This window comes from Lithobates pipiens, unplaced genomic scaffold, assembly GCF_037356315.1.
Source record: "Lithobates pipiens isolate NorthernLeopardFrog02 unplaced genomic scaffold, aLitPip1_a1.2 Scaffold_10, whole genome shotgun sequence".
Classification (NCBI taxonomy): domain Eukaryota; kingdom Metazoa; phylum Chordata; class Amphibia; order Anura; family Ranidae; genus Lithobates; species Lithobates pipiens.
Window position 1 is genome coordinate 209,092,083 of NW_027507686.1, and position 72,089 is coordinate 209,164,171.

At 43.0% G+C, this 72,089-nt stretch overlaps 1 protein-coding gene across 1 annotated transcript; it reads left to right on the forward strand.

Moving 5' to 3' along the window:
- Positions 1–14,696: 14,696 nt before the first annotated feature.
- On the forward strand, positions 14,697–50,495 carry EIF3M (eukaryotic translation initiation factor 3 subunit M). Its single transcript, XM_077460897.1, has 11 exons — positions 14,697–14,843; positions 18,664–18,796; positions 20,455–20,593; positions 23,820–23,943; positions 24,037–24,131; positions 26,769–26,852; positions 31,092–31,191; positions 33,719–33,800; positions 47,190–47,333; positions 49,209–49,269; positions 49,656–50,495. Exons 1-11 carry the CDS (start codon positions 14,802–14,804, stop codon positions 49,774–49,776), a joined length of 1,125 nt encoding a protein of 374 aa, XP_077317023.1. The 5' UTR covers positions 14,697–14,801; the 3' UTR covers positions 49,777–50,495.
- Positions 50,496–72,089: the final 21,594 nt, after the last annotated feature.

Consider the following 72,089-nt stretch of genomic DNA (forward strand, 5'->3'; position numbering starts at 1 on the left):
TAATTAACTGAGTCGAACATCAGGTAACATTTTGTGGTGTCTTTTCCATTAATGGAAGCCAATGCTATGTTGTTCCAGTCCAGGCCAACAGAGCCATCTTGTTTCTGTGAACTGCATGGTGACACCATGATGATACCTTTTTAGGGATAAAGTACCCTACAAGGACCCTTCAAGAACGCTGTGTTGGGCACCTTAATATAACCAATGGCAAGCATCCACTCAATTCAGGTAATGACCCCTTTAAGACCCCTGTGTTGAGTAACTTCATTTAGCCAATGGAAAGCATCCGCTTAATTCAGGTAATTACCTCTTTAAGACCCAAAGACATGCTGGTAGGTTAATTGGATCCTGTCTAAATTGTCCCTAGTATGTATGAATGTGAGTTAGGGACCTTAGATTGTAAGCTCCTTGAGGGTAGGGACTGATGTGAATGTACAATGTATATGTAAAGCTCTCCGTAAATTGACGGCGCTATATAAGTACCTGAAATAAATAAATAAATAAGACCCCTGTGTTGACTACCATCATTTAGCCAATGGAAAGCATTCACTTAATTCAGGTAATGACCCTTTAGAACTCCTGTGTTGAGCACTTTAATTTAGCCAATGGAAAGCATCCACCTTATTCAGGTAATGATGCCTTCAAGAGGAAGTAAACTCTCCTACTCTGATGCTTCTTTTCATTTAGTCATCATCAAATCATCAAACTATAGCCACTGTAATCCAGCCCAAATCGCATATTACTTACTGTTTAAAGAAACTTTAAAAAACTTGTTTCCAGGGGTTAGGCAGCACCATCTTTATTGTTTTTAAGTCCACAGTGGAGTGTATTTCTGTCTTACATTGAGCAATTCCTGTACTGTAATTCAACGATTCTGTGGCAACCCTGCTTCCCTGTTCATAGCTGACTTGTGTTATTTCATAGTATTTACTTGTGCTGATTATCTAGTGTTTGCCTTTGATAAGACTGATAAGACTGCAGTAATGCTTTCCGATGCCCTGGTTTACACTGCATGTGATGTGACATGGTCACATGGGGTATAAGAGGAAGCTCTGAGTGATTCTGCAGTCTCCTGGGATATCAGTGTTGTATGCGTAGGAAGTCCTGATAATAGATAGACAAGTACACAGAGTGTGCCGTAAATCAAGGGAGATCTGGGCACACTCAGTGACGTCATTCTAAAGAACAAAAAGGATTACAACAATACTAAGCAAGTAAGGAGATATCTACAAGCAGTGTTCATTAGGGTTTTTTTATGCTGATTTACATGGGACAAAGTTGTGAGGGAGAGATTACAACCACTTTCAGGACCCCTGTCTTGAAAACCTTCATTTAGCCAATGGAAAGTGTCCACTTAATGTAGGTAATGACCCTTTCAGGACCCTTGTGTTGAGCACCTTCATTTAGTCAATGGAAATTGTCTACTTAATTCAGGTAATGACGTAGGTAATGTAAGAAGGACCCTACCACTCTACAAAACAGAAGAAAGAAGATCTAAGATCTAGCCTAACCAGAATTTCAATTGAGACAATAGGGCTTTTTTTTTCAGAAAAATTCTAGATTAGATAGTGGAAGTGTAAAAGGGAAGGCTTTTTTTCAGAGGACTCAAAAATCAACGTTAAAGAATTTTGGATGTCCAAAATGAGAGATCTCTGCAGTAGGTGTTGCAACCAATCATGCAACCAATCAGCTTTACCGTTTCGTCACGCTCAAGTTAGAAAAGATTAGATAGAAAGAATCTGATGAGTTGTTTACAGACACATTAATAAATGAAGCTCAATGTGACTGATGGTTAAGGGTTATTTGCGGTTTCAAGCTCTACGATCATAAAAATAGCTGTAAAAATACAAGGACAATAAAAAAAATCGACTTACATCACATGTACAAAATGTATGGGGAAACCTGCCAAATTCCAACACATTACAGATTTTTCTTTTCAGTTTTATATATCCTCTGTTTTCATCAAGGCTAAAACTAATTTTTAAACCGGTATTCATAGATATCAGGAACCACAGGGGCTCTTTGAAGAGACAGACTAAGTGTATCCCGTAAGTTATAGCAAGAGGGAAGTTTATTATGATCAAATGGTATTTTTAATGGGAATTGATAGAATCTCTCATGAAAGGGCCTTTCCATGAAACCAGCACACATCCGGTTCCATTTAACTGTAATAACCTTCCTGTGGCCCTCATTACAGAGCTTCATGTATACGGCTCATATAAATAACCCGGCCTCCTGTTTTAGATGTTACAGTTTTATAAGTGGTCATACATTCGTCTCCCTCAGCTAAATTGGACAGCTCCACTTTGCAGAGGCAGAACTGTTTGTCTATATGCTGGGAATCTGCTGACTTACAGGAATCAGAAATAGCTGAAACAAAAATCAAAACTTGTTATATGCCGTACACAACTCAAAGGGGTCAATCCTAGAAAATTATTTGGAAAAGGTAAACAGAATTTTATGAATAACAGAGCTGATGGATGCAAGGCTCATGCTGGATGGGATAGTGGAATCAGGTGCTTTGGAACACTCTTTGTAACTTTTTTAGACCTCTGGGTGGGAAAACGTTTTTTGAAGAGTCCAGGGTAACTCCCAGCCAGGCTTGCCTAATATACTCCCAGTCTCTGAAGCAGATCACTACCATGCCAACTGTCACCAGCACTGCACTCAAACTTGCCCCAGAGAAGATCAATGGAAGCCCCTGGTGTTGTGTTGGCATATTCACTCTAGACCAATATTTCTCAACTAGGGTTCCATGCAGTGGCATCGCTAGGGGGTGGCTTCTGGGGCTATAGCCCCGAATCTGGGCCCCATACCCCCGAGTCTCTAGGGTGATCAGGGTGGGTGCTGAGGCTGAGGGGGGCAGAACACATCTCCTGCTGTGTCAGCTTTAATTTGACTTGCCAGGCACCCGCCGTCACAAAGTCCTGCCTCCTGGTATGGCGCCTTTGACAGATAGCACACTTGTCCAATGAATGTGTGCTGCCTATCATAGGTGGGAGCCGATCCAGGAGGCGGAACCTATATTACAGCAGCACCCAGTGATTCAAATTAAAGCTTACACAGCAGGAGACACCACCCTGTGTGATGATACAACTGGCTATCCTCCTTCTCTCCTCTCTGAGCCCCAACACAGGTGAGGATGATGTGGGCACAGGTGAGGCTGCATCCCTGGGAACAGGTGGGGCCGCACTGCTGGGCACTGGCGAGGCTGCATTGCTGGCCATTGGTGAGGCTGCATTCCAGAGCACAGGTGAGACTGAGATGTGGGCACAGGTGAGGCTGCATTCCTGGGCACAGGTGAGGCTGCATTCATGGGCACTGAGGAGGCTGCAGTCATGGCCACAGATGAGGCTGTATTCATGGCCACAGGTGAGGCTGCACTGCTGGGCACTGGTGAGGCTGCATTGCTGGGCATTGGCGAGGCTGCATTTTGGAGTACAGGTGAGGCTAAGATGTGGGTACAGGTGAGGCTGCATGCCTGGGCATAGGTGAGGCTGCATTTCTGGGCACAGGTGAGGCTGCATTCCTGGGCACAGGTGAGGTTGCATCCCTGGGCACAGGTGAGGCTGCATTCCTGGGAACATGCGACGCTGCATTGCTGGGCACTGGTGAGGCTGAGATGTGGGCACAGGTCAGGCTGCATTCCTGGGCTCAGGTGCTGGGCACTGGTAAGGGTGAGATGTGGGCACAGGTGAGGCTGCATTCCTGGGCACTGATGAAGCAGCTTTGCTGGGCACTGGTGAGGTTGCATAGATGCTGAGCCCAGGGGCTCTCTGGGGACCCTGATGTAAAGGGGAGGATCTCAGGGGACCCTGATGTAATGGGGAGGGTTTGGGGAGATACAGTAATTATTAACAGGGGTTTCCTGAGACTGGAAAGATATTTCAGGGGGTTCCTCCATGTTAAAGTCTGTCACTTTAAAATAGTTCATTTGGACCAAGCTAGTCCAAAAGAACTATTACCTTTACTATCAGATGTGCGATGTGCGTGCTAGGAGCACTGTATAACATAAGCATCAGCTATATACAGTATACAGGAAGGGGGTGGTCATTCTGAATCCTGGAGGCAATAACCGAGAACAAAGCAATTCATGTGGATCGTTCAGCAAATTTACGAGTCTGACACAGATTGGCATGAGTGCCGTATGTCGCAGGCTGCGCTGCATCCATACAGAAGCCAGATAAATAGAGCTAGACATGATAGAACTCTGAGAGATCACTGGAACCCAAAAATGACTTGACTTGACACCAGGAAAGGAGACAAAAGCAGAGTCCAAGAAACAAGCCAGGTTTCAGATAGGAATGAACTATCAGGTTTCAGGGTCTCAGGAACAAGCTGAAGACCAGACAGTAACGTCTCTATGGTTTCTATCTGCCACTGAGCACCAAACCCCAGTGCCAAGCGTGCACACTCATTTCTGTGAGCATACATGGTCATAGCTCCCAACTGTCCCTGATTTTAAGGGACTGTTCCTGATTTTGAACAATGTCCTTTTGTCTCTCGTTCCTCCTCATTTGTCCCTCATTTTGGTCTGATCTATATAGCTGTATATAAAATGCCCTTTTTATCGATCAAAAAGTGTTTTCCAGCGCTAAACCTTTCATCTGATTTCTAAATAGCTGCATTTGTAAATTCCAAAAGCCAATATAAAGGAATAGTAGTGGTAAAAAAAGCACTTGTTGGTTCAACCAATCTTGTTTTTTTTGTACAATTCTCCTTTAAGAGGGCGTGTCAATGTTGTGGGTCCTATGCCTGCATACTTTTGCTGATAGGAGTCCCTCATTCCCATCTCAAAAAGTTGGGAGGCATGTACATGGTAAATGCTGGTACGTCCAGCGTATCCCTTGAGCTTGGAAGTATGGGCAGTATAGTATGCATGCGCATAGGTTTGTAACACATACAGAGAAGCTGCAGCAGGGATCTGTGTTAGGCCTCATACACTTGGGTATCTGGGCCTGTAGAATGTACAGCCACAAGGGCTACATACAGTCACCCACAGATATGAATGACTTTATGGAGCTGTATGCAGGTATATGTTCAGGGCCGGTGCTACCACTAGGAGGATTAGGCAGCCGCCTAGGGTGCACTGCCACCTAGGGCGCAACTACGGCTGCTGTGTACACAACTCTGTGGTGAGGAGATGACACAGCCTTGTGTGTAGAGCCGGGTGTCAGTCTGAGAGGACTGACAAACACAAAGGGGGGGGGGGGTGCGGAGACAGTGTGGCTCACTCACTGTGGAAAGGAGAAGATTTTTGATAGAGCCGCTCCGCACTGTATGAAAGAGATTTGCACTCCCCTCCTACCAACAATACAATGCTGAGTTCCCGGGTCTGTACCCCTGCTGTACCCATTATGAGGGGTTTCCCACTGATGGTTATTGATGAGGCTGTACTGATGGGCACTGATAGGATGCAGTAATAAGTGGCACTGACGGAGACTTATAGGTGGCACTCAGTGCCCATGGGCACTGATGGCCAGCACTTATAGACAGCTCTAATGGGCACTGATAGGTGGCACTGATGGGCAGCACTGATAGACAGCACTAATGGGCCCACAGTGATCATCAGTGCCTTGATTATCTGTGTACATTTTCCCTGTACACCACCAAAATGTTAGAAGTCTATATAAAGGTGAGGTATACATGGGCAGGGCAAAGGGGGTTGGGCAAAGGGGGTTGGGCAAAGGGGGACGGCAAAATGGGATTTCGCCTAGGGTGTCGAAAATCCTTGCACCAACCCTGTATATGTTGGTACTTGCTCAGACACGTGTGTGTGTGTTTGTGTGCGTGTGTGTGTGTGTGTATGCATATAAAGCATATTTCCCTGAACACGAAAGTGGTGCTTTTGGAGAAATACACTGTATACACATGCATGGGTAAATGCCAATAGAGAAGCCATTTACTTGTATGGGTGCTGTACACGGCACTGCAGCTCTAAAGGTGCAGGAAAGCATTGGAAGTTTTATATTACAAAACTCAAGAACATTTAGGTGTCCAATTCTGTCTTGGTATCAGGCTCTTGCAGTCCCTCTACGGCTACGCAGTGACAGGTGTAGTCATCAAAGGGCCCCTGTGTAATAAGAATTTTTGGGGGCCACCATTTAACTACTGCTCAGGTGCAAACACTTATTGAAGTTGGGTTCACACTGGTGCAATTTAAGCCCATTAATTTGGCATGGCTTCAATCGTACTACATCTGCACAAAAAAGAAAGGTGCAGGGGGTGCTCGTGGGCAGCGAATGGAGATGGCTGCCTGCTAACCTCACTCCTCCACTGCTGGGCACATCGTCATTAATCACAGCCATCTGGTGAGCTTTATCCCCCCCCCCCCCCTCTGGCCCATCTGCCTTCCGAACACCCGGTGACTGCACTTGGGGCGGCGGACTGCCGCCACCCACACCTCCAGCACCCAATCAGCGGACGTGCCTGGAACCGCGCAAATCCAATTGAACACTTGGAATTCGATCGCAAACACAGGGCCCTGGGGCCAAAGAACCCGGAAGCCCCCCCCCCCCCCTTCTGCGGGCGGTCTGGAACAAACGTGATCTCCCCCCCTTTCCCTCCCCCTATTTTTCCTCAGTTATCTACACAACTGCTAATTTTTACTTTGGATGCCTTATTGTGTTCTATAGCGCAGCCATTTGCCCAGTGGTTGAGCTACACCCGGTGTGTGTCCTAACCATTAGGATGCGTATTTCACATTTTGTGTTACTGTTGTACTACACGCTCGTGCACTGGTTTTCTTTTCATTCTCTGTTCTCTCTTTCCTTCTGCTCTTTCTCCTTGCTTTCCTCTTTCCACTGACTCAGGATATACTGTACATCCATGTTTTATGATGTCTGGGCCTCTGCTAATTGTCCATTGTTGCGGTTCACATTCCTATGTTCGATATGGCTCTGAGACCCTTGAAGATACATTCCCAAATATTCATGGCTTTAGCTCCCCAGTTAAATGATCCAAAGTGTTTCATCATCTTAAATCCCAAGCCATGGATGTAGTCTACCTGCAGGAGACAAGGTTCTCACAGTCCACCACCCCGCCCAATACCTCTCCTCTCATTACCCAACCTTTTTCGCCGCTTCCGCTTCTGGGAAACATAGGGGAGTGTTGATTGTGTTTAGCCGTAACCTACTCTTCACTTGCTCCCATGAAATTGCCGATCCTACGGGTAGATACCTGCTCTTTCATATTCGTATTATGCTCTGAATAGGTTTCTATTTATAGGCTATTTCCCGGTTCGTAGCTACACCGATCGGGAAATGTCTCACTGCCAGTGATTAGCGCTGTGCGGTGTTGGCTTCCTGACGGTACCGAGCCCCTCACTACTTTCGACCTTCCTGGGTCACATTGGAAGAAGAGTAATTGTTTTGGGCCACACATAAAATACACTAACAAGAAGGAGAGCTGATAAGCAGAAAAGTTGAACAGATCACAAGTTAACGATCACTGATATAGATAATCCAGGCACACGCTCTTTGGACAAAAATCAGACGTTCAGTTGGCCAACAATCAGATCGAGTGTACCAGGTTTTAAATTTTCAATTTGTAGGCAATCAGGCAGGCCCTTGTACTACATGTTTTGGTAAATCTGATGACAAAAATCTAAAGCCTGATACACACGATCAGATTGTTGGCCAACCGAGCATCTGATTTTTGTCAAAAGGGCGTGTGCCTGGATCTTGTCTTGTATACTAAGGGTACACAATTGTCGGCTAACAAACACAAACGTAGTGATGTACTATGAGGAGGTTCAACTATTGGGCCCCTTCTGCTAATTTCATGCTTGGTAAGCATTGAAACCGAGCATGCGTGTTTGTACTTTCAACTTTCGTGTGATGGACTTGTGTACTGACCTTCAGAATATCTGACAACCGACCGTTGTCTGCCAAAAATTTACTAGCATGTCATCCAACATTTGTTGGCAGAAAGTTGGACAACAATTGTCAAAAGGAGCATACGAATGGTCAGAATTTAGGACAACAGTCTGTCAACAGACATTCCCCTGCCAACAATCTGATTGTATGTACAAGCCTTTAATAGTGTGTATGGGGCTTTAGTCATTGCAGATCATTGCATTTTGATCTTTGCTAACGTATGTCTCGCAAAGAAAAAAAAAAAACGTTTTTTGTTCCATTGAAAATCCCCACTTTTTCCACATCAGGCAAAAATGTTTCCAGCATTTTTTTTTTTTTTTTTTGCACACGCACATATGATTCATGGCTTGTGTAAACATATCTCTAGCAGGGTAGCAGTACCAGCCTCAGGATGCCTCGTTTAATAAGTAATCATCCAGCTGCTGCATTACTGGCCAAGAGCTCACTGACATTCCAAGGGGAGAACTCAGGATTCACTTACTTCATATGAGGAGGGACAAGCTGTGCTGCTTTCTCTCCTATACAACTTCAGCGGAGTGCTAACAATCATTGCTTTGGAAACAAGATGTCATTTCATGTAGACAAAAGCCCCATACACACGATCGGATTTTCCGGCGGGAAATGTGTGATGACAGGCTGTTGGTGGAAAATCTGACCATGTGTACGCTCCATCGGACAATTGTTGTCGACTTTTCCACAGACAAATGTTGGATTGCAGGTTTTTAAATTTTCCGCGGAGAAATGTGTGTTGTCGGATTTTACGAGTCCGTCGGACAAAAGTCCAAATCTCAAACACGCATGCTCGGCAGCAAGGACGAGCCAGAAGTGGTCGGTCTTGTAAACTAGCGCTCGTAATGGAGAACTAACATTCGTGACGTGGCAAATTATGAAATCTAGAAATGCAGCGCACATTCTCTTCTTTTTTAATGGGATAATAATGAAGCTGCTTTGCTGGTAATATTGATGGAGTTATTGCAAACGAATTTTCAAAGTTTTTTTTTTCCTAGTGATATCAACAATAATATTATTATGCTTTTTTTTAAATTGCATTTATTTATTTTTTAGGGCAAGTTACCACAACACCATTATCCCGTAGTTTTTAAGAACAAAGATACAACTATGTTGGTGTCCTTTGTTAATTTTACATTGTATTTTTTTTAAATGTAACTGCCTACTCCCAAACTGTCATTTGAATAAAACACATAGGCCAAGTATTATTCTTTTTTTTTTTTTTTTAAGTTATCTTTATTGACATTTCAAGATGTGAACAAAACACTACAGAGCCTATTGGGCATGCCCAGGCTCGATCACTACAACTTACCAACTAAGAGAGAAACAAAAACAAAAAACAACAAAAAACAAAACCAAACAAAAGGGTAAGGCATTACATAAAAACATGCATACCTACCCAAACCACTGTATGCTCAACCACCTGTGTAGAATATTCATATCAACCTGCCGATTCTACATATCCCCTACAAGGCTTACCGTACTCAAAATACTTAGGAGATAAAGTGTACATTATAATTACATCGTTGCATGCACGCTCCCCCCCTCCCCCCTAACTATTGGTTGAGCAACCCAGAGGGTTTATGAGGCCATAGATGCCACTTGGACAATTGGGGTACTTAGTGGAACGATACTAATCGTCCATCGAGTCAGCATTAGTGGACAGTGAGTCCGTCCAGATATCCCATACTTTGTAGAATTTTTTGGCACAACCGCGGGACAGGTAGGTAGCCTTGTATAGTGGTAGAGCCGCATTCACTAACCTCTTCCAAAAATTTAAGGAGGGCGCAGATGATGCCTTCCATCTGAGTACTATCGACTTGCGGGCATAGTAAAGTAATAATCCTAGCAGGGTTCTGATTGCCCGGCCTGGGGCCAATGGTTCCACAAGTCCCAGCAGGCATACCTCTACAGACAGTGGTACTGGTACCGTGGTTATGGTCGTAATAGAGTTGGTCACCGCAGACCAAAAAATTGCGATCTGAGGACAGCTCCAAAATATGTGAATAAAATCTGCTGGGGACGAGTTGCATCTCCAGCAGGAGGCGGGAATAGATGGATAAATTTTGTGCAGACGTGCGGGCGTGTAATAAACCCTATGTACTATTTTAAATTGCACTAATTTATCTCTAGCTGATACTAGCTGTGAAAAAGGACATTCCCAGATTTCCTCCCAATCCTCAACGTCTAGTGAGGGGAAGTCGACCACCCACTTTGCCTGGAGGTTTTCTAGTCCCGTGTGTATGTTAGGAAGTATCGCTTTATATATGGTGGATAAGGGCTTTGGTAGAGCTTCGTCCCTGAGTAGAGTCTCCAGGGTTGATGTATAAAAAGCATCCTGAGCATTATCAAACTGGGTGTTAAATGCATGCCTAAGCTGCAGGAATCTAAAGAAGTGTGAGTTGGGTAAATCATATTGTTGTTTCAACCGGTCAAATGACAGCAGTCGGCCTTCCAAACAGAGTTGATTTATATATTTAATGCCCTTGCATGCCCAAACACTAGGGTCAGGAATGGACCCAAATTCCGGCAATTGTGGGTTAAACCAGAGAGGGCTGTGTGGCGATATATGTCCAGCGGGCATGGGTCGCATTGATTTTGCCACCAACCACGCCCGTATGACCGCTCTCATTGACGTTGTAAGAGGGAGAGGAGCCCTGGTACCCCGGTAAAGTAGATTCCTTAGCGCCTCATATGATCCCAGATGTGCTGCTTCCAGAGCCACCGCTGCATTGGACTCATCAGAGACCAGCCAGTTGTGGGCGTGGGATAACAGAGCCGCCAAAAAATAGGAGTGGAGATCGGGACAAGCCAGGCCTCCCTCCCCCCAAGGTCTCTGCAGCACCGTCAGTCTGAACCTCGGCTGACCGGTTCCCCAGAGGAAAGATAATAAAATAGAGTTAATCAGGCAAAATACTTTTTTGGGGATCCAGACAGGGGCATGTCTGAGGACATAAAGAAAGGTAGGTAGGAGCTTCATCTTAAATAAATTAATCCTGCCGATTAGAGAGAGGGGCAAATTCGCCCACGCCTTTAATCTACTCCTCATCAACTGTATCAATGGCTCCATGTTAAGGGTATAATAGTCAGAGGTAGATGTGGAGATGTGAATGCCTAGATATTTAATTTTGTCTGCCCATATTAAGGGGAGGTTGGGGTCTGCTACGTCCTTTGCAGCCTTATCAATGGGTAAAATTTGGGATTTATCCCAGTTTACCTTGAGACCCGAGCAACCACTGAAGTTTGAAAGAATGGTCAGCGTCTCTTGAAGCGACTGGGCAGGGTCATTCAAGAAAAGGATGAGATCATCTGCATATAAAGCTACTTTTTCATGTATGGCTCCCACCCGTATGCCCCTAACCCCATCAGCCTGCCTAAGGGCTGAGGCAAGGGGTTCCCCAAGTATTATTCTACACAATTTTTTTTTATTGTGCACTAAAAAAAGAAAACAAAATTAGACATTCGATCAGCCAGTAGAACTTAACCAAAAAGTACATTCTATGCATTCAAAAAATGTAGAAAATATAACAAATCAAATCATTATTATTCAATCAAAAAATAAAATAAAAGCCTCCTGCATGTGTCCTTCTTCTTAATATAGGGGGTTAACAATACCAAGAGTATGTGAAAGCAGGGGTCCGTTATCCGGAGATAATTCTGAAAATCATTTGGATTATTCTCCTGGAGCTTCCGCAGCAAAGGCATATCACATAATTGGTCACGATTAATAAAGAAACCAATTTTTGGTCCAAGAAATCCTCCTCCTCCTGTCCCTGGACTGGACTTGGGTCAAAACAATAACTCCAAGGCCAATAATAAATAACACGTTATCTCCTCCGATTCCGCAACATGTCTGGTTGACGAACGGGGCGTTCAGAAACGAACTGAAAAGTGCAAAATGAAAAGCGTGAATCAACACTCACCATACTTCTACTAACATGAAATTAACAGAAGGAGCCCAAAGGGTGGCGCTAAAGAACTGAAAAAACACGTAGTACGGCACTACGTTCGTGATCGTTGGCCAACAATTCCTTGCCGTTTGTATGCAAGACAAAATCCAGGCACACGCCTTCGGACAAAAGTCTGAGGTTTTGTCTACGGAAAATCAAATCGTGTTTACGAGCCTTAGGCTGGATTCACACCTATGCTTTTTTGGTGTTTTTTGCATTTTGCAGATTTGCACTACAGAACGTGTACCATAGGAAACCATGTTAAATGGACTGCAGTGCAAATCTGCAAAATGCAAAAAGCACTAAAAATGCATAAGTGTGAACCCAGCGTTAAGGCCCCATGAACACGGGCAATAGCAGAGATGCTTGAATTGTGTTCTTAAAGCTAAACTCCAGGGAAAGGTATAAACTACCTCTGCAGTGGGGCTCCCCTGCACTGCAAGGGTTAAAGGGTAACTCCATTTTCGTGGGAAGAGAAATTAGCAACTAAAAAGAAATAATATAGCATATACAATTGCAACACAAGTCACGTTGTCATTGAATGTTATTAAAAATTACTTTTCCTTTTCAATCTCCTTTCACACTTGTACGAAATGAAAGTCGCATGACTTTGACGCGACTTGAAGCAATGCCTGTGGAATCTTGAGGTCTATGGACCTCAATTCATCAAAGTCGGACCAAAGTAGTGCAGGGACTACTCAGACGTCGCTCAGATATGAACGGTACTCATTGGAAATCATTAAGTATGACTTGTCATGCGACTTTGCAGTCCAAAGTTGCAGGACAAGTCACACAAGTGTGAAAGGAGCCTAAAATGCAATGCAATATGGTAACCTGATCACATGGTTAACACAGATGGTGTACAGAACCCCCCCCCCCCCCCCCCCCGATATGTTATTTCCTGCTTGTGTGATTGGCTTACTGATTTTCCCAGAAGTCTGCACTAAGATACAAGTCAGATTTTGTGCATTCCCCTGCAACAAAAATATAATTTTTGGTTAGATACTCCCAAAGTGAAATCACGTCTAAAGGGTTGCAGACCCTGCCACCTTCCTTATTAGAGCCATTCAGGTGCAGCAGCTGACTAATAGTTATAAAACCACTCCCATACAGATTCACTTTACACATGGACACAGACAAACAAACAGCTCTTTCTTCAGAATAACAAAAGGTAGGAATGTTTTTTTTTTTTCAACAAAAGTGTAGTTACTCTTTAAATACTCAACTTGGCACAGGGTACCATTTAAAGCAGTTTTGCTCACCTTAATCCTCGCTCCTGCAGGCTCCTCTTGATCAGTCACCCGCCCGCTGTAGACACTCTGATCATTGGTTGCACTCTGACATCATGGCGTAAAAAACAGGACCAGCAGTCCTGCGTTGTAAGTGAGGATTCTGAATTCACAACCTGGAGCATCAGAGTAAGGCTGGATTCACACCTATGCTGTTTTAGTGCTTTATCCATTTTGCAGATTTGAACTACAGAACATGTTCCATAGGAAACCATGTTAAACAGACTGTAGTGCAAATCTGCAAAATGCAAAAAGCACAAAAACTGCATAGGTGTGAATCCAGCCTAAGAGAAGAGCACTGGCTACCGGGGGTGTGAGGAATAAAGTAAAAGTGCTGTTTAGGGCTCTTTTACACTGGCAGCTGGGGGCGTGGGGAGGTTGGCCGTAAAGACAGAAGACTGTTCGTGGTTTTACCTGCTACCCACCGGAATTCTAACATCATAGCCTGACAGGACTATACATATGTTGATGCTTTGATTTGTGGCAGAGGCAATTTTACTCAGAGCTGCAGAGTTTGACAGGCGGTACTGCCAATGAGATCTATGGGGCTGCACCGCCTTTGTGGTGCAGTCCCACAATGTGAAATAGCCATTTGGTAGGGATGAGCTCCAGCGTGTTCACATGCTGCACGGGCAGAGCCTGCCAGGAAGTCGGCGCAGCGCTGTGCTAATCACAGGCAGTGAGACATTGCCCGATCTCTGCAGCTGCACATCAGGCAATGTCTCACTGCCTGTGATTAGCGCAGCCCTGCGCCGAATTTCTGGTGGGCTCTGCCCGTGCAGCATGTGAACACGCCTGCTGCTGACTTTTAATAAACACACTTATCTGTCCCAGGGTCCAGTGATGTCAGCTGCCCGAGGCCGACCATCCCTCAGCTCTCGGGTCCCCGGCGACCCCAATCCAACTAAGGGAAACAGGCAGTGGAGCATTGTGGCTTCACTGCCCATTTCCTACTGCACATCTGCGAGTCGCGCAGCGCTTTGTGAATGGGGTACGCTGTGTTCTGGGACACACACAGTTCCCAGAACACACCACACCCCATTCACTAGAAGATGATGTGAGGAGGAGAAGACCGAAGATTAACGCGGAATAGGAAGAGGCAGATTAGGACGATCTGCCTAGCAACAGGCATTTCTGGTAAATTAAAAAAAAAAAAATTTCCTCCAATTTTTTTAGGATTATTTTCATTTTTTTTTTTTTTTTTTTTTTGAGTGGCCCTCCATTTTAATGTCTTGTTTAAAAAAAATGCACCTGCTTTGCAGCACACTGTGAAGCATGGTAATGTACAGTACTGATTATTACAACACATGTTAACATACAAAATAACACATAATAACTTGTATGCATTAATGCATTAATGCATTGCAAGAACTTGAATCCAAAATTGATATTTTATTACTTATAACAGATTGAAATTGGTGCGTCCTACTTCTATTTTTATGCCACATGAATCATAGACGTTATGGCTCAGATCGAATTCTAACCAGCAAAATGGCGCTCAACTACAGTACACCAGAGACAATTTAGCGTAGCGAATTGCGCATGCTCAATCTATATCAGCGCGCCGCGTCTTTAGACGACGTCCTCACGCCGCGCTCTGATCCGGAAGTGTTCGCCGGTTCCTTTCTCCTTTTCCGGAGCGGCGGTGGCGGCGTGCTGTACAGGGCTTTGCAGCCATGAGTGTCCCGGCTTTTATTGATGTGACCGAGGAGGATCAGGTGAGGCGCTCCGGACACCCTTATGGCCGCGCTGATTAGATACAGGGAGTCGGGCTGCAGAGGAGCTGGAAGTCATGTGGGGGTCCTGCTGAGACTTGTAGTTCCGCAGCAGCAGCTGGAGGGGCCTGTATTGTGTGAGGGAGGAGCTGAGTGCTGCACTGACCTGTAAGAACAATATGAATGTACAGGGTGCTGTATAAGGAGCTGTGTGTTCTATAGCCATGTGTTCCACCTGGTCCCTTCATATGACTGGTCTAGTGAGACCATCAGCTGATCCCTCTGCGCATGTCCCTCACTATATACAGCTCCTCCCGGGTGTGCTCCTGTGATCTCCCAGAATGCTGTGCTCAGCTCGCAGTGCCCACAATTTGCCGGGCATGTAATGTGATCAGAAGTGTCACACCCAGAGCTTACACTCCCCATATGTCTTTATTTCACTAGAAAGTCGCTGCAGAGTCGCAGTTTAATTTGAATGCAGATAAAGGAGTGCAAGCTCTAGGGTTGCCACCTCCTTTTAAAACCTACATATTTAACCGTGTCCCGTCCGCCTCATGCAGATATACTGCGGCAGAAGGACACGTATATGCAGATTAATGTACCTGTACATGGCCCTTTAAGAGGTGGCTCGCGGGCGCTCCGATACTGCGATTGCGGGTCCTGCGGACCTGATGTCCCCAGAAGATGCCCGCGATCACCTCACGATGAGGAAGAACGCTTAGATGATAATGTAAACTAGCATCTCCCGGTTCTGCCTAATGACAGTGTCACTGATCAGCTCTCCCTGTGACCGGGAGTGGTGATCAGTGACTAAGGATGAGCTCGGGCGTGTTCGCGTGCTCCACGTGCAGAGCCCACCAGGAAGTCGGCGCTGTGCTAATCACAGGCAGTGAGACATTGCCCGATGCGCGGGCGCAGAGATCGGGAAATGTCTCACTGCCTGTGATTAGCGCCGCGCCGACTTCCTGGTGGGCTCTGTATGTGGAGTGTGCGAACACGCCGGAGCTCATCCTTATCAGTGACGTGTCACACACAGCCTCTCCACCCCCCACAGTTAGAATCACTCCCTAGGGCACACTTAACCCCTACAGCACCACCTAGTGGTTAACCCCTACACCGCCAGTGACATTTTTACAGTAATCTATGCCATTTTTTTTTTTTTTTTTTTTTTTTTTTAGCATTGATCGCTGTATTAATGCCAATGGTCCCAAAAATGTCATAATTGTCCGATGTGTACGCCATAATGTCGCAGTCACGATAAAAATCGCCATTACTAGTAAAAAGAAAAAAAATATCAATAAAAATGCCATAAAACTATCCCCTATTCTGTAGATGCTATAACGTGCACAAACCAAACGCTTATTGTAAACTTTACCAAAAATATGTAGAAGAATACATATCGGCCTAAACTGGAGGAAAAAATGTTTTTTTTTTTAAATATTTTTTGGGATATTTATTCTAGCAAAAAGTAAAAAATACGTTGTTTTTTTGTTTATAGCGTAAAAAATAAAAACGCAGAGGTGATCAAATACCACCAAAAGAAAGCTCTATTTGTGGGAAAAAAAGGGCGTCAATTTTGTTTGGGAACCACGTCTCGTGACCGCGCAATTGTCAGTTAAAGCGCTGCAGTGCCAAATCACAAAAAGTGCTCTGGTCAGGAAGGGGGTAAATCGTTCTGGGGCTGAAGTGGTTATTAAACAGGTTCTGTGGCTGATTACGGTGGTATTTAAACTAGGGCCAAAACAACTAATCGATTATGAAAATAGCTGTCAACTATTTTCATAATCGGTCAGTAAATTAGGTGGCTTCCATACAGAATGCATTATTTGTTTACATATCAGAAAAATGGACAAAGAAAAAGTTGCGCTAATTGTGTATTAACCACCTCCCGACGGCTACAATGTGGACCTAGTTTGCCGGAAGGGCATCCATAGATGGGGGGGGGGGGGGCCCTGTGCTCGAGCGGCCTGCATGCTCTGTTATCAGCGAGTCTGGGACTTGGTGGATCACAGATCGGAGTCCGGTGTCGATCCCAACCCCTTACCGCGTGATCAGCTGTCAGCCAATAACAGCTGATCATGTGATGTAAACAGCCGATAATTGGCTATTTTTTCTCTTCACACTATTGTGAGGAGAAAAAAAAGGCGTTCACTGGTGGCTGTGAGAGGGACATCAGTCCCAATTGTGGAGCGCCTCTGCAGAGGTTTCTGTGACACCTACCAGTGCCACCTATAAATGTCACCAATTGGTGCCTTATCACAAGTGCTGCCTATCAATGCCACCTACCAGTGCCCATCAGTGCTGCCTTATCTGTGCCAAATAGTGCAGCCTTATCAGCGAATATCAATGAAGGAGAAAAATTACCTGTTTGAAAAATGTTATAACAGACTATGCAATGTGTGTGTGTTTTTTATTTTTATTTTTTTCCATACATTTTGTCTTTTTTTTTTTTTTTTTTTTTTTTTTAGCAAAAAATAAAAACCCAAGTGGTGATTAAATACCACCAAAAGAAAGCTCTATTTGTGTGGTCAAAAAAATCAAAAATTTAATTTGAGTACAGTGTAGCATGACTCTGCAATTGTCATTCAAAGTGTGACAGCTCTGAAAACTAAAAATTGGTCTGGGCAGGAGGGGGGTTTAAGTGCCCAGTAAGCAAGCGGTTAAATAAAAAAATATATAAATGTAAATAAAAGTCAGACAAGTGATCTGACTGGTCGGATTCGATCATAAATAGGTGATGCCGTTCACAGCAAATGGTATCCAGTGAAACCTCCAAGTAACGTCACCAATGTTGAGTCAAGCTGTGCTCTTATCTGCATGGTACTCTCTAATTATGGAAGGTCAATCTCGCTTAGGATATATCTGCTACTACGGCGTCCAAAGGAGTATAAAGCAGGCAGTCCACGTCTCCAGCCGTTCCTCCCGCACAGGTTCACAATGTGATGATATTTCCTTCACTACATTCCTTGTAATAGGAATATGGCACGATCGGACATATTTACAGTGAGATATGGGGGTCAATAAGACCCATATCTTACCTCTAGGCTGGGAAAAATAAAAAAATAAAAATAAAACGATCCTGGCTTCCCTGCCAAATTGGTGCCATTAATTTGAATACCGAGGCCGGGCGTGACGTCATAACATTGCGCCCGGCCTCCGAACGATCATAGAGACTCTGGGGACGATCTGGTCCTCCGGAAATCTCTATGGTAACTTGCGGGGGCCGGCGGATCCTGTGACCGACTCACCGATGGAAGCGGTGAGTCGGTACAAGCACCGGAGGGCGGCGGGAGGGGCGTCCCCTCCCGCCGCCCGTAAGAACGATCAAGCGGCGGAACAGCCGATATCTGAATGATCTCTGTGGCCTCAGGCATCATTCAGATATAACCACCGAAAGCCCATGACGTCAATAGACGTACTATGGGCGCCAAGTGGTTAAAATCTGGTATATAACAAATGGTTATCACAGGTTCTAACACTTCCCATTGGGGATATTTTCACTTCCTGTTCTGCCTGACACCTTTTAAACAAACAGGAGGTAAGGGAGACATCCCAAACAGGAAAGTGGACAAAAGTAAAACAAAAAAGGTGGTTATTACTCTTCCCCATCTATCATAAATTAAAAAAAATATAAATAAATTCTTGAGTTGGACTTTTAGAATGGTGTGAAATGTATGTGGAGTGGGAAGTACTGTGCCTGTGTGATAATGATCCCTCTTCTGGTAGGTTCTGCTGAGTGTAGATAAGGGAATCTGCACCACTCAGAGCTGCTAAGGATCATCCATGTAAATCTTCAGTAACAATATTTCTTCCTTCTCTTTAGGCTGGGGAGCTTCGCGCTTTCTTAAAATCTAAAGGCGCAGAGATATCGGAGGAGAACTCAGAGGGCGGACTCCACATTGACTTGGCTCAGATCATTGAAGCATGTGATGTTTGCTTGAAAGACGACGATAAAGGTTTGTCATATTGTGAATTAAAGGAAACCTGTGCTTGTAAATACATGGGCGGACTCTTATGAAAATGCTAGATACTTGGCTGTTTTATAGATCCTTTGGCTTTTATTACCATTTTGAGCCTTAACCCCTTGACTACGAAGTTATAATTTTAAATGGTGCGCTAAATAATGGGTTAAATCAAGCTCATGACTGCTACTGCTTGGTGTGGATTTCATCAGCTGGCAAATGGCTTTCAGATAAGAGCTATGGCAGTGGTCGCCAGACCTCAGACTGCTAAACTTTGTTTTTGAATCCAGCTGACCACTAACAATTTTGCATGCCTTATACACACAATGCCCCCCCCCCCCCCCCTTCTCACACACTCTGCATCACACGTCTGCCTTCCACAGACTAGCCATGTGCTTGACCTCCATGCTCCCTCCTGCAGTCTGTGATCGGCACTGTCATTAGAGGTCCCCCTCTTTCTTCACCTCCCACTCCCTGCACTACACCTGGCACCTCCCTCTGAGTTCACAGGAGCTGGAACTACAGAGGAGACATTGGGTATCAATGCGCGCTGACATCCTATCCGCATTGGGAATAACACTGCCAACAACATTGGCAGTACACATCTGCCACAATGTTGATTTACAGTAGAGCCCCTGGGTACCACTGACCTATGATTTACCCCAGCTGGCAGTACCTATGATGGTTCCTGACCTCTCCTGTTCCTCTGGGGAGCCCAGAATCGTGGCAAACAGCTCCTGCAGTGAGAGCAAGGGAGATCAGGGAACAGAGATGTAATATGTCACTTCCGGTTCATATCTCAGCTACTGGAGGCAAGGATACATCTAATCAAGCACAGTCTGTGCTTGGTTAGTTGCATTGGAGGACAGGGGAGACTTTGGAGGTCTAATAGACTGTCTTGTGCCCATGTTATCACATAGGGGCTTGTTGGCCTCTTTGTGATGGCAATATAGTTACATAAAAAAAAAAAAAATTTAAAGTCTACCAATCTCTCCTGTTTGGTTTACAGTGAGTTTGGAGTTTCAGTCAGCAATCTAGGGGAATGGAGAGAGTGGAAACCTTCAGCTTGTGTGGTGAATGATTGCACCCTGGGAAAGGGACTTTCCATTCAGAAAATGACAAGCTGCCAGTAACACAGGCTGGGTACTATACCTATCGGATACAACCTAGTGTAGTACCTGGCTTGTGCTGTTGTCAGCTTGGGATTTTGTAAATCAAATCCCTTTTCTCCAGCTTCAATCATTCACAGCACAAGCTGACAGTTTCCACTCTCTCTGCACATTTTAATACTAGGCTGCTTTATAAATGTGCATAGCCATTTACCCTGCTGTTTGAATGTAAATAATTCATTTACAAAGACAGGTACATCCTTTGGCCACTAGATGGGCTGAAATATCATAGGAAATTCAGTATTTTTAAATCGATGATTACAGCATATAGAATGTTTCATTTTTTTTTTCCTTTTCACACAGAGTGAATGTAAGTGCTCTTTCACTGGGGAATAGCAATGTTGATTCTTTATAAAATCCACCCTGAAGTGTTACCTTTAGCACACCGTTTAAACTTAAGGCTCTCACTGTCTGGATAGAGGCAGAGTTTAGCATCTTTTCAATCACCAGAATGCTTCATATTTTAAAATTTTATATTTTCAGATGTGGAGAGTGTCATGAATAGTGTGGTGTCCCTGTTACTTATCCTGGAGCCAGACAAGCAGGAAGCTTTAATCGAAAGCCTATGTGAGAAGCTGGTAAAATACAGGGAAGGTGAACGTCCTCCTTTAAGACTGCAGCTGTAAGTATGTCCATGACTTACCTATAAGTACCTGTAATAAAAATCGCCCAAGGAATGTTCTACTTTTCCCTTTCTTTTAAAACGGAAAAATGTTTGTGTGAACATACCTATAATATAAAGCTACACTTTCTTTGTGTTTGACTGGGTGAATGCTTATAGGAAGGCTCTTTTATGTAGTGTCCAGAGCCACTCATGCTTCATTGTGTTGCTGGTCTTCCTCCTGAAGTATTGATTACTGCACATCACTGAGATACTCACCGGCCACTTTATTAGGTACACCTGTTCAATTGCTTGGTAACACAAATTACTTATCAGCCAATCGCATAGCATCAGCTCAATGCATCTAGATGTGGTGAAGACGACTTGTTGAAGTTTGAGCCGAGCATCAGAATGGGTAAGAAACTGAATTTAAGTGACCTTGGACATGGCATGGTTGTTGGCGCCATACGGACTGGTATGAGTATTTCAAAAACTGCTGATCTTCTGGGATTTTCACATGCAACCATCTCTGGGGTTTGCAGAGAATGGTCTGAAAAAGAGTGAGTGACAGTTGTGTGGATGAAAGTGCCTCGTTGATGTCAAAGGAGAATGGGCAGACTGGTTTGAGATGATAGAAAGGCAACAGTAACTCAAATAGCCTTTCGTTGGAAACCAAGGTATGCAGAATACCATCTCTGAACGCACAACACATCAAACCTTAAACCGCAAGCAGAAGACCACACCGGCTGCCAACTCCCATCAGATAAGAACAGGAACATGAGGCTACAATTTGTACAGACTCGCCAAAATTGGACAATAGAAGATTAAAAAAACTTTGCCTGGCCTGATGAGTCTCGATTTCAGCTGCGACATTCAGATGGCAGTGTCAGAATTTGGAGTAAACATGAAAGCATGGATCCATCCTGCCTTGTATCAATGGTTCAGGCTGGTGGTGGTGGTGTAATGGTGTGGAGGATATTTTCTTGGCATACTTTGGGCCCCTTAGTACCAATTGAGCATCGATTAAACACCATGGCCTACCTGAGTATTGTTGCTGACCATGTTCATCCCTTTAGGACTACAGTGTACCCATCTTCTGATGGCTCCTTCCAGCAGGATAATGCACCATGTCACAAAGCTCAAATCATCTCACCGCTGGTTTCTTGAACATGACAATGAGGTATCTGTACTCCAATGGCCTCCACAGTCACCTGATCTCAATCCAATAGAACACCTTTGGGATGTGGTGGAACAAGAGATTCATATCATGGATGTGCAGCCGACAAATCTGCAGTAACTGCGTGATGCCTTCATGTCAATATGGACCAAAATATGTGAGGAATGTTTTCAACAACTTGTTGAATATATACCACAAAGAATTAAGGCAGTTGTGAAGGCAAAAGGGGGTCCAACCCGGTACTAGCAAGGTGTACCCAATAAAGTGACCGGTGAGTGTATATTAATGTGAATGGGCTGAGGAAAGTGTTCTTTAGTAAAAGGATTGTTTTAAAATATACATTTGTTGGTTTGTCAATAATAGCCACTTATTTATTTATTGCCTCTCAAATGATTGTAAAGGGCCATAATATATATTAATCCATAACAAAATGACTTTGAATGTGAAATGAGAATCTATGATGGGATTTTTTATGGCTGGGTAAAGTGGCTACATCTGTTTCCTACTGACATATTGGGGTTGATTTACTAAAGGCAAGTAGACTGTGCACTTTGGAAGTGTAGTTGAACTCATTTTCCCCAGAGCTTGGTGAATATGATGAAACTTCACTTTGTAAAGAGAATACCCAGTCTGGTGCAAGGAAAATGATGGAAATCAGAAGAGCTCCACTGCATTCACTAATGAGTGTAACTGCACTTGCAGTGCAAAATCTATTTTTCCTTTTAGTAAATCCACCCCATAGTGTCTTCTCTATATATTATAGTGGTTTTGATTATTACAAATCCTTGGTGGTTATTATTATTAATAATTATATATATATATATATATATATATATATATATAACACCAGTACTTTTTAATTTGCGCATATAGTATTTTGGAAGGTAAACGAACAGCAGTGCAGTTAATTGATTTTCTGCTTGCCAATGTTGACACTCAAGCAAGTCATGCATGCAAGTCTGTCACCTGGAACAGAGCGGACAGCTGTACCTCCCATGTATGTGACCAGTTTGAATGACCACTAATCAGACTCTGTTTAGAATGTCTAGGGTTATGGCGAAACATATGACCTTTGCATATATAGGTTAACTGTGAATCCAGGGTCGCGTTGCCTTACGTTAACAGCTGGTAATGGAGACTTGTGTAAAAATTCTCTTACTAAGATTATAAAGGAAATGTCACTATGGAATATTTCCAAGCCAGCCACTTGCCACCCCCTGTATAATTGTGCCTGTGAGGCATATAAAAGCATTATTGTAAATGGGAAAGATGTCTGGGGTTAAGATAAGTGTTTGGTGAATGTTAGCATTTAGTAACCCAGTAAAGTTAGGGATGAAAAGAGCATGGAAGATTCTTCTCGCTCACCATCTGCTCTTGGGGAAAACTTTTATTTCCCCAACCGTGTTTCAGGATAACATCTGGGGAGAGCATAGCTCCACCCACTTTCCCAGGAAACACTTTGACTTGGATCTTTAAAAGGCAGGATACATGGATCCATCATGGTGGAAGCACTGCATGGTAACCATGGGTGGTGCTATTCTCTTGGCAGGTTGAGGAGTTTTGTGTAGCCCCTTCTCCCCCCCCCCCCCCCCCCTCTTTTTTTTTTTTTTTTTTTTTTTCCCCACCTCTTTTGATGACCATCCCAGCACCCCACTGACGATAGTGGCTGTTCTGGAGCCCTCTTGCCTATTATCTCAGGGAGAGTAATGGCTGGGTGTTTTCTGCCTTTGATTTGGTTGTATGGGGAAGGTGCGGGGACTCATTTGGTTCATGCTCAGTGTTTCCTGGGCACGCCACTCACTCTGGGAACAGGTGACATCACCTTTTGGGTAGGTGGAACTTGCAGATGGCTTCTGGTTCTGTCTGCTGGAATGAAAGGGGGAAGGGGCAGGTCAAGTTGGTGCTTCAAGTTCTGGTCCTCACCTGCTGCCCCTATTTAGACTAATATATCTCTTCACTGTATTGCTTTAATTGTTGGTCATTCTGCTGTGCTGTTATAGGCCTCCTTCCCAGTGGCTGTTGCTTCTAAATTGTAAGATAAAAATGTACTGTGGTCTACTTATCTTCCAGACTGAGTAACCTATTTCATGGCATGGACAAGACCACCCCTGTCAGGTACACCGTATACTGTGCCCTCATCAAAGTGGCCGCCAGCTGTGGAGCCATAATGTTCATTCCAACAGATCTTGATCAGGTCAGTACCTTTCCCCCTTCTCCTTATTTACTTAGAACAGCTTCCTGCATTACAGACAGTTTTTCACTTGGGTTTTGTTTTTGTGTTTTTCAGGTTCGCAAATGGATCACAGACTGGAGCCTCAGCACAGAGCAGAAACACATTTTACTCCGGCTCCTCTATGAGGCTCTTGTTGAATGCAAACGAAGGTGATTCACCTGGCTTCATATGTGAACAGTTTTTGGTGTATGTTGAGAAGGCAGTGGGTGGTTATAAAGGCCCGCTCTTAAGTTTTGAATACAGTGAGGGAAGTTCATCAGGTTATTATTGCTGCCTGTGTTCATACCGTGTAGTAAAAGTGATGGGAAGTAAGCAGCATATCAATGGACAGTATTAAAGCACTATTCTAGTGAAGTTTTCACTGGTGTCTGTGTCTCCACTCAGCAGAGGCCCTTCTTTTCCTGTTCAGTCAGCAGAATAGGAATTGAGGAGAATTCTCCCCAACTAGGACACAGACAAAAAAAAATTGCGTCCAAGCCCTTTCTGCTGCTTTCAAAAATTTTCAGTAGACTTTTAGTTCCAAAATACATTAGTATATGGCGGATACAGGTGAGTTCCAGGCTGTACACCTTCAAGAATAATTCAGCCGTGTATCTTTTCTGACGGGTTCTCTTTTGAGTAAAGGTGCACTGTACCCTCCAGGCCCGACTTTCTACCCCTTTTTTATTTTTTTTGTGCTCGCTATGTACACATGAACCTGCATATCCCTCCTTTATGTTAACATGAGGTGAAATGGTTGTATTTGTCACATGCTCACTGGAATGCCACTATACACTGTGTAAGCATGGTAGGTCTAGTTCTAGTATTAGTTAAGCCTCATACACACGATCAGATTGTTGGCCAACTGAGCGTCTGATTTTTGTCCAAAGGGCGTGTGCCTGGATCTTGTCTTGCATACGAACGGTACACAATTGTCGGCCAACAAACAAGAACGTAGTGATGTACTACAGTGAATTTCAGCTCTTGAGCACCACCCTTTGGGCCCCTTCTGCTCATTATGTGTTTGAGCATTGATTCCGAGCATGCGTGTTTGTACTTTCAGCTTTTGTGTGACGGTGTACTGACCATCAGAAAATCTGACAACAGACCATTGTCTGAGGAAAATTTACTGGCATATCATCCAACATTTGTTTGAAAGTTGGCCAACAATTGTCAAATGGAGCATACTAACTGTCAGATTTTAGGCCAACAGTCTGTCAACAGACAATCTTCTGCCAACAATCTGATTGTGTGTATGAGGCTTTAGAGCTGCACGATTCTGGCTAAAGTGAGAATCACAAATTTTTTTTTTTTTTGCTTAGAATAAAAATCACAATTCTCGCGGCGTAACATCATCTTTCACGTTATACAAAAAAAAAATGTAGTGTGTTCCCCCCAAAAAAATGCATTTAAAAGACCACGTGTGTAAATAGTGTGACAGAAAATATTGCAACAATTGCCATTTTAGTCCCTAGGGTCTTTGCTAAAATATATATAATATTATATAATTATATTATTATTAAAACGTGTGTGTGTGTGTGTGTGTGTGTGTGTGTGTATAATGTTTGGGGGTTCCAAGTAATTTTGTAGCAAAAAATGCTGATTTTTAACTTTGTAGGAAACGTCAAAGGTTTAGGCTTTAAGTGGTTAAACTTCCCTTATTTACACACAAAAGGTTATCCCTTTGATCTAAGAATGAAAAGTTACAATGTTACTAGTTATATACCAGCACGGAGAATTGTGACAATCTTGGCAGGCTGCCCTGTTGTGTTTGTGTGTTTTTTTTTTTTTTGGTCTTTTCTTTTGACAGCTGAGTGAGCAGAGAACTCTCTACACTTGTTGCATGAATGAATCGGGAAATACTGCATAGAGATAGTGAGGACGGTTGAATCAAGATCACAATTTTTAACGATTAATCAGTGCAGCTGTAGTATTTAGTAGATTTTATTGGAAGGGATTGATTAATGCTGTGTGAAATTGCACTTGTATCACTGAAACAAAGCTTTGGTTTAAATCTGTGTAGTTCTAGTTGCAGGTAATTAAGATTTGCCAATCGGCCATAACATAACCACCCATCAAAGCATGAACTCCACTAGACCTCCTGAAGGTATGCTGTGGTATCTGGCACAGTCATCAGTAGCAGATCCTTTAAGTCCTGTAAGTTAGAGGTGGAGCAGACCTGGATTTCCAGCACATCCTACAGATGCTCAATGAGATCTGTAGAATTTGGAGGCTAAGTCAACACATCAGACTTGTGTTCCTTTAAAGAATTCTTGAATTTTTCAGACCAGGCCTCCTCCTTCCATTGCTCAGTGGTCCAGTTCTGATGCTCACAATCCTATAAACTTTTTTAGAAATGTGAGCCATAGTAGCTCTTCTATTTGCTCACAATACAGGGCCAGCCTTCGTTCCCCTTGTGCATTAATGAGCCTTTTCTGCCCATGACCCTGACGCTGGTTTTCCTTAGACCACTTATGGTAGTCCCTGACCACTGCAGATTGGGAACATCCCACAAGAGCTGCAGTTGGAGTTGCTCTGACCCAGTTGTATAGCCATTATAATTTGGCTCATCATACTCTTAGATCCTTACACCTGCCCATTTTTTTGCTTGCTGCCTTATATATTCTGCCCACTGTAGGATGCCATTATCACAAGATAATCAATGTTATTCACTTTACCTGTCAGTGGTAATAATGTTATGACCGTTGTATATCGGCATGTACAAAACTTGATCACATATAAATGTCTGACTGCAGAAGTTCCACGTTACTATGAATTCTAAAATACTGTACGTTTTGTCTTGGCAGTGACGATGCCGCTAAGGTGATGGTGGAGCTGTTGGGAAGCTACACAGATGACAACGCATCTCAAGCCCGTGTGGATGCACACAAGTAATTTATCCAACATATCTTTCACATTGTTTTGCACCAGGAAAAGACACGCAGGTTTACTTCACATGGTGGCCAGCCTTTACTGAGATTAGATGTCAAATGTAAAGGTGTGATACGGCTGCTATCAGGGAAATTTGAGTGCAAAAGTGATGCTTTACAGAATCGTTATCTATGCGCTGCAGAAATTACAGCTTTGTATTTGTGGAAGACTGCTAAGGCAGGGGGAAAATATCATCCCATATCGGAATTCTCAAGCTGTTTTATATCATTTTCTTGTTCAATTTTCTTTAGATTTACCTTCAACTATGTAGTGTGAGGGCCTGTCTGATTGCATACAATTAAAGTGTTTAGGTTTGACCCTCGTATATGGTTTTGGTAACTCTAAAGGCTGGTTCACACCACAAAAACACACTCCAGAACCGTTCTGGATGCATTTTTGCATGCGCTTTCAGAAGCATTCCAGATGTTTTCTCTTTTCCTGTTTTTTCACTGTACTGAGGGCCGGTGGGTTTTTGATGTGTTACTGCGTTTAAGTACAGTCCAATGTGGGAAAAATGCACCATGTTCTACGTGTGTGTTTTTTGTTTTTTTTTTGTTTTCTGGAACTGACTGCACTGGTGTGAACTATGCCTTTGGAAACCTACTTTCCATGCGTTTTTGATGTAGACAAAAAAAAGCCCTGGACTGCATGTGGTGTGAACTGGCCCTAAAGGAAAATTGTGCAAGAAAATTGTGTAATGTGTAGCCAGAGTTACCTAAGAATCATCCAATCAAACCAGCACCATGAGCTTGCATACTGCGACTCTGTATTTGTGCAATTACATGAAGCCAGAACACTGTCTGTGTACCTTCAAAAATGTATTGAGGTTGAAATGAAAAAGTTGCAAAATATTAGACTCATAGCTTTTTCTCTCTATTTTGTGATGTGTAAAATACTTTAGGGCTGATGAATTAGTTTCTGCTGAAACAAACATGCCCCATCAGTATATCCATGCTTCTTTGGTTTAGTATTTTTATTTTTTTTCCTATGATGACATTGTAGTGAGCAAGAATGAAGATTTGCATCTCTGCACATACAGTGGATATTAAATGTCTACACACCGCCTATTAAAATGTCAGGTTTCTGTGATGTAAAAAAAAGAATAATTTCAGAACTTTTTCCACCTCTTTAACCACTTTAGCCCTGGAGGGATTTACCCCCTTAATGACCAGGCCATTTATTGCGATGCAGCCCTGCTTCACTTTAACTACAATTTCGCGGCCATGCAACGTTGTACACAAAACGGCCTGCTATTGCTCTTAAAGCGGCTGACATACAGCTACGGCGATTTGCGCAGCCGAGCCAACCTGCCACAGTATGAAGGCTGCTGGTCGGCATGCGGTTAATGTTAAACTGTACAACACAATTGAAAAACAAATTGAAATCTTTTGGGGGCGGGGGAGTAAAATATAAACTGTGGTTGCATAAGTTTGCACACCCTCTTATAACTAGGGATGTAGCTGTGCTCAGAATTAGGCAGTCACATTCAAACTCATGTTAAATAGGAGTCTGTACACATCATCACGCCAAAGACATGCTGGTAGGTTAATAGGCTTCTGTCCAAAATTGGCCCTAGTAGATGAATGGGTACCTTGGATTGTGGGCTCCATGAGGGTAGGGACTGATGTAATGTGTAACAATGTGCAATGTAAAATGTACAGAGATGGGGACAACTGTAGACACTCAGGTTGAACTGGATGGATTGATGTCTTTATTCAACCTTACTAACTATGTAACTATCATTTTAAAGTGCCTCCGATTAACCCTGAATAAAGTTCAGCTGTTCTAGTAGGTCTTTCCTGACATTTTCTCATCAAATGCTACAGCAAAAGCCATGTTCCGCAGAGAGCTTTCAAAGCATTGGAGGGATCTGTTAAAAGGTATCAGTCAGGAGAAGGATACTAAAGAATTTCTGAGGTTTTTAGATATACCATGGAACACAGTGAAGATAGTCATCAAGTGGCAAAAATATGGCACAACAGTGACGTAAAGAATTCAAAATGAATGAAAAGACTAGAGGAAAACTGGCCAGGGAGGCTGCCAAGAGGCCTATAGCAACATTAAAGTGGTTGTAAACTCTTACACACCACTTTTACCTACAGGTAAGCCTATAATAAAGCTTGCTTGTAGGTACTAGAAATATCTTCTGAACCTGTGCTGTTTAGAAGATATTTACCATATATGCTTGCGCCGACGTCATCTGTGTATGCGCACTGAAGAAAGGGCACGATCGCGCCGTTGTGCGACTCTGGACAGCAACAGAGTCGGAGTCCCCAGCTCCAGAATGAAGTGGGAGACGATAGATGCTTCCTGCAGCAAGGACAGCACAGGCTTCCTGCAGCAGCTGAGTGCCACTTTATTGGGCTACTATGCACTAGCCCGTTATGCTTTTACTTTGCAGAGTTTGCAGGAAATGAAAGAGGAAGTAAAACCCATCAGGGTTTACTTCCCCTTCAAAGGAATATCTGGCAAGTACTGGCTGTGTGGTACATGGGACAACAATCTCCCGTATTCTTCATATGCTTGGGCTATGGGGTAGAGTGGCAAGATGGAAGCCTTTTATTACAAAGAAAAACATCCAAGCCCGGACAAAATTTAGCAAAAACCCATCTGAACTCTCCCAAAAGCATGTGAGAAAATGTGTCCTGGTCTGATGAAACCAAGGTTAAACTTTTTGGACATGATTCCAAAAGATATGTTTGGCACAAAAACACTGCACATCACTAAAATAACACCATACCCACTGTGAAGCATGGTGGTGGCAGCAACATGCTTTGGGCCTGTTTTCCTTCAGCTGGAACGGGGTCCTTAGTTAAGGCAGAGGGAATTATGAACAGTTCCAAATAGCAGTCCATATTGGCACAAAACTCTCAGGCTTCTGCTAGAAAGCTGAACATGAAGAGCAACTTCATCTTTCGGTGTGATAACGACCGAAAGCTTACATCCAAATCAACAAAGGAGTGGCTTCACCAGAAGAACATTAATGTTTTGGAATGGCGGAGACCTGAATCCCAGTGTAGATCTGTGGGGCGATTTGAAGAGGGCTGTACACAGGAGATGTTCTCCCATTCTGACAGATTTGGATTTGACAAAGAGTGGGCAAATATTGCCAAGTCAAAATCTGCCATGCTGATACTCATGCCCAAAAAGACTGAGTGCTGTAATAAAATCAAGAAGGTGCTTCAACAAAGGATTAGCGTAAGGTTGTGCCCACTTATGTAACCATATTTTGTGGTTTTGTTGTGGGTTTTTTGTTTTTTATTTTTTTACTTCCCTCTATCTAAAAGATTTCAGTTTGTTGTTTATAGGTCACATTAACCACTTCAGCCCTGGAAGAATTTACCCCCGTTCCTGACCAGAACACGTTTTGCGATTCAGCACTGCGTCAATTTAACTCACAATTGCGCGGTTGTGCTACGTGGCTCCCAAACAAAATTGAAGTCCCTTCCCCCCCCACAATTAGAGCTTTCTTTTGGTGGTATTTGATCACCCCTGCGGATTATATTTTTTGCGCTATAAACAAGAGCGTCAAAAGCATAATTTTTTTACATAATTTTTTACATTTTACTATCCCTCAAAAATATATAAAAACTATATTTATTTTTTATTTTTTTTCCTCAGTTTAGGCCAATACATATTCTTCTACATATTTGGTAAAAAAAATTGCGATAAGCAATTGGTTTGTGCAAAAGTTATAGTGATTACAAAATAGGGGATAGGTTTATTTGGGTTTTCTTTTTTTTTTTTTTTTTTTTTTTTTTTTAAATGGCGATCAATGTTTTTATCGTGACTGCGACATTGACGGACACATCGGACATTTTTGGGACTGACTCCTGTGTAAATGACACTGGAAAAGAAGGGGTTAACCACTGGGTGACAGTGTAGGGCTTAAGTGTGTCCTGGGGGGGCGTGGCTATGTGTGACATGTCACTGGTCTCTGCTCCCGATTACAGGGAGCAGAGATCAGTGACACGGTCACTAGGCAGAACAGGGAGATGCTTGTTTTACATTAGCATCTCCCCGTTCTTCCTCCCCGTGAGGAGATCGCGGCGATCGAGTCACATGCTCTTGCAAACTAAATTTTATCCAGTTAGGGTGTACCTCTACTTTTAAGGATATGACTGATTTCTGTCATCGTATGTAATGACTCATCGTGTTTAACCAATATATGTTGTGCTAATTTAGACTTTCTGTTGTAGATGCATTGTGAGAGCACTGAAGGACCCCAAAGCATTCTTGCTTGATCACCTCCTTGCCTTAAAGCCCGTTAAGTTTTTGGAAGGAGAACTTATTCATGATGTAAGTGTTTTTTATGAAAAGGCAATAATAATGTTGCCAAAATATTGGTGTGCATTTACCTAAAATGCCATATCACGTGTGGGGAAAATGGTCCTCAATATGCACATGGAGCTTTCTGTCTGCTTCCTAATATAAATTCATGGGGATTATGCTAGATCTTCTCAGTCTTTTGTGCACTCTTCCGTGATTCTCATTAACCCCTTGTCTGCCAAGATATTTTTATAAGTCTTCTGGTATTCAAGGGGCAAAAGCGAGCTCAGCAGCAGCCCCCTGAGCTCTGTATTATTAAAGTTGCTAAAGGGATTTTCAGGTAAGGGGATCACTTACAGGGCTCTGAACATGCCGTGGAAGAATAAGATGCCTGATGTCTTCATAAAGTGGGCCTGCCACCTAGTTTGCCTTCTTATGATGGCAGTAAAGTATTAATCTGTTTTAAAAAAAAAAAAAAAATATATATATATATATATATATATATATATATATATATATATATATATATATATATATATATATATATATATATATATATATATATATAAAATAAACAAAAGTAAACCCCCCCCCCCCTCCTCCTCCTCCTCCTCTTCATATATACCCCAATGTTGATGCTCCCCATAGAGCATGCACATAAATGTAAACTCAGGTATTGCTGCAACTGTCAGGCTGGGTTTACACTTATGCAAATTGGATGCAGGTTTCCCCCGCATAGGAGAATGTGACCGGCTCTCTGAGCCGGTTCACATATTTCCCGGGCATCTTTGGCTCCGTTTCAGGGCTGAATTCAGGCAAAGATTGGTCCCTGAAATGGAGAACAGGGACGCACAGCGTTCCTGAGCAATCTGCGGCCAGTTTAGGTGTGAACTGAGCCTTCGAGTGAGAGCAATAATTCTAGGGACAACTATAAAGTGATAACCTGTAAAGGCTTTTATGTCCTTGAGAATTTTGGATACTATATTTTTTTTCAATTTCATAGGCCCATGCAGTTTTAAGGTTTGACATGTTTTGTTTTTATTTACTTAATGCAACCTCATTCTTTTTACATGTTATCCAAAAATTTGTATTTTAATGTTTTTGCACTAAAATGTAATGTTTTTTGTTTTGGTATTTTTCTCTTGAAAATATATATTTCATAAATGGCTTCACTGCAGGAAACTATGCGACATAGCACTGCAATTGTCAGTTTTATTCGGCAAGGTCTCTGCTTTCAGGAAATATATAGTTCTTTGGGGATTTAAAGTATCTAGCAAAAAATGCAGATTTTAACATGTGCCCTGGTAGCCAAGTGGCTATGGTGTAGTTATGGATGTCCGTGTACAATATAGAAGGTTGCTGTTCATTGATGTTGTCCAGCTCAGTCTCAGGTTGGTCTCTAAATGTAAACTTAAATGTAAACTGTGGAAGCATAGATTAGCACTGCTAAAACTCAGTACATAGTACTGAGGATTTGCTTATTGCCATTACATAGGGAAATGGCTTTCTGTGAAGTTTAGATACTTTGGAAAGATAATCGGGAGTAATAAAAAGGAAAGGATGGAATATAAGATTATCAGATTGGGTCATCGATTTGTAAACATGAATTGTGTATCTCCTGTGTCACCAGTCATCACATCTGTCCTCCGCTGTGGCCATGAGCTTTCGGTTATAACATGGAGAGCATGTAGTGCACGTGAGTGAGACCTTCCGCTGGGCCTTGGAGTAGAGCTCATTCTCCTTAGCATAAATGAGGCCAACGGTAGTACTTTGGAGTAGAACTGATTCTCCTTCCTTTTGGATTTTTACACAAATACCTGCAGAGATGTTCCCCTGGCAATTCTAAGCTGTAAATGAATTGTGTATGTACATTTATTGCCGTTTACTTCCCAATTTATGGCCTTCTTTAGTCCAATACAGCATGCTTCTCATCAGTTTGAGACGTTCCTGAGACATTGAGAATTCATTGCATGTGCAGTTGCCTTGCTTCAGCTGCTATTGTATGGGGAAAGAAGCTGTTCTGAAAAGAATAAACTCCTATCAGCACTGGCTCGTAAAGGCAGAAGGTTTTTTTATCTTAAAAAAAACTTCTGTGTAGCAGCCACCCCAGCACCCACTAATACTTGCCATTGGCTCCCGCAGCAGTCAGTCTGTCAGCCAATCGGGGGAGAAAGGGTACGGGCCAGGTTGGGGCTCCGTATCTGAATGCACTCGGCTCGGGTTTCCCCATAGAAAGCTGCTGGCTGAGGGTAGCACTCAATAGAAGGGAGGGGCCAAGAGCAGCAGAGGGACCTGAGAAGAGGAGGATCAGGGCTACTCTATGCAAAACCACTGCACAAAGGTGATGAGTATAATATGTTTGTTTTTTATGAGACTTTACAATCGCTTTAAAGGGCTGCACACAGGTTATTTATTGCCGCTCATCTCACCACTGGTCTGCAATCTGCTCTGCATAGCGGTGACTAAACACACTACTATACTTGGGCAGCATATCTTGTAATTTTGAATTTCATTATTGGGAAATAACAGTTTTGTTTTCCCATATTTGTCTTTTTAGCTTCTGACCATATTTGTGAGTGGCAAGCTGTCTTCATACGTCAGATTTTACCAGAATAACAAGGATTTCATTGATTCATTGGGTAAGTGATATCTTTATAATGCTGGCAATGGTACAATTCCATTTCAGATTTGATCTTTCTGGATAAACTTAAAGGGGAAGTCCAGGAATATGATAAATAAAAACACCCTTGTAGTGGGGCTTTTCCCATACTGCAAGAATAAAACATGCTTTGTTGCCTAGGATAACAGTAAAAAATTTTTTTACTTTTACCCTTTCTTCCCCAGCAGCTGGTGCTGTTCTCTTCTCTAGTTCTCTGGGATATGGGCCAGTGTCCTTACTTCGAATTGAGGTCTTAATGGTCCTGCTCTGTATGTGATGACATCATAGCTGCGGCTGTCAGCCAGGGCACTGAAGGGAAGAGCATCTGCTACATACAGTATACAGCTCTGCGGTCTGTAAATGGTAAAGGGACTTCCCGTCTGCTGCTGGAGCAAAATCATGTTTGGCCAAGTGCTGCTTAGCCAGTCACTGGAAGCCTTGTATTTTGATCAACTAATACAAGGCTTCATCTGATTTGCTGAGGTGGAGATTATAATATCGTGCCTCTCTCTCCTCCCCAGCCATTCAGAGGAAGCCTTGTATTTGATGAAATACAAGGCTTTCTGTGAATGTCATTCAGCCCAATTTGATTTTGTTCTAGCAGCAGATAAGTCCCCATACCGCTGCTGCTGGGACAGCACTGTATATAGCTGATGCTGCATACGGTTTACAGCACTGACAGCAGGTGCATAGTTTGTGGGCAGGTTGGCCCAAACAAACTATATCGAAGCTGTAGTTAGGCTTTAAGCAGCAGTTGTACAGTCTGAGAGGTTTTCTATGTAACGCATTTAAATTACATCCAGGCAAGCTGGCTGAGTTACAGTTTGTGGATGTATTTACCTGACAAATCAAAATCTGTCTGTAGCAAACATATGACACAGACCATGTCAATCGGTGTGACTTGTTGACTTTAAAGTGAACTTGCTGCATATTTTATTCTCCTCCCCTTTTTTTATTTTTTTTTTATTTTTATTGTCTGCCCAAAAACTAGCATCACAAGGGGCTATGTCTTTAGTCAGCCAGAAAACCCTCTTCTGTGTGCCTTTCTGATCCTGACTTCAGGACTCGACTTTGAACCAAGAATTGGCTTTCTGTCCATACTTCAGAGAAATGAAGCCCTTATGATGGCAAGGTGAACAGTTGATTAGTCATAGGTGACAAACACTAATAGTTGGCCAGGTTCACCCTAATCATACAAGCCAAAATTTAGCCTTCTACAGTCCCCTGACTAGACCTCTAACTTAGGATTACATTAAGTCTGCACAATCAACAACCCTCAAATGTATGAGCAGCTTTCGGGCATTTATTGATGGAATGGTATCAAAACTACTTTTCTCTTTACCAGAGGTCTCCAAACTGCGACCATTTGCTTGCCTTTATCTGGCCCTTGGTGCACCATTCCATCCACTGCCACCAACAATGGGACACCATTCCACCCACTGACCCCAGTCCGGTCCCCCTAAAGTCTTAAGGACCGTAAACTGATCCTTTGTTTAAAAAGTTTGGGGACCCCTGTTCTGTACAAATCAATGGTGGTATTGAAGCAGGTTGTTGCAGCTTAGGTGAAGCTAAAAGAAAAAAAAAATACAGGTCAGGTGGTCACCTGCAGGTCAAATGCATTTATAAGTGAACTTTGAAACTGATAACAAATGCAAGCAGAATGCACCTGAAAGAACGTTGCCTCTGTGAAGGTCCTAAATACCTGTAACATGGTAAAACACAAATTTGGAAGCTTGTGCAGTCAAGGCTTTTAAGGCTAATTACAGTTACCAAGTTTAAATATAGCTGACTGGTGTATAAATGTATCAGTAGAAGTTAGTAGTTAGACATTTAGGGACACAAGTCCATCTTATTTACCTGTTCTGTAGTATGGTTGTTACTTTTTGATGGTATTTCATCTCCTGATGATATCATGGCGTTTTGAGGGACCTTTTGACATTGGTTGGGTTTTGTTTAAATACAATGTTTGGCAATTAGACATGCATTCAGGAAAACGTTTACACTGTAGTGTGACTATCCAGTACAATAAACTTTTTTTTTTTTTTTTTTTTTCCCCTGAACTAGACCCCTTTCACACATGCTGTCCAATCGGGTCCACCTATTCGTTTTTTAGGCAGACCTGATTGGACGATCCATTCACCCCCCTATGGAGTGAAGGATGTCAGCTGTGACATGTCTGCTGCCATCTGCTGCTATCCAATCCTGTCCGCCAAATTCAGAGGGATGGAAACCCTATTTTCCATCCGTCTGGTGGATGGAGTCAGAAGAAAATGGACAGGAGTTTTCATCTGCTCTCCCATAGAGGACAGCAGGGCTCTGACAGGTCCGCCTCTGCACAATGAGCGGAGACTGACCTGTCATCCGCCTGATCAGCGGGGATCAACAGTTCGATCCCCGCTGATCAAGCAGAGTCAGTCAGAACTGACGTGTCCCCCCCCCCCGTGTAAAAGAGGCCTTAAGGTGTGCCGATGACCAATTCTATGGCTGTTGGCTCTGATCCCTCGCAAATAACAGATTGTAAGCTCTAACTAGCAGGGCCCTCTGATTCCCCCCTGTATTGAATTGTACTGTCTGCCCTAATGTTGTAAAGCGCTGCGTAAACTGTCGGCGCTATACAAATCCTGAATAATATCACACGGTATTTGCAAATGCAATTTTTGTTTTTTAGGGGGGGGGGAATACTTTTGAATTTTAAGACAAAAAAACACAAAATAAATAACCCAATTTTTCTTTTTTTTTTTTTTTTTTTTTATAAAAGATGTTATGCTGAGTAAATGGATACCAAACATGTCACACTTTAAAATGGGGCACGCCGTGCAATGGCGACAATGTAAATTTTACTACCCATAGGCATCACTTTAACCACTTGCTTACTGGGCACTTAAACCCCCCTCAGTCCCAGACCAATTTTCAGCTTTCATCGCTGATGCACTTTGAATGACAATTGCGCGGTCATACAACACTGTACCCAAATGAAATTTTTATCATTTTTTTCCCACAAATAGAGCTTTCTTTTGGTGGTATTTAGTTACAGCTCGGAGTTTTATTTTTTGCTAAACAAACAAAAAAAGATGCAAAAAAATAAAAATAAATAAATCATGTTTTAATAGTTTGTTATAAAATTTTGCAAACGGGTCATTTTTCTCCTTCATTGAAGTGCGCTGATTAGGCGGCACTGATGGCTGCATTGGTGGGCACTGATGGCTGCATTGGTGGGCACTGATGGCTGCATTGGTGGGCACTGATGGCTGCATTGGTGGGCACTGATGGCTGCATTGGTGGGCACTGATGGCTGCATTGGTGGGCACTGATGGCTGCATTGGTGGGCACTGATGGGCTGCATTGGTGGGCACTGATGGGCTGCATTGGTGGGCACTGATGGGCTGCATTGGTGGGCACTGATGGGCTGCATTGGTGGGCACTGATGGGCTGCATTGGTGGGCACTGATGGGCTGCATTGGTGGGCACTGATGGGCTGCATTGGTGGGCACTGATGGGCTGCATTGGTGGGCACTGATGGGCTGCATTGGTGGGCACTGATGGGCTGCATTGGTGGGCACTGATGGGCTGCATTGGTGGGCACTGATGGGCTGCATTGGTGGGCACTGATGGGCTGCATTGGTGGGCACTGATGGGCTGCATTGGTGGGCACTGATGGGCTGCATTGGTGGGCACTGATGGGCTGCATTGGTGGGCACTGATGGGCTGCATTGGTGGGCACTGATGGGCTGCATTGGTGGGCACTGATGGGCTGCATTGGTGGGCACTGATGGGCTGCATTGGTGGGCACTGATGGGCTGCATTGGTGGGCACTGATGGGCTGCATTGGTGGGCACTGATGGGCTGCATTGGTGGGCACTGATGGGCTGCACTGGTGGGCACTGATGGGCTGCACTGGTGGGCACTGATGGGCTGCACTGGTGGGCACTGATGGGCTGCACTGGTGGGCACTGATGGGCTGCACTGGTGGGCACTGATGGGCTGCACTGGTGGGCACTGATGGGCTGCACTGGTGGGCACTGATGGGCTGCACTGGTGGGCACTGATGGGCTGCACTGGTGGGCACTGATGGGCTGCACTGGTGGGCACTGATGGGCTGCACTGGTGGGCACTGATGGGCTGCACTGGTGGGCACTGATGGGCTGCACTGGTGGGCACTGATGGGCTGCACTGGTGGGCACTGATGGGCTGCACTGGTGGGCACTGATGGGCTGCACTGGTGGGCACTGATGGGCTGCACTGGTGGGCACTGATGGGCTGCACTGGTGGGCACTGATGGGCTGCACTGGTGGGCACTGATGGGCTGCACTGGTGGGCACTGATGGGCTGCACTGGTGGGCACTGATGGGCTGCACTGGTGGGCACTGATGGGCTGCACTGGTGGGCACTGATGGGCTGCACTGGTGGGCACTGATGGGCTGCACTGGTGGGCACTGATGGGCTGCACTGGTGGGCACTGATGGGCTGCACTGGTGGGCACTGATGGGCTGCACTGGTGGGCACTGATGGGCTGCACTGGTGGGCACTGATGGGCTGCACTGGTGGGCACTGATGGGCTGCACTGGTGGGCACTGATGGGCTGCACTGGTGGGCACTGATGGGCTGCACTGGTGGGCACTGATGGGCTGCACTGGTGGGCACTGATGGGCTGCACTGGTGGGCACTGATGGGCTGCACTGGTGGGCACTGATGGGCTGCACTGGTGGGCACTGATGGGCTGCACTGGTGGGCACTGATGGGCTGCACTGGTGGGCACTGATGGGCTGCACTGGTGGGCACTGATGGGCTGCACTGGTGGGCACTGATGGGCTGCACTGGTGGGCACTGATGGGCTGCACTGGTGGGCACTGATGGGCTGCACTGGTGGGCACTGATGGGCTGCACTGGTGGGCACTGATGGGCTGCACTGGTGGGCACTGATGGGCTGCACTGGTGGGCACTGATGGGCTGCACTGGTGGGCACTGATGGGCTGCACTGGTGGGCACTGATGGGCTGCACTGGTGGGCACTGATGGGCTGCACTGGTGGGCACTGATGGGCTGCACTGGTGGGCACTGATGGGCTGCACTGGTGGGCACTGATGGGCTGCACTGGTGGGCACTGATGGGCTGCACTGGTGGGCACTGATGGGCTGCACTGGTGGGCACTGATGGGCTGCACTGGTGGGCACTGATGGGCTGCACTGGTGGGCACTGATGGGCTGCACTGGTGGGCACTGATGGGCTGCACTGGTGGGCACTGATAGGCATAGTTAAGGCGGCACTAATAGGCACAGATAAGGCGGCACCGATGGGATAAGATGGGCACAGATAAGATGGCATGGATGGGTGGCACGGATGGGCACTGATAGGTACCACTGATAGATGGGACTGATGGGCACTGATGGGCGGCACTGCTGGGCACTGATGGGCGGCACTGGGTCGCAGCACCTTTGAGGCAGATTGTGGGCACTGTTGGTGGCACTGTTGGTGGCACTGCTGGATGGCACTGTGGGTGGCATTGTGGGTGGCACTGTAGGTGGCACTGTGGGCACTGATGGGGAGCACTTTTATTCAGGATGGCACGGCGGTGGGCAGGTGGGCACTGGCAGGGGGCAGGTGGTCAGCTGTATTGCTGGACGTGATCGGGACTGATGTCCCGATCACGGCCGCCGGTGATCGGCTTTTTTTTTTCTCTCGCGCTGTCAGCGCGAGGAGGAATAATAGCCGATTACCGGCTCCGTTCTATCACATGATCAGCTGTCATTGGCTGACAGCTGATCACGTGATAAGGGGTCGGGATCGACCCCTTGCACGGATCGGTGATCAGGCGAGTCTCACGGACTCGCCGATCACAGAGCGCGCCGCGTGTGCCCCTCAGGGGGCGCGCAGGCCGCTCGTATCCGGGACGACGTCAATAGACGTAGTCCCGGAAATGTAGGTCCGCGCTGATGCCGTCATTTGGCAATCGCGCGGATCTGTAGTGGTTAAAAGCCTTTACAGACTGTTTCTGTAATATACTGTTTTATTTGTTTGTTTTTTTCTCTTCTCCTCCCCCTTTTTTTTTTTTTTTTTTTTTTTTTGTATTTTTTTTTTTTCCCTGTGCATTATTCTGACCTGATGAATGTCCCACCTTTGTCTGTTTGTGGGGGTTTGTTTGTTATTGTTTTAACCTACGTCTACTGTGCATTTTTCAATATTCTATGCATTCTCTGAAATAAAAAATATTCAACCATTAACACCTTTACAGGTTACCACGTTAGATTTACAGAGGAGGTCTGGTGCTATAATTTACTGCCCATGATCTGACTTCGGCGGTGATACCGCATGTGTGTAACGATTGCTGTGTGCGTTTCCCTTTGTGTGGGAGGACGGGGGAGCTGTTTTTATGTGTGTGTGTGTGTGTGTGTATATACATTTTTTTTTTTTTTTTTCTTTTTTCGCTGTCACAAAGAATGTAAACATCAAATGTCACCATTTCCAGTTTATTATTCCGAACAGCCGATTAAAGCCATTTGTGGCGTTGCTTGGCTGTCCGGCTTGCTGGCAGATGCAGTCACTTAGATCTCCTGGTGGGACAGGAGAGCCTGATAACGCTGTAGGAGGGGTGGGACGTCCCCTCCCACTGCTTGTAATAGCAATTGAGCGGATAGTTAGCCGCGCTGATTGCTATTAGAGAGTTCTGACTGCTGGCTCTAACCTATACTGGGGGTGATGCCTACAGCTGCAAGCATCACCCCAGTATAACCACTGAAAGTCCAGCGATTTATAGAAGTGGTTAACCATAGATACATTTTGGTACCTGGTGGATTATAACCTTCTTCTTCTACTCTACTCTTGGAGTCGGATTCAAGAGACATGAACTTTAAACTTCAATCTGTGTAGATGGGTGTAAATAATATGCACCGCTTTGTGTTGGAGGGCTGCCGATAAGGTGCTGCCCTCACTACACACCTTTCCTGGTGGTTTTAATTTGTTCTTTGTGCTGAAGACCCCCTAATAATAAAATGCAACCTCCTCCAACAATTCCTCCCAGAAACCAGCAGGCTCAAGGCATGATGACACGGTGGTTTTATAAAAAGCCTCACTAAGGAGTGGATTTTGGCGGCCCTCTTAATAGTGGGATGGTAGAGGTTCCTCCACACTCGTCCACTTCATATGGCGTGGGGGATTAAATAAAATGTCAGCAGATAGGAAGGCAAAACAGAAAAACACTGCAGACCGTGAACCTATAAAGCTGGCAGTCCAATGTGGCGGCTGTTAATTTGTTTCATAGCATGCAGCATCTGTGTGATGGAATGTTAATGTCAGCAGCTCTTTTATTTACACACCCAGGGAATAGGGAGTAGTCATTAACACTGCGACACTCCCCCATTCATGTGTAATTGACTGTTTCAAAGGAGCACAAGTCCATAAGCTATTGCATGCATTACAATTACATTTCCCATATCAAATTTTTTTTTCTCCCTGCCATTTTTTTTTCTTTATTTGGCCGGGGGTCAGACACAATGCCAGCCATGTTAAATGATGCATTTCAGAAATGATCTACTGAGGTTCTGACAACTGATGTGGATGAGAGTTATCAAGGGAGAAAAGGCTTTCCAGTATTCCTTGTTTTGTGCCCAACTTTAAGAAGTGTAGTGTGCATTCCAAATGTGACTAGACTGTTGCCATCGCTTTAAAGCCATACTCCAGGCAAATGGTGAAATAAGAGACGACTCCTACCAGCCAAAGAGTTTTGTAGTTCTGTCCATCCAGACCTGAAAGTTACACAGCTTTCTATGCTTCATCTAGGCCACCTCACTGCTGCTAGACAGTGAAAGAGCAACAGACTGATGAGATCATCTCTCTGCTCTCATCTCCTGTCAGCATGTTACTTGTTAACTTATGCAAGACACCCAATTGGCTCTTTTCTCTGATTGCTTATGTACAAGAGGCTGGATAGTACCAAGTCAGTCAGGTGTTTATACTACTTTTTGTTTTTTTGGGTTAAATATCTGCTGGGGTGGAATTGGGTAGAGTTGATAATCTGTCCGGTCTCCATTGGTGTCTGCAGGGGAGATCTCTTCCTACTCCCAGGCCTTCTATTACAGCTCCTGTGAGCTGGGGCAGTCGGAGGAGAGGGCTTTGACCCTCCCAGGTGTAGTGAGTTTCTAGCAAGTGCAATGGCACATTGCAATAGAAAACACTGCAAGTAAATATTTTTCTATGCTTTTGCATTCATTTTTTTCCTAAGTTGGGGACAGAGTATTTAGGAAAAATTGTATCAGGCTTAGTTAACACATGCAGTTGGGAAGTGGGCAATAAAAATCGTTGGTTGAACCCCATCTTTACCACACTCTTTAAACTGCAACAAGGCAAAAACAAACCCTTGCCATGTTTGACAGGCAATACCACTGAGGAATGCGATGCATTCAGATAAATAGGGCCAGACTGCAGTTGTGAGCCTAATTGCTAGGCTTGCAGTTGTGGTATTTGCATTCAAAAAGCCTGTTTGGCTGTTTAACCACTACAATACAGGGCACTTTCACCCCCTTCCTTCCCAGCCCAATTTTCAGCTTTCATCGCTCTCGCAATTTCAATGACACTTGCGCGGTCATGCTACACTGTATTCAAATGAAATTTTTATCATTTTGTTCGCACAAATAGAGCTTTATTTTGGTGGTATTTATTCACGACTCTGTTTTTTATTTTTTGTGATATAAGCACAGAAAAAGCGGAAATTTGGGAAAAAAACTATTTTCTTTTTTCTACTTTAAAAGAAATCCAATAAAATGTATTCTGCTACATGTTTTTGGTAAAAAAAATTCTGTTAAGTGTATAATAATTGGTTTGAGTGATCAGGAACATATGTACGCTAAGGATCATGTACAGATAATCATTGGACATGTGATTTTAGTGGGACATGTGTTTTTTTTTATTTGGGGACATGTCTTTTTATTATTTGGGGACATGTGTGGTGACATGTGTATTTTGGGGACATCTGTGTGTACACTGTAGGGTTACACTAGACTGGTGATCAGTAAGTAAAAAGCTGTAAAAACAGCTCATACTCACTGATCTCCAGCCGGCTGCAGTGATCCGCTCTCTCCTCAGTGACGATTTCTGTGTGAGGAGAGGAGGAGCCGATTGCCTAGCAACCGGCTGTTTGTTTTGATCACATGACGGTTGTGATTGGACACGGCCGTCATGTGATCAGGAGGGCCAATCGCAGAGCCCTCCTGCCGATCCGAGATGCGCCGTGTCCGGGTGACACGAGCGCATCGGGATCGCGCCGCTGCGCGGGCACGTGAGCGCACGATCCCCCTCTTTCTGAAGGACATTCCTGAACGTCCAGTCAGGAGGCGGCTCACACCCGGTCATATATGTACATTGGCCGGGTGGGAAGTAGTTAAACGGGGGGAAAAAACATCGCCTGCACTGCGCTCTGAAAAGTGGTCCATCAGGGATCACTCTTCAAAGAGTGATACAGATGTAAATGAGCCTTAGAGTTCCACTTTAAAGAATCAAAGTGTTTAACCATTTGCCGACCAGTTTTGGGAGGGTATAATATGACGTCCTCCCGTGATCACACTGCCGTGTTGCACTTTGATCGCTGTGTCATTAGGACACAGTTGATCACGGATTGGGGTAAAGGGCCAATCACAGCTGATCACGGTTTGAAACACAAGATGGCTATCATCATTCCTTTCCTCGCACTGACAGCGTAAGGTGAGCTGATAACCGGCTTGTGTGAAAGGGACATCTTAACTGATAATTTGGGCAATGATTATCAGTGCAGTTCCAACAGTATTCATCAGTGCTGCCAATCGGTGTCTTCTCATCAGTGTTGCCCATCAATGCCCATCAGTGTGCTGGCTGCAAAATAAGTAATTCCACGCTGTTTCTCTTACTTGGGTGTGTGTTTGCGGACTAAAGATCTGACAATCTCGTGTCTCAGGTCCAGTTGCTGTTTGAGCAGGAAGCAGAGTTCAGGCACATCTCAGGAGGCAGCTCACAGACAATATAAAGCCATGTGCATCATTTTGGAATTGGGCTTTTGGTGTGTGTTAGACAGCAGCTTTGCTAGACGAGGCTAAATTATGGGTAGTGGAATGTGAAGCTGGAACACACAGGAACAGGTGGGGGAATTATGGCAAGGGGAGTGCTTTTAGTGGTCTAGTAGACTCCAACTAGAACTTAAATCTAACTTTTGGGTGGACTTGCCCGTTTCCTTAGCTAGCTGCATTGGGAGATGGGTGAACCCCAAAGATGACTCTCGAGTTGGTTATTTTGGCATTGAACAGTTATGTCCACTGAGTCTGCAGAACATAAACCACCCTGATGAGATTCGATTTTTGTGACTTGTAGCAGGCTATTCTAAATTATTATCTAATATTATTATATGCATGTTCGAGATGGAGGTGAAATGGAGGAGCTATGAGGGGGAGGGGTATAAGAAGCGAGGGAAAAACCCTGATCACCCAAAGTTTGTGCCCAGAGCTATAGGAATCTGCTTTTGAACCTTAGTAGTCAGCCACATGTGTCTATACTTTTCCTTGGACACTGCCTGCCTGCTCTCATACATGATTCTATAGAGGGGTAGAAGGACAGAGGACACAGGAGAGCAGATAACAGGCTGCAAATGATGGAATCACGTAAACTGACCAAGTTTTCAGCAGCCCTGATTATCGTGGTCAGTTTGCGGGGGGGGGGGGGGGTGGGGGCGGCGCATAGCCAGGCAGGATCAGCCAGGTTTTTTAGGTGTTGCAGGGGGCCAAATGACACGGCACAAGTGCTGTGTTGTATAACTAAGGCAGTGATGGTGAACCTTGGCAACCCAGATCTTTTGGAACTACATTTCCCAGGATGCTCATGCACTCTGCAGTGTAGTTGAGCATCATGGGAAATGTAGTTCCAAAATATTTGGGGTGCCAAGGTTCGCCATCACTGCTCAAAACAGCATCTGTTTTTTATTTATTTTTTATTTTGGGTTAACAAATGCTTTATATGTAAGTACTTGAATGTCCATAGCCTACCACAGATTCACTGTAAGTTAAACAGGTTGAAAACCTCTCCTTGCAAGTTATACCTATAGATAAGGCTTACCTGTAGATACTGTAACTGTCTCCTAAACGTGCACTGTTTAGGAGATGGTTGTTGTATACTGCGCCAATTAGAAACCCCCCATGCCGTTTCGTCAAGCAAGTGTGCCGTGACCTGGGCTCCTGCACGCATGTGTTGGAGTGACGTCACGCGGCTCCGGCCAGTCACAGAGCCAGAGTCTGTGGCCCCAGAAGTAAGATGGCGAAGATGGATGCAGGCTTCATTTTCAGGTCACATAATGTGCTAGTATACACAGTATGCACATTATGCTTTTACTTTGCAGGGTAAAAGAAAGGAAGTAAAACCCATCAGGGTTTACTTCCTCTTGTGCTGCCAATGTGTCCAGTTTTTAGTATTAAATGCGTTCTGCTTTTACTGACTCCCCTTTTATTACTTCCCACCATGATGGTCTGAATGCTGTGTGCAGATAATATGGTCAAGTTTCTTGTAGAAGGCAGCTAATTTGATTTGCTTTACTTCTCTGAGAAGAATGTGCTGATTTCCTTGATTTACTAATTAGAAGTCAAGAAGTTCAATTTGTCATCCACATCGCCCCGGCTTGTACACCTTTTATATCTTTGCTCACCAAGCCTATTTATGCTGTGCCAGGTTAAGCAGATTGCTTTGTTAATTATGCTAATTCCTTCTAATTGACTTTTATATATTTTTTTTTAAGTCTCTTGACCATAGACCTTTTTTTTTTTTTGAGTTATGACTTTTGTTTTTATTGGGTCTCTGCTTTCTTGTTGCAATTACTGGTAATTAACAGCGGTAATTAGTAAAATGTCTTGTAATGCTATAAAGTCGATCTTTATGCATCTAGAAAAAAAAATTCCCTCATTAGCCCCATGATTTCTTGTCTAGTGAGCCAGACCGAAGCCCTCTATTATGACAATTTTTACTTTTATATAAATCCCAGGTACCTTGGTTTAACATGATCTCTTTTCCGTATGTTTGGAGAAATCCAGTCTAATGAACTAAGAGGTTAGAAATCTAGTGGTTGCCATTACAGACTTGTGTTTAGAGGTGCAAGCTCTAGGGCTGTCATTATGATTCTAAATTCTCCCTACCTAATGAGTCATTGACCTGGAACAAGCACCTTCCTTATTGGTGAATATATAAGGCTTTCTGTTATTGGCCAAGGTGAAGCTTGTAATGTCCACCTGCCTGTTCACCTCAGTCAATGGGAGAATGCCTTGTATTCATTAACCGCTTGATTACTGGGCACTTATACCCCTCTCCTGCCCAGATCAATTTTCAGCTTTCAGCTTTGTCAGTTTAAGGCTGGGTTCACACTGCTGCGGGGGGAGATCCGGATGTGATTCGCACCGCAAATCACATCCGATCTCCGTAGCGATGCGAGTTCAGCCATACAGATAGTATGGCTGAATTCGCATCGCTCCCGCAGCAAACTCGCACAGGACCCTTTTTTTGGTCCGCAACAGAATCGGATTGCATGGGGGTTCACACCATGCGATCCGATTCCTGTGCGAGTCGGCGGATCGCACTGCGATATGAGGACGGATCTGGGGGTGTCATTAACATATCATTGATACTCCCAGCCGTCCGCATAGGGCAGTGTGAACTGCCGGCGGGAGTAATGCGATGCGGCAAAACGCTGCGGATTCGCGGCGTTCCCGCATCGCAGCGGTGTGAACCCAGCCTTAATGACAATTAGTCATGCTACACTGTACCCATACGACATTTTTATCTTCTTTTTTTTTTTTTTTTTTTTTCAGACGGCGCTTTCTTTTTCAGTGGCATTTAATCACCACTGAGTTTTTGTTTTTTACTAAACAAAGACCGAAAATGTCAAAAAAATAGTTTTTGATATTTTGTTATGACATTTTGCAAACAGGTAATTTTTCACCTTCACTGATGAGCACTGGTGGGGTCTGATATGTGGCACTGATTAGCAGCACATGTGGGTACTAATGGAACGGATATTCCCTCTAACGGAAACCACGTTTTATTTTTTCCTTCATGCTGTTGAAAAAAAGATAACCGGCATCTGTATATTTTTGTGATCCGCTGTCAGCCAATGAGGTAAAGGGCCTGCTGTGAATAGCCCTTTACCTGATCTATAAGTCGAGTCTCATGGACTCTGTGATCAGAGCGTGCCACCTGCGCACCCCAGGGGAAGCATAAGAAAGGGAGGATGTCCATGTATGCCCTCCTGGCAATAATTTAAGCCCGGGCTATAGCAGTCTTTCGGCTATAGTGCAGGCGCCAAGTGGTTAAAAGGATTACAGCTAAATTTTCTTTTTCGCTTCGTATTGATCTAGTCTTTAATGTTTGTTTTTAAGGTCTGTCACATGAGCAGAACACGGAGAAAATGCGACTTCTAACCTTCATGGGAATGGCTGTGGAGAGCAAGGAAATTTCCTTTGATACCCTTCAGCAGGAGCTTCAGATTGGGGCAGATGATGTGGAAGCCTTTGTAATTGATGGCAAGTCATTTTCATACTTCCCATAAAGTACATGACACATCTGAACGTATAATATAGCATTCTGCCTAAACAGGATTTAACACTCTGCATTATCTGTGGCGATATTTGTTCCAATGTGTAATTGTATCGGCAAGCAAGGTTTTCTAATACTGATATCTTGACTGTCTAAAACAAGCCAAGTTGGAAAGATAAAAAAAAAAATATATATATATATATATATATATATATATATATATATATATATATATATATATATATATATATATATATATATATATATATATATATATATATATATATATATATATATATATATAATTATACATGCATAGGCCCTAGAGAATAAAATGGTGAGTGCATATTTTTCTCGCGCTATATTTGTGCAGCAGTTTTTCAAATGCATTTTTTTTTTTCTGGGGGGGGGGGGGGGGGGAGAATACACTTTAATGATTTCTACTGCATTTAATACCCAATTGTTTGGCAAAACCTAAAAGATGTTGCGCTAAGGAAATGGATACCAAACGTCTTACTTTAAAATTGCGTATGCCCATGGAATGGCGGCAAACTACAGTACCAAAAAAAAAAAAAAAAATCTCCAAAGGTGGCGCTTTAAAAGCCTTTACAGCAGGGTGGATTTGATTTAAATCTCTAGTAAAAAGGCTTGATTTAAATCCATTTGATTTTAAATCTTATTTTTTAAAGGGCAACTGTCATCTCTGTCCCACAGCAGCCCCTCCCTTGCCCCGCTGTTGACTCACTGACAGTCCCATTCACTTTAATGGGATGGCTGGTGATGTGGCAGTCACAGAACAAGGTGAGGGACGTGGCGGCAGCAGGTGAATGGATGCCCACTAACAGGCACCACCACGATGGATCTGAAATGACAGGTGCTCTTTAAATGTAAGGACTTCCTGCTGGTAGTTAGAATCTCTTAAATATTTGCAAACAAAATTTAAGGTTTCCTATTTAGAATAAGCTGTCAGGTTAGTAAAACAGCGATATCAGAACCAATTCAATCATACAGTTTGTAGTGTACGTAGATTTGCAAAACAATGGGCTAAAGGAATTTTCCTGAACTTTGGTTTATCTCATGGTTACTGTGAAATTGTGTGAATTTATCAATGCAGTGCATGTTATCTCAGCTTGCAGAGCTTCGATTCATTGAAGGAGTTTATCAAAAATTTAAATATTGCAGAATATACAGCCTCATGCTCAATTTCATGCTGAATAAACAAAATGATTAATTTATCTTAAATAGAAAATTATCTTTTTAGATAATTTTTACTCCACAGGCATGTTATTAAAATTAATTTGGTGATCAAAAACAGATTTAAATCCCAAAAATCATATAATTTTTTTATCCACCCTGCTTTACAGGTTACCAGTTTATAGTTACACAATTATTGCCCCTGTTCTGATGATCGTGGTGATACCTCACATGCAATCGCTGTTAACATGTGTGCAAGACCAACACTTTGTGTATGTAAGAACGGGGGAGCTTTAAAAACTTTTACAGGTGGTGGAAGAGGGGTGGCCCCTTCTGCCTATGAAAGTGATCCAGTGGCTGTATAGTTGCTCGGATCACTTTTTGTTACCAACTCTAAAAATGATACCGGGATCATGGTTGTAGCCTCGACCATTATCTCAGCATAACCACTTAAACCTTAGACTGTTTTTGTAATTGGCCTAAGAGATGGGAAGTGGTTAACAACCATGTAGAATCTTTCCCAATTCACACTAGGGGCCTGAAAAGTGAAATCTAATAGAATGCTATGTCAAAATAGGGTTTTATCTTTGACCTGGTGAGCAATGAGGTATATTTTGCTTTTGTTTTTATTGGGTAAATATCTTTGCTTTCTTTATACGTTTTTGTAGCTGTGAAAACCAAGATGGTATACTGCAAGATTGACCAGACGCAGAAAAAAGTTGTTGTAAGGTAATGTATTCATTTCTCCTCTATAGTTTGCAGTCTAGTGTGTTTTAATTATTTCTCGTAATATATGTTTAATATTTTAGATTGTTCCCATCATGTGCTTGTAGTTAAATGCCAGCTATTTATCATAATTTTATTAAGGCCCAGACCGAATGTGATTAGCTTATTTAATGAAAGTGTCCTATTTTCCAGCACATTTCACTTAATGACCGTGACAGTGGCCTGAATGCTAATTAGCTACACGTCTTGCTATAGTGACTTCATAAAATGGGAATTGTGCTGAGAAATCCTCTGTGCAAAATAACATTGTCTGAATTACTGAAGGCAAAACTTGGCCGTGTTGTAAGTTTGTCTGTCTTTTTTTTTTTTTTTTTTTTTTCCTTTTGTAGTTGCAGCACACACAGGACCTTTGGAAAGCAGCAGTGGCAGCAATTATATGACGTGCTCAACACCTGGAAAATTAACTTGACTAAAGTGAAGAACAGTCTACATAGTATTTCTGATGCTTGACCATGTTAGCCATTTCTATGAACCATGCAGAATATCGCTACAGCTCTGGACTTTAAAGGCCAATTCCACCCCTAATATGGATATATCAGTTGTATGTAGTCGCTGTCAAGTTAAATCATATGCTAACTTTATTTTTTATTTTTAAAACTCCAGTGGTTTGGTCTTGATAACCAACGTTCCTTGCAAATGCCCTGGCATCAGCTGAGAGGAAAGGGCCCTTGGTTATGGATCAGGTTAGAGGGGAGAAAAACTAGAATGGGAAAACTTTACCACTTACTGATATAAGATTATTTGACCTACCAGTGCTTATCTGAAACTGAAATATACCTTTTTAGTAGAGTTGGCCTTTAATGCGTTTCACCCATGTCTGTATTAGCTGCCTCCAGATTTGTTTTAAATAATGCAACATAAACTCTTTAAGGAAAAATATACAATACTTTTGTAATCCTCATCTCATAGGTGTGTGATAGGACACTGGGTTCTATCAGTGATCTATCTCCAATACTGTGACACTGCTACTGGGTCCCGGCTCTGTCTGTTACTTTTGGAACTGATGAGATGTGGCCTTTGGTTTATTTTATGCCTGGTCTAAAAAGCTGGACTCTTAGCAGTTTCACAAAGCCTGAACTAAGGGGGATTTCTTCTTTTATAAAAGCCAGACCAAATTAAATTATGACATTTGAAACCGACCTGATATAAAATCTGAACATAACCTCTTATTGTGTGTGGGTTTTATTTATTTTTTGTCTGTGTTGTGGTTCTATTCTTTATAGCTCAGAGGCAGAGCTCTTCACATTGCAGGTCTTTCATCTGGGGGGGGGGGCACTGAGGCTGACCCGAGTGCTGGTCCAGGCCTGGGGTGGATCTTCTTACCCCAGCCTGGGCCGGGCTCTGTGATGTCACCTGTCGGAGCCCGCTGTCAGCTGAAAACTGGTCACAAGAGTGCAAAACAAACTGCACTCCTGTGATCCACAGAAGTACAGCCAAACGAGCTTTGGCTGTACTTTTCCCTTTAAAGCAGGGATCTCAAACTAATGGCTCTCCAGCTGTTGCAGAACTACAATTCCTATGAGCCATTGCAAGGCTGACAGTTACTAGCATGACTCCCATAGGCAGAGTCATGATGAGACTTGTAGTTCCACAACAGCTGGAGAGCTGCCAGTTTGAGACCCCTGTTTTAAAGCGTATATGTCTGAATGTTCATTTGAAAGTTAGACTAAAACAGGGTAAACACTACTATTTTTTTTTTTTTTTTTTCCTCTTTCAACCAGCAGACTGAACAGAAAAAGAAAAACCTCAGATTCCTGCAGCCACACAAGCAATGTGCTATTGTATTCTGACAATGGGGACTCCCAGCCAACCCCTGTCATAATACAGTAATCAAGGGCTGCTGATAAAGTTCTGGTTTTCCATCAAAATTATTTAACAGAAGGGGGGTCTAACAATTATCTTCTGGTGAATAGACAGGGCTACACAGAACTAAATTTCAAATTTGCGTATACCCAACTTAGGTTCACCTTTTTGGGGAAGAAAAATAAATGCACATAATTCTTGTAGGGAAAAAAAAAGTGCATTCATTTTTTTTTTTCCTAAGATCAGTGGATGCAATGTAAGGCTCCTGCAGACTCTTCCTCCAGCTTTCTGCCCTTACCTCTGTACATACTTCCTCCCAGCTTTCTAAGTGAAAGCATCAGACTATGAGCATGCTGATCACTGCATTCGTTGTCCATTGAAAACTACAAGTCCATCTGCTGCAGTGGCAAAGCCATGCCAATTTTAAATATGACAACAGCTGCAGGGGAGAATAACCTCCAATTGCTACAGGAAGGTGGGTGCTTAGGAACATGGTATACTGTAAATATGGGGGTTCCTGAACTTTTGAGTGAATCTGTTATAAAGTAAAAGAGGCCTCAGATTTAAGGCCACTGTCACACAGCTTTTGCTTGTTTTTCAAGTGAATTTTGCATTCACGTACGTCGGAATGCAAACCCTGCTTGGTGGAGGTCAAGGAAATTAATAGACATGTGCATTAGTCTGAATTTCAGCTATTTTCGTTTTGACAAACGATAACTAAAGCACAGAATCCGAAAAATGAAATATCCGACATAAACGGTTTCGTTGTTACAACAGTTCAATATAGAATAGGAGATTCGACGTGACTGACAATAACAATCTGTGCCGATAGAACCTGTGGTCGAATGTGCCTAACCTTACCTCTATTAGTCCAAGATTATATAGAGAAAATATTCGACAGAGAGAAGATTCTGCAAGTTACTGTCCTAAAAAGTGTTTGGGGACCCGAGTCCTGCCCCAGGGGACATGTATCAATGCAAAAAAAAGTTTTAAAAACTGCAGTTTTTTCGGGAGCAGTGATTTTAATGATTAAAGTGAAACAATAAAAGTGTAATATTCCTTTAAATTCCATACGGGGGGGGGGGGGGGTGTCTATAGTATGCCTGTGCTTAGAACTGTCCCTGCACAAAGTGTCATTTATGCAGGAAAAAAAGTCCTTTAAAATCACTCGCAGCTATTATGAATTGTCGGCTCCGTAATACAGAGAACACTCATTGAAAGTCATTGATAAAAAAAAAAAAAAAGCATGGGGGTCCCCCAAATTCAATTACCAGGCCCTTCAGGTCTGGTATGGATATTAAGGGGAACCCCCGCATCAAATTTAAAAAAATTGACGTGGGGGTCCCCCTAAAAATCCATACCAGACCCTTTTATCCGAGCACGCAACCTGGCAGGCCGCAGGAAAAGAGGGGGGGGACGAGAGAGCACCCCCCCCCCCCCCCTCCCTCCTGAACCGTACCAGGCCACATGCCCTCAACATTGGGAGGATGCTTTGGGGGTCTGTGGCCCCTCAAAGCACCTTGTCCCCATGTTAATGCGGAGAAGGGCCTCATCCCCACAACCCTGGCCAGTGGTTGTGGGGGGTCTGTGGGTGGGGGGCTTATCAGAATCTGGAAGCCCCCTTTAACAAGGGGACCCCCAGATCCTGCCCCCCCTGTTTGAAATGGTAAGGGGGTACAAAAGTACCCCTACCATTTCACAAAGAAAGTGGAAAAAATAGTTAAATAAGACAAAACACTTTTGAAAAATTCCTTTATTAAAAATAAAAAATAAAGATTCCAGCGGTGGTAATCCACTCTTGCTATCCAGCGACAGACGATCATCTCTCCAGGGTCCAGCAATGGCTCATCTGAATCAGCGCAGCGAATCCATCCATCTTCTGTCTCCACGGAGGAGACACTGCGGGGATTCCGGCGGCCTGACGTTTGTTATATGCAGAGGGCGGGGCCACCTGTCACCTGACCCCGCCCCCTCTGACGCAAGGGGAAACCCGGGCTTCCCCGTGACGTATGGGTGACCCCGCACCCCTCTGATGTAACACAGGCAGGTTTCCATTACATCAGAGGGGGGCGGGTTCACCCATATGTCACGGGGAAGCCCGTGTTTCCCCTTGTGTGGTGGGGGTGCCTTGATGAGGACAAGGGCCTCTTCCTGACAACCCTGGCCGATGGTTGTCGGGGTCTCCAGGCAGGGGGCTTATTGGAATCCGGGAGCCCCCTTTATTAAGGGGGCCCCCAGATACCGCCCCCCCCTTACAATGTACCCCTACCCATTCACCTGCGCGGCCCCGCCTTCCCCAAGGCACCCCCACCATGTTGAGGGCACGCGGCCTGGTACGGAGGGGGCGCTCGCTCATCCCCAGCCCCTTTCCTGGCCGGCCGGGTAGCGTGCTCGGATAAGGGTCTGATATGGATCTGGGGGGGATCCCACTCCGTTTTTATGGCGTAGGGGGTTCCCCTTAGAATCCATATCAGACCTAAGGGCCTGGTATGCTCTCGGAGGGGGAACCCACGCCAAAAATTTTCTCAGAAATTTGGCGTGGAGTTCCCTCTTCAGAGCTCATTCTCTGATTGGCCACGGCAAAAGTCGCCTGGCCTGGGGCGACTTAAAGTCGCCCCAGGTCGTGTCTAAGTCGTGTTCAAGTCGTCTCCAAGTTGCTTCACAAAGTCGTCCTGGAAGTCGTGTCGCCCCTGTGTGAACCGGCTCTATCTACTGAAAGCTGCCCCACCTCATATTGCACCCTCAAACATGGAGAAAATATAAATGTTTCATAAACAAGCCTAAACGGATATCATTTGAGTCCTCATTCCTAAATAATTGTAACTTGTTTTATTTAAGTGAAAGTAACTTGGTGGTGCTATTTTATGTACATACATACAAATACAGTTAGCAATGTAAGAATATAAAACGTCCAAAATGTTGATCAGCCAGAGTAGAAATATATGGCCTGACCCTAATTTGTTCTTCCAGGTCCAATGTCAGGTGTGTGCAATTCCAGGCTGTATGCTGCATATAATGGGGGTGTGTTGTTTTTTTATTTTTTTTTAAGCAGAGCTCCCAAATTATGGTTGGCCCATGCAGTAACTCCAGCATTTGAGAGAGGATTTTTTTTTTTTTTTTTTTTTTTTAAATCACACGTGGAAGAACAAATTGCTTTTCTTTTTTTTGTTTGTGTCCCGTATCACATAAGTTATTTGTGCCTTCAGCTAGCTTGTCTTGCACTTGTGTGCCTAGACATAAAAACTGAGACATTAGGTAGAAGAAAACAATATGCCTGGTCACCAGGACTTGTCAAGCCCTGGAGATTAGGTTAGCAATGGAAGATTTATCCATTTGCAGTGTATATGAGGAACGATGGCAATTTTACTCTGGAAATCATCCTGAATTACAGATCAACATATAAAGTATCAATTTAACCACCTCACCCTTTTTGTTTTCTATTTTATCCCAATATCCTTTATTTATTTTTTTCTGAGGAAATAAATAAAAAACCTTTTAGGATCGGTGCAACTCCAATGAACAAACTCAACATTTGAATTTTTTTTTTTTTTTAAATTATTTTTATTTGGTTTTATACAATCCATATTATAACAAGCCACACAACGTGGGCTGCAACTGGCCACAAACTTGCCGGTACCCTATAGAAAAACAATACAACATAAAAGTTCTCACAGAAACAACATTTACATTTTATCACATGCACACTTTGGGTCATATGTGAGTTTGACATTTGCTAGTGTTTTTTTTTAATCTTTATATCTAATTTAAGACACATAAATATGCCCCCCTCTGGCTTTAAGTTTTTTTTTTTTTTTATATACACTATAGTTGCAAATCTGTACAATCTGTTAAAGTAGAATATCAGACTAATAACTAGTCTTAAAAATGTTCCCTCCCTCCTACCTAACCTGTGTCAAAAAAAAATAAAAAATAATAATTTGTATGCTTGCCCTGTGTCAGTCAGTGGTCGCTGCAGGGGAGAGGAGGGAGCCTATAGGTGACGGCAGGGCTCCCAGAATCCACAGCTGTTATTGGCGCTGCTCCATTTGCACCTGTGTATGTTGCTTTTGAGTGTTCCTGTAGTGCTTTCGGATAATCGTCCCTGTCCCCTCCTCTTTATTTGGCTAATTTTGTTGTTGGGCAGATTAAATGATGGAAATGCATCAAAAACATGCTAAAATGCTCTACATGTTTTTTCTGCAGCATCTATTGAACCAATAAAGCAGTGTTTACTGTTTTAAAGAAGTCTGACCCTTTTCCAAAAAACAGAGGCACAAAAATGCATCGATATGAACGTGTTCCATAGGAACCAATGTTATTGTGCTGTATTTCTGCAAAAAGCATGAAAAAAAAAAAATGCATTGGTGTGACTAGAGCCCATCACAGGAACATGTGCCCAGATTAAAGTAAAGATAGATGAGCATTTTATTTTTGCACAGGATAGGTAGCAGGAGGGGACATTAAACTAGTTAGTGTTACGCTGGAATTTTAGTTTAATGTGGATGGGTACCGGTACTTGCATGTTTTTGGTAAGTAATTAAAGGAAATAAAAGGTACCCTAGCAAAACACAATGGGTGATAGGTAAAATGTCGCCTGCATTTAGATCATTACATTGCTACATCTCTTTGGCAACATCTTCAGAAGAGCTATTTTCTTTAGGCTCCTTGGTTTCATTGCAGTCTTCCAGCTTTCTCTTTGATCCACGAAGGCTGTGGTACTGTAGAAACGTCTCAATAGCATTTATCTGATGCTGTATGCTGAAGCGTGAGCCGCTCTCTGCCTTGCCTTGACCTGAGTCATACTGTGCTTTAGTTTGTGCAATGTTTAGGCCTGTAGAACGGGCTGCTGCCAAGTTGCTGACGCTGCGGTTTTGCTTTTCAATCACATTAAACTAAACAAAAAGAGGAAATGGCTTAAAAACGGCATACATTGTGATTCTCTCCCCCCCCCCCCCCATAACCATTTTCTCTCCATTAACATCATACATATACAGTGCTATGGACCATTGCTTTTTTTTGATGGATAAGAAGGCTCCACATTTCCTGAGAGAGAGAAATAAATAGATGTACAGTAGCCTGTCAAGGAATATAGTGCCAATGCTTAATGGATGGCCAGTGACCTTTTCAATAAACATACTGCTGTATGTAAATACCAACAAACAGTTAAAAAACAAAAAAAAAAAAACATTTTCACTCAAGAAAAACAAATTATCAACTACTGAGACAGTTTTTTTTTTTTAACTGAAAAAAATTAACTATATTGCCAAAAGTATTGGGTCACCTGCCTTTACACACACATGAACTTTAATGACATCCCAGTCTTAGTCCGTAGGGTTTAATATAAGGAGTTGGCCAACCTTTGCAGCTATAACAGCTTCAACTCTTCTGGGAAGGCTGTCCACAAGGTTTAGGAGTGTGTCTATGGGAATGTTTGACCATTCTTCCAGAAGCACATTTGTGAGATCAGGCACTGATGTTGGACAAGGCGGCCTGGCTCACAGTCTCTGCTCTAATTCATCCCAAAGATATTCTATTGGGTTGAGGTCAGGCCAGTCAAGTTCCTCCACCCCAAACTCGCTCATCCGTGTCTTTATGGACCTTGCTTTGTGCACTGGTCCAAATCATTTGGTGGAGGGGGGGGTTATGGTGTGTTTCAGGAGTTGACCTTGGCCCATTCGTTACAGAGAAGGGAACTCTTAAGGCATCGGCATGCCATGACAATTTCATGCTCCCAACTTTGTGGGAACAGTTTGGGGATGGCTCCTGCTTGTTCCAGCATGAATGCGCACCAGTGCACAAAGCAAAGTCCAAAAAGACATGGATGAGTGAGTTTGGGGTGGAGGAACTTGACTGGCCTGCACAGAGTCCAGACCTCAACCTGATAGAACACCTTTGGGATGATTAAGAGCAAAGACTGTGAGCCAGGCCATCTTGTCCACATAAGAGCCTGACCAAACAAATGTGTTTTTGGAAGAATGTTCAAATAGACAGACTCCTAAGCATTATGGACAGCCTTCCCAGAAGCTCTTGTAGCTGAAAAGGGTGGGCCAACTCAATATTGAACACTATGGACTAAAGCTGGCCATACACCATACAATTTTCTTACTCAATTTCCTTTAGATTTACCTTCAACTGTGTAGTACAAGGGTCTGCCTGATTGCACACAAACTGAAAGTGTTCAGATTTGACCTCATATTATATGGTTTTGGTAAATCTAAAGGAAATCTATAGAAAAGAATTGTATAATGTATGGCCAGCCTAAGACTGGGATGCTATTACAAGTTCAGGTGTGTAAAGGCAGGCATCCAAATACTTTTGACAATATAGTGTATATTGGCACTTAAATACTATACAGTAATTTGTACTAAATATACATGCCAGCATCTTTGCAGTTAACATAATTAACCCAGTAAAGCCAGCCAAGGGGCGCAATTTCTTTGATTTATGATTATCCTACTTGATTGATCTAAAGGTTCCAGCAATAGACACATGTAAACCTGTAATTTTAAGGTTTCTTCATGTGCCTGGTTTAAATACTGCCTTATACTCTTTTGCCAGTTAGAAAAATTAGACCATGCTGCCCTAGTCATCGTACATTAAACCTGTCGTAGGCTTGAAGCATCCAGCTGCTTGTACATAGCTATGAGGTTAGCTCAGTCAAGGTGCAGTGACTGATGATTTGTAATAGACTTACGTCTTCTGTGGGAAAAGGGGAATTGTGAAACGTCTGAGCTATTGCATTCCATTCTGCGCTGTGATCCTTCCTGGGAACTGGTTGGACATTCATGGACAAGTTGTCAAATGCCAGCCTCTTAATTGATGAACCTGATGAATAATGAATTTGAAAAATTAGATTGTGTAGTTAACAGATGTACCGAAGGAGCTGAAATGAACAGTGGGACCTTTTTCATTTTCTCAAATAATATTCACAACATGGCAAGGATTTTGTTGATGTAAGCGGACAAGGTTTACCAATTAAATGAGTTATGTATGAATGTAACTAAATCCGTTAATATTTTAGGAAAATGTAACAAAAAATTCTTAGTGTTTATCCCTTTCTAGATCGTTGTCACTGGAAGAGGTGTCCCTATAAGAAGATTTACCCGTACCCTTTGTTTTGGAGAAATTTTGGATTCCTTATCTTTTAATCTCTGTGACAATGGTCAACATGGCAAATACAGTGGGTGAATCTCCCAAGCAGGGACCCAGCAATAAAAATCTCAGAGGGACTTTAACCCTTCTACACTATCTAAAGTCAAAACAAATATTTTGGCCACACATATGTTGTAATACACATTTATTCATCAGTATGGTCTCTTTGCCACAACCATCTTCCAAACTTTTTTATTAGTCTTAAGCAAGTTTTCCAGTTTTACCATGGGGAAAACCCTGTAGCAGTAGGACTCTGCTAGTGAGCTATTCTGAGACTGCTTCATGCAGTACTCCAGTTTGGACGGAACCCTGCAGTGTCCAGTGATGTCATGGGTCCTTACTGCAGAACAATGAAGTGTCAATGACATTGTGTGCTCTTATACCATAAGCACTACTTCGATCCCCGGCTACTCTGCTCTCTTGAGTCTAATACCTTCCAGCCTGTGGAAAAGCCTGTCAGTGCAGACCACACATTGGGGGGAGGATTTACTAAAACTGGAGCACTCTGAATCGGGGGCAGCTATGCATACTAACCAATGAGCTTGTTCAATTAAGCTTTGACAATAAACCTGGAAGCTGATTGATTTCTCTGCAGAGCTGCACCATGCAGTTTTAGCAAATAAACCCCAATAATTTTACATTTATGTAGTCCACAAAGCTGCTAATAATTCAGCAATGCCCAGGCTTTAGACCTATGGTTTGGTTCCTTCTTTTGACCACACAAATACATAGAGATTATGCAATCCCCACCTAAACTGATAGGTCATGAGAAGAAAAGGACCACTGTCAACATTGATATTTTTTTTTTTTTTTTTTTTTAGGAAAGTCCCATTAGTGTCACACACTTATGCTGTATGTTGATTTGGAAAAGCTATGCATTAACACTCCCTTAATATAGAAAATAAAAGACACTGGGGATGTTTTAAATAAAACACCATCAGCTTGATTCATTTATAATTTGTCATCCGCAAACTAACATACTGTAGAGTATAAGTAACTAAAATATGTTTGTTTACATCAGGGGTGTCCAACCTTTTGACCTTCCAAGACATACCAAGATCTTCTGGGCATGCTGGGGCCACAAAAGCTACCCACTTCCTTTCCTGCTTGATCCTGCGAAGAAGTTGAGGTAGCAGCAGAATAGGAGGGAATGCATAAATCGGTGAGAACTGACCCCACGGAGTCACTAACGCATCCGTTCCGCATGCTAGTGGATCCCTTGTTCTTGACACAAAGTTGTCGACTTTGTTGTTGAACCTGGATGCAAGCAGTCTGGGATCCGCTCAAATCTGCGAGGCCGTAACTTGGTCTTCAGTTCATACATTCACCAGATTTTATCAGGTGGATGTAAGAAGGCATGAGGATATCGCCTTTGGGCGCACTGTGCTGCAGGCAGCAGTATAGGTCTTCGGGTCTGATTGCACCCTACTTTTGTTTGTGTCTCCGTCCCCTCAGATAGCATTGCTCTGGGACATCCCATACAGTAATTACTGTGGCTCTGTGTCCTGTGATGTACGATAAAGAAAATAGGATTTTTATAATAGCTTACCTGTAAAATCCTTTTCTTGGAGTATATCACGGGAAACAGGTCCCTCCCCTCTTTCTGGTTACACGTGTATTGCTTTGCTACAAAACTGAGGTACTCCCGGTAAGGGGAGGGGTTATATGGGGAGTTGAACTTCCTCTCTAGGGTGTGCCAGTGTCCACCAACTGAAGGTGCCATATGACCCATACAGTAATTACTGTGGCTCGGTGTCCCATGATATACTCCAAGAAAAGTATTATACAGGTAAGCTGTTATAAAAATTCTATTTTTTTTGTAATATTTATTATAAAAGTAAGAGGGCAACATAAAACTAGTGCAATATTTGACACTGTTTTTGATAAAATTAACACATCAATATCTGTTTGGATGAATGTTGTAGCAATTCTCCAGGTGCTCAGCAGATATTTTGGTTCATATTTTCTGCTACCTGTGCTTCATCCTTGAAAATAGTTTCTCACAAATATAAGTGCTGATGACACGAGTACGGCATGATTGTGAAGAGTGGGAGATCTTTTGGGGGGGAGATAAAATGTATTAAGCCCCATACACACTATTAGTTTTTCTGCTGAGTTTTTCCTTCAGATTTACCAAAACCATATAATATGAGGTCAAACCTTAGGAGTTTCAATTTGTATGCAATCAGGCATGCCCTTGCACTACACGGTTTTGTTAAACCTGAAGGAAAAACTCAGCAGAAAAACTGATAGTATGTATGGGGCTTAAAAGTCCAGTAAAGAGACACTGTCAAATTGTAATTCAGCTGCATGTGTTTGCAAAGTGTAAACGCATTTTTAACAAAGAATTCCCACCACCAAAAAAAATAAATCTAAATTTTTATGTAGGACCGCAGTCATAGCTGTCGTTGGCCACAGGTTGGACACCCCTGATTTACATGGTATTGAGAAATGTCCTGCCATAGCCACATTAGTGGATTTCTATCAATATATTTTATAGTTTAAAGCCACCAGTAGTCATAATCGAAATCCGTTTTACAGAAATAAACATTTACTGCTGCCTACCTATCTCCGCTTTGGTGCACGTATCTCGACTCGATAAATATGGCAGTGTACAATTACCCAAATTGCTGGATGGTTTGTTTGAAGGCTGACTATTCCATGGGTTGGCTCTTGATAAACAAAGTCGTTTTGCTGAGCTGTCAGACATGTTGGTTATCCTTTCTCTTTGTGAGTTTGTTTTGGCTATTTCTGTGGAGGATCCAACAGGTTTTGTGAAAAGCTTTGGTACAGTTTGTCCGCTACTTTCTTCAAGTGTGAAATTAACAGGCAGATTATTTCCCACAATGATATTTTCTTTCTCCACACTCAGTGGTTCACCGCTCTCTGTTACCTGACAAATATTGACACTATGTCCATCAGCAAGCAATCCCCTTCTATAATTTATATCACTTATGTTTGATCCTTCAAGCTTTTCATCTTCATCCCTCACTAGGGGACACATTTCTCTCCAATCTCCAAGTAAATTTTTAACTTCTGAGGCATCTGTGTTCTCCAGATTTGATTGTGAACCCTGGCAGTCCTGCTTATGATCTGAAGCGGCCTGCAAATGCATATTTTTTACTGGTTCCTTGCCACTGTTTGGAGCATTGCTTGGCAATGAGCACAAAATCTGCTCCTGGCCTACACTGGTCTCATTTTCTGCTGTTGTGCCACAGTTGGGCCTTTCTATGTCCTCACAGTGTTTCCTAGTATCTTGTACAAATAGGCCTTGGTTATCTTTCTCTATTTGGTTAGAAAGTGAAGAATCTGCACAAAATCTAGCGTTGCTCTCTTGTGCCACATTCATTGGTTCTATTTTATGCTGTGTATTTTGATTATTGAGACAAGACGCCATGCTCAACTCTGATGTGCCACAATTCTGAACTGAAGAAGAATCGTTATTCTTATCCCAAGACAAGCTGCCTGTGCTGTCTCCATATGCATGGTCCTCTTTATCTGTACTATGCCCATTTATTAATTGTTCTGTAGTCTGAGGAAACAGTTGGGATTCCTTTGCGTGTGTCTCATTTATTAGGACACCTTGCTTGTTCTCTGTAGTGTCTGTCTTATCTATTACAATATAAACTACTTCACTTGTACCTTCTCCAGATTTATGATGGCTGCAGTCTGTCTGCTGGTTTGCATCTTGGCTGCAGACATCCAATGGTTTATTATTGTCTCGGAGTAGCAAGACAGATTCCATTATAGCTTGTGTCTGCAGAGTGCTGCAGCATTTAGCTGCACTCTCTCCATCTTCACCGAGATCCCGCAGGTCTGCTCTGTCAGCTGGGAGCTCTTCAGTAGGTTCCCCATCACAGCACTCATTTAGGCCAGGCTGAACGGCTGCAAACTTGGCTTTGTTCTCTGTAAAGTTGCTGTCGCTTCTCTGTTCTTCACAGAGATGGACCTTATCTATTCTGTTATAAACATTTGGAAGGCTGCTCCTATCTGTATTAAAACAAAAATGTATTTAAGAAACATTAAAGCAATACTAAGGTTGTGGTATATGTCATGCTCTTCTTGCAGACAGTAACCATTTGTAAAGATGAATTGTTATGACATTGTTAAAGGGGAACACCAGCATGGCAATCACTGGTACACTTGCCTAACACCAGCTATTTAAACTCAGCTATTTTCTTTCTGATTCAAATCAAAAAGTTACTATGTCTCTCTCTCTATATATATATATATATATATATATATCTATATGTATGTATGTATGTATGTATATATATATATATGTGTATGTATATATATATATATCTATATGTATGTATATATATATATATATATATATCATATAACCTTAATGTCTTGAAGCGGTAGTAAACTGCAAAAAAAACAAAAAAGACTTACTGTAAAACAAAGCCTTTCAGCAAAGCACTGTCACCACCAACAGGACTTCATCTTCATCTTTCCGGGTGGAGACATGCATGTGCGTAGGGGGTCATAGCTGTAGCACAATTCTCTTAGTGGACAGCATTCTGTGACATCACTGGCTTCTACTAAAGTAAATAACTCCTAAACACATTTAGGAGATACTGTACCCACAGGTAAGCCTTATTATAGGCTTGCCTGTAGGTATAAATAAAAAAGTCTGCTTTACTACCACTTTGCTGCAATTTCAAAAGTTGTTAATCTTTTTAAATATGTACTTTTATATAAAATAATACTCATTGTTCATGCCAGAAAGATACATGTTCATGGACATGACAGATTGTCATAACACCCCCCGGCAGAACGACAGTTGTATAATTCGGCCCATTTCCTGTGACCCCCCTTTATTCCCAAAGGTGTGTCACCACACAGGCTCGGGACCCCACAGTTCTCCGAACTGAGTGGAGCACACATGTAAGTAAGCACTGCTCAGTCCAAGAGGAAACACTGCCCCCCCCTCACCCCCCACTCTTCTGAGGAAGAATAGGACGCTACCATGACATAATCGAACCAGCTAGAAGACTGAAGGAAAAGGTATGGGTCCCCTATCCCCAGTGGTTATCTAATACTTCTCTATAGAGCATATCTATGGGACTACGGCAGCCACTTTCAGAATTGTTTAAATTATGGGGGCTAGCTGACGCCGTATTATGTGCAGGAAACGTGCGTTTATTTGCGTGTTTTCTGCATCGCACGGGAATGCACTGCGCTTGTTAGATGTGCGTGTGGTTGCCATTAATTGCTGTTAATGGCAAACCCAAATGCATGCAACAACTGCTCCCATTTGTGGCCACCGAACAGCATGGTACTGCAATACCATGAGGTTTGGTGCCTGCTGTACTTTTTGCGCATTCACAAGTGTTTGGCAGTCTATTGAAATGAATAGGCTGTCAAACACAGAACACACGCATTCCATATGAACCAGCCCTTATTTACTTCTACTGATGAAGTTGGAAGATACAGTGGGGAAAATAATTATTTAATCCCCTGCAGATTTTGTAAGTTTGCCCACCTTCAAAGAATTGAAGGGTCTATAATTTTTTTATCATAGGTGTATTTTAAATGATAGAGATAAAAAACACATGATACAAATATTATAAACTGAGTCGCAGTTCAGTGAGTAAAATTTGTATTTGATCCCCTACCAACTCAACAATAATTCTGCCTCCCACAGGCTGGCTACCATATGTGGTACACAGATTATTCCTGTCAATTTAAGAAGGTGCTCCTAGCAAAAAGTCCTTATGTATATAAAAGACACTGTAGACCTGCACAAGAAATGGGCTACAAGACCATCAGCAAGAAGCTTGGTGAGAAGGAGGTAACAGTTGGAGTGATTATTTGCAAGTGGAAGAAATACAAAATAACCATCAATCGCCTCGGTCTGGAGCTCCATGCAAGGTTTCGCCTCATGGGGTAAGGATGATCGTGAGAAAAGTGAGGGATCAGCCCAGAACTACACAGGAGGAGCTTGTGAATGATCTCAAGGCAGCTGGCACCACAGTCACCAAACAAACCATTGGTAACACAATATGCCGCCATTGATTAAAATCTTGCAGCACCAGCAAGGTCCCTCTCCTCAATGAGACACATGTACAGGCCCATCTGAAATTTGCCAATGAACATCTAAATGATTCAGAGAAGGATTGGGAGAAAGTGCTAGTGCCAAATTTAGCTCTTTGGCTCGACTCACCGTGTCTGGAGGAATAAAAATGCTGACTACCACCCTAAGAACACCATTCCTAAAGTCAAGCATGGAGGTGGAAATATGCTTTGGGGCGGGTCTTCTGCTAAAAGTACAGGCCAACTTTCATGCATTGAGGGGCCAATGGACGGGACCATGTATAGTAAAATCTTGGATGAGAACCTTCTCAGAACACTGAATATGGGTCGTGGCATGACAATGACCCAAAACATATCATGAAGGCTCAAGAAGAAGCACATTAGGTCATGGAGTGGGCCTAGCCAGTCTCCAGACCTTAATCCTATAGAAAATATATGGAGGGAGCTGAAACTTTGAGTTGCAAACTGACAGCCAAGAAGCCATAAGGATTTAGAAAAGATCTATAAAGAAAAGTGGACAAAAATCCCTCCTGAGATGTGTACAAACCTGGTAACCAACTACAAGAAATGTCTTACCTCTGTGCTTGCCAACAAGGGTACTACAGTAAGTCACATTTTGCTTGGGGATCAAGTACTTTACTCACTGAACTGCAACTCAATTTATACCATTTGCATCATGTGTTTTTTCTGGATTTTTGGTTGATATTCTGTCTCATTTATTTTAAATACACCTATGATAACATTTATAGACCCTTCATTTCTTTGTAAGTGGGCAAACTTACAAAATCTGCAGGGGATCAAATATTTATTTTTCCCACTGTATTTTCTGAAAGGTAAAATAAAAGATATCACTTTTTTACATTGGGAAATGTCCATAGACCCAACCAAGCCCAAAGCACTAATCACAATGACTGCTGATTTTAAGTCAAGAATAATGATTCTAGCAGGAGCCCTAAATCCCACCATAGACATATCTCTGGACTCCTTCAATTTTGATTGTTCACCTACATCTAAGTCCTTTAAGGTCCATCTACACAAGATAGTTAGTCGACACATGATGCATCTTCCGACTGCACATGAAGGATTATACTGGTCAGTTCTCCAATATACGTAAATCATATTCCAATATAGATTATGATTCTTAGATTATTATCACCTTGAACTCTCCACTAAGACTAATATTCTGAAAGCTATCCTAACTACAGTCATAACTATCTTGAAACTTCCCAAGAGTGCTTATCACGACTACTCCCCAACGGCATCATGCAATCTGCAACTGAGTCAGACCTCACAATTTTTTTGCAGATGACAACAGAAACAATATCTCCCCTGGGGCAATATGGGAGGCTCACAAGGCTACAGTTAGGGTATTAAACATGGGTCCAGAAAAAATAAACCATTTTAAATAAAGATTAACATAATTCACAATCTAGAAAACCTTCGCAAAAAATCCCTGTCAGATAGCATGGTCCACAAACTCACCAAAGCAACAGGGGAACTGAAAGCAACCCTTGAAAAATAAATGCAATACTATATTACTTCCACCTTGCATTAAAAAGGTTTTAGGTTTGGCAAAAAACAGAAAAAATATTAACCAAAGATCAAAAGGAGTAGAAGGCAGGATTTAGGGAATTCTATCAATCCCTAAAAAAAAAGTCTGAACTCATAACTCCTAAGATAGAAAAAAACACATGAACCTCCTCAAGGAATACCACTCGAATATAGAAGTTTTACACATATCCAGAAACCACCTTAAAGCTCTAGATCCAATTACTGAAGACAAAATATGCATGGCAATCTTTAACACAGCTGCTGACAAAAGCTCAGGCTAAAATGGTTCTACATTAAATTATTACAATCTTTTCCAGCACATCCTATGTCCTCAGCAATGTTCATACACCAATACCCTATATAACAACATGCCTCCAAGGACAAGGACATTAAATGCACACAGAACAGTTCTTCCCAAGGTAGGATTTCACAGTCTGCAAGAGCTATAGATCAATTTACTCCTCAATGTGGAGATCAAATGAAATGCATAGGCCCTTGCCAGCAGAATCCAACCATAATACATCTAACTCCAAATGGGACATGTCCATAGTAGAGATAACACATTTGTATCTACAGTGGGTATAGAAAATAATCATCCCCTTTAAAATAATCACATTTTGTGGCTTTGCAGCCTGAAATGAAAATGAATACAAACCTTTTTTGTTTTATTCAGCTGTATTTACTTAGAGCAACTTATAACATCCAAGTGGAAGATATAACACCAACATGTCAGAAAAAAATGAAAAGTGACTTGTAAAATCAGGTGTAGCTAATAACCTTACGAATGGGACACAAAGCCATTTGATTTTCAAATGTGATCAGCTGTGGTCATTTTCATTAACTCAGTATGAAAATAGCTTTCTTAGAGCATTTCAGTCCCTGATAGTGCAACTGAAGCAAACAATCAACTATGCATGGCAAGGCACTGTCAAAAGCTCTCTGGGATAAAGTTGTGGACAGGCACAAGTCAGCAGATGGGTACAAAAAAACGAAAAGGTTTTATCAGCCAAGTTGATTATTAAAAAGTGGAAGGTATTTGGTACAACTCAGACCCTCCCCGGGTCAGGACATCACTCCAAACTGGATGAAAGAGCCAGGAGGAAACTGGTCAGAAAGGCTATCAGGAGGCCTACGGCAACACTGAAACAGTTGTAGGAATTTATGACAAAGAGTGGTCATTGTGTGCATGTGACAACAATATCACAAATTATCCACATATGTGGCTTGTATGGGAGAGTTGCAAGAAAAAAAAAAAACACCGCTCAAGAGAGGCCACGTGCAGCTACAACTGAGCTTTGACAAAACAGAAACTAGAAAAAAAAGGTGTTTTTTCATCCTTTTTTTGGTTTAGCAATAAATAAATAAAAACAGTGGTGATTAAATACCACCAAAAAAAGCTCTATCTGTCTCAAAAAATTATAAAAAATTCATATGGGTATGGTGTTGCCACGCAATTGCCATTCAAAGTACGACAGCATTGAAAGCTGAAAATTGTCCTGGTTAGGAAGATGGTAAAAGTGGCTAGTAAGCAAGCGGTTAAACATGAAAAAAAGAAACATGTCGAGTGCATGATCAAGCCACGTGACTAAAAATCTCACCCTCTGCCCCTTACCAATAAAGGCTGCACAAAGGTCCTATAACCAGGTCTGTGGCAATGATTGGTTGGAGACGGAGACTATCTATAGCCAGATGGTATCTCACGCCTAACATACTCCACTCCATATACCCAGACATTCCCCCACGTGCTGAAAAGGTTTTGGCTCTGAACAAACTATTTCTCATATATGGTGGAACTGCCCACCTATTCTGCTGTTCTGGATAAAACTTGCAACATACATTTCCATCATAACTGGGATAACTTTTTCAGTTGAGTCTTTGACTTTCCTACTTCACTGCTCTGACCAATCAACAAGCCACTATAAACGATCAGTAATTCCACACCTGTTAAATCCTGCCAAGGCATTGTTACCCTTATGCCCCGTACACACGATCGGATTTTCCGACAATAAATGTTGGATGAGAGCTTGTTGGCGACTGTGTGTATACTCCATCGAACAGTTGTTGTCGAACTTTCCGCTAACAAATGTTAGCTAGCAGGTTCTCAAATTTTCCTTCAACAAATTTTTGTTGGACTTTCCGATCATGTGTACACAAGTCTGTCGCACAAAAGCCCAGGCATTCTCAGAATCAAGTACGAACCGGAAATGCTCAGTCTTGTAAAACTAGCGTTTGTAATGGAGATATCACATGACTATTGAACTTCCTTTTTATCGGCTTGCCGTATGTCTTGTATGTCACTACGTTCGTAATTGTTGGCCAACATTTGCGTGACCATGTGTATGCAAGACAAGTTGGAGCCAACAACCTTAAAAAAAATTCCACGGTTTTGTTGTCAGAAAGTCCGATCGTGTGTAGGGAGCATTACACTAGAACTCTACCACTGTCCTAGCCCTTAAGGACTTGTTCCAAAAAAAATAGACTACATACCAAGTGGACCAATTTTAAAAACTCCTCTACATGAACTGACGTCTTGTCAAAAACCTGACCCCCTCTCCTAACCAGTGGATCATCTGTTTACTGTTGTTTGCCACACTTGTCTCTGTCTCCAAATGAGCTTATAGTCTAAGGCCAGTCATACACGGTTCGAATCTCAGCCCATTCAGCAGGAACCGGGTAAGATTGAAACCTCTAATGTAGAGCTGCAACTAACGATTAGTTTGTCTGTCAACTAATCTATCGATTATTTTTTCGATTAGTCATCGACTACACGATTATTTTTATTAATTTATTTTTTTATTAATCTAGTGGTGTTTTTTTTTGATTAGCTAATTAATCCTTTGGATAACCTTACAAAAAATTATAAGTACATAAAAAAAAAAAGTAAGATAAAAGAATATAACTAGTACATACATATATATATTATATATAAGTATGTACTTATATTCTTACCTTTTTTTATGTACTTATTTTTTGTAAAGTTAAGATAAAAGAATAAATAAATATATATATAAGTTAACAGACCTCTGACGTCTCCCATTTGAGACAGGGAAAAGGACTGGGGACAGAGATTCTCCAGTCCCTTTCTCTGCAGCCTCTGCTGCACTGATAATGAATGGAGAGAAGACAGCGGCTTCTCTCCATTCATTAACTGAGACATCGTAATCACAGGCAGTTACAATGTTTCAGTTATGTGAATGGACCATTCTGAAAACGAAGGAGCCGGGTTTACGGGCTCCTACCTCCGCTCTCCATCCTGAGATACCGAGGGGGGCAGCAGCACGGAGGGGGAGAAGAGTGAGGGGGTCGGCAGCACGAAGGGGGAGAAGAGAGAGGGGTGCGGCAGCACGGAGGGGGAGAAGAGAGGGGGGCAGCAGCACGGAGGGGGAGAAGAGAGAGGGGGCGGCAGCACGGAGGGGCAGAAGAGAGAGGGGGGCGGCAGCACGGAGGGGGAGAAGAGAGAGGGGGGATGGCAGCATGGAGGGGGACACAGAGAAGAGAGAGGGGGGATGGCAGCATGGAGGGGGACACAGAGAAGAGAGAGGGGGGCGACAGCATGGAGGGGGACACAGAGAAGAGAGAGGGGGTGGCAGCACGGAGGGGGACAAAGAGAAGAGAGAGGGGGCGGCAGCACAGAGGGGGACAAAGAGAAGAGAGAGGGGGTGGCAGCACGGAGGGGGACACAGAGAAGAGAGAGGGGGCGGCAGCACGGAGGGGGACACAGACAAGAGAGAGGGGGCGGTAGCACGGAGGGGGAGAAGAGAGGGGGATGGCGGCATGGAGGGGGACAGATGCACGGAGGGGGAGAAGAGAGGGGAACGGCAGCACGGAGGAGAGCGGGAGATACGGAGCACTGTGACGCATCGACGCCCTGAATGCACGTCAATGTATTTTTGTAGTCAACGTAATCGATTACATTGACTTATCGTGGCAGCTCTACTCTAATGGGCAGACTGAATGTACCAAGTTGATTGATCGATCAACTTGGCCACAACCAGATTATGGCCAGCTTCTGCCATAGCCGCTAGCGATAATCACTGTCTTCTCATGGTGGGGGCAGCATCCCCCTCCGGCAGCAGATAATTGCAGGCGGAAGGGAATCCCCTGTCAACACTGTCAGGTTGCAGGAAAGAAATTTGCAGGATGTTTGACCTGCCTAACATTCCTACCACATTCACATATTGAGCCTTCTGGGCAGATAAATTTATCAGCATGTTTTTGGGAAGAAAGGGGACACTCAGGGAAATCCTAAACAAGGAAAGGAACACCATACAAACTCCACTACAGATGATTAGCATTTTAAACAGACAGAACAAAAAGCTCTACAGAAGTAGCATTATAGAACCAATACATCTAATCACTCTTTCTGTGGTTACATGCAAATAGCAGCGGCCGCTGTAAGCCCCGCATCAGTAAAAAAAGTCTGAGCTGCCACTGCTAATCACATGCCCCAGTCATTGCAGCTGCAAGAATCTGCTGATTGCTGGAATCAGATGGCCCAGTGTGAATGTGGACGTACACAATAATCTAAATGAGACCGATTGCTACGATTTGTAAAGCTTAACACTTGACCTCCAAAAGATTTACCCCCCTTTGTGACCAGGCAATTTTTTGCGATACGGCACTGCGTTACTTTAACTGATAATTGCGTGGTCGTGCAACACTGTACCCAAATAAAATGTATGTCATTTTTTCCCCACAAATAGAGCTTTCTTTTGGTGGTACTTGATCACTTCTGCGGTTTTTATTTGTATCACTTTAAACAAATAAAGACCAACAATTTTGAAAAAAAGCAAAACATTTTTTACTTTCTGCTATAAAACATGTTTAAGCGGAAGTGGAGAATTCCCCATGGGGCTTTTTAGCAGCAATTAGGAGTGAAAAATTTTTTTTTCATAAAAAAAATTCATTTTATTGATTAAGAGACAATTGGACATCAAGATGATACAAAATTTTAAATATGAGCTCTGGTGTACACAATGCAACACAGTTTGGACTAAGAAGGGGAAGCAAACAGTGGATAGTGCCATGTGATATAACTGATAAACAATATACATCAGAGGGTACTCCCTCACAGTATTGATGAATTATAATTATACTATCTGATGTTTATAAAATGCCCCAATGAATTTCCACCTTAGAGGTTGTGGTCTTCTTCAGGGGGTTCTTACATTTCCCTTCTACCAAGACAGCTCGCTTATCCAGAGACTTCTTTGTTAAAAAGCACAGAGGAAAATAAAGAATTCCCCCAATGATGATCCCAAACCCCACATGGGAATTACACTCACCTCCACCCCAATGGAAGAACAGCCTCGGCCCATGAGGCTTACAAGTGGTCACAGGTTGGTATGCCCCCCATAGGGGAAACTCAGACCAAAACACCCGATTTGAATTTGATCCATTTATGGGCAGGCTAATTATACCAAAGTCCATCCATCGATCGACTTGGGTACAGCCAGCCTTTCAGATTGTTTACATTCGATTACTGCCAGCGGCTATAGCCTCCAGCAGTAATCATTATGTTCTGCCGGTCCAGAATTCTTCCACCCAGCAGAACACAATAGAGCTGCGGGAGAGATTCCCTCATCAACAGTTGATGGGGGAATGGTGGAAGGAAATAGAATTAAATGATTTACAGTAAAATTCTATGAGGCTTTTTTAACAAACAAAGTGCCACATAAAGCAGTGAGATGCTCAACGTCCAATTACTCATAGAAAACAGTTAAAACAGTTAAAGATTATATTTGATTGGTTGCAATGGGATAGCAGAACATGCTCACTTCAAATATCTCACTAGTGTAGAGCACACAGTATATTTAGTCCTATTAACTAACCTTTACACACAGATTCTGATGCACATTCATGATCTTCTGTATTCTGTACCGCAAGCCTATCAATGCTAGAACAGTTTGGAATTAGGTTTGTTACGTTATCCACTGAATTTGTTTGAATGCTGTTATCACAAGAACCATGTTCTTGATCATCTCCCTTAAATGTCATGTCAATATTTACTTCTTTTTGCTCTTGAACCTTTCAAAAAACATCAAAGGAAAATAACTGGTGAATATTGCACCAAAAGCTGGCTTCCTTAATGTATCTTAATGGGCTATTCATGTATATCTTGTTATTTTTGGCTAGGGTTCTACTTTAAGCTTTGGTTTCAAATCCAGGTCTTTGAGCGAGTATAGCTCACAAGCTTACATACACGTACATACAGT

Excerpts from the sequence above, each read along its gene's own strand:
- EIF3M (XM_077460897.1), top strand. The coding sequence starts at position 14,802 with ATGAGTGTCCCGGCTTTTATTGATGTGACCGAGGAGGATCAG. Across the intron at positions 47,334-49,208 it reads GGAAGCCTTTGTAATTGATG|CTGTGAAAACCAAGATGGTA; the intron begins GCAAGTCATTTT and ends ACGTTTTTGTAG. Across the intron at positions 49,270-49,655 it reads CAGAAAAAAGTTGTTGTAAG|TTGCAGCACACACAGGACCT; the intron begins GTAATGTATTCA and ends TTCCTTTTGTAG.